Genomic DNA, 64,381 nt, shown 5'->3' on the forward strand with positions numbered 1-64,381 from the left:
TCCTTAGTATTCTTTCACTTAGCATTACACATCAGAGATACAGACTCACCCTTATGCTTTGAGCACTGAAAACAGTAATTAATGATGACCTTGAGAACAATGCTGACAGATGCCCTCAGAGGCCAGATCAATACTTTCTTGACAGGACTGAATAGCAACAGTTGAGGCTTGTGTGTTCCCCCAAAAAGATGTTTCCTACCTCAGCAAGAGGTTTTGTGCTCACTAATTCTAGTCATCATCTCCAGTAAAACCCCATTGCTTCTCGGAACACAGATCTGGAAAAACTAGTGATGCAGTAACCTAAAGCTCCATAGGATGGACACTGGTGCTTCTCTTAGCTCAAGAACAAGAAACCTCACCAAAATATCACAGCATCTGGCAATCAAGAAAACGAAAATGAGAAAACACCTCAGTCACATAATAAAACAAAATATTTGAAAGAAAACTTAACAGTTCACTGGTGCTAGTTCTAACATAGGAACTAACCCAGAAAAAGGAAGAGGTAACAGATTGTTATAGCCTAAAATCTATACGGTCATCAAGCTGGACCCCCACATTACAATCTGTGTCTTGACACATCAATAAATTAGATATCTCTCGCAAAAATAAATTACTCTCTCAAGAATTCTTTCTCACATGCTGTCAAGAACCCAAAATATGAGGTAGAAGATCTTCCAAGGTTTATCTACCTTTAACACCTGAGGACCCAGAGCAAAGTGTTTCCAAGGAATTGGTGAGAGACTTGCACTGGCAGTTTATCAATTCTGAGTCAAGAATTAAATTTTCACAACACTGTGATCCCAGGTACTCCAGTAAAATTCTATTAGAGCACACACCTTAAACACATTTGTAACAGAAAAATGGGTTCACTGAGCAGGCTCTGGAAACATGAGCTCCTATCCTGTTCACTGCCAGATGTGCATAGTGAAGCTGATCACATATCATCTATCTGGCTACACCCATAGGGCTAAATGAATACCCTAGTCTCAATTCTATCTCTACTATAGAAAGATATCTGAACTCTGTTTTTGTACCTTCAATACCAATACACACACTCTTCACCTTCAAAGAAATACAGCAAAGTACCACCTTAGTAGAATATATGAGCTGTGAGGAGGGTAGGTAGGAAGTATAGAAGAACTGTCATTACTCTGAATCCCAGTGACTCATTAATTTGGCCCCCAAAGTGAGGCTTTTTCTGAGCCCTAAGTAATAGACACAATCAACAGGAAAATGGTCATCCCCGGGAACATCATCACTAGGTCAAAGGACACACCTGCTCTGCTGATTCAGATCCTTACTCATGCTCTCACATGTACATCCCATGATTGAGATTCACATCCAACTTCTTTCTGCTGTACTATCTCCATACATATGTTCATACTGGTTTTCTTCCTCAGTGAAATCTGTCAAATCAAACAATGAAAAATTAGTCATGGTGGTCCTGCCCTAAATATAGGAAAATATTCAGGGACGTATAGTTCGAGTTTTCCTGCCTGACCCACAGTCACTCAGACCCAACCAAGTAAGCACACAGACTTATATTGTTTTCAAACTGTATGGCCATGGCAGGCTTCTTGTTATCTAGTTCTTCTATCTTAAATTAACCCATTTCTATTAATCTATACTTTGCCAAATGGCTTGTGGCTTACCATTACCTTATATCTTCCTTGTCATGGGGGTGCCTGGCAGTGTTTCTCTGCCTCAGCCTTCACTTCCCAGAATTCTCTTCTCTGCTTGTCCCACCAATATTTCCTGCCTGGCTCCTGGCCAATCAGCATTTTATTTATACAGAGCGATATTCACAGTAGGGATGAAACACAAGAAACATCCTTCATGTTCTAAAGTCCTGACCAGGCTTTGAGGGTACCTACCTCACTGCCTTCTGCTATTCTGCCATCACTGCTACTCTGCAGCCCTGAGTACAAACAGCCATTTCTCATGAAAAGGAATGCACTCTGTCCTTGGCAGCAAGGATAATCAAACACCAAACTGACCTCCCCACATAGAATGAACTGGCCTGTTCCCTGGGGAGGTTCATGTGGGTCTCTCCCTAAACAGATTTATTGCTATCCTCCCTCTCTACTTTTCTTTTGGGTCACACACAGACAAAAACCAGGTTACTTGACACAAAGGATAATATCTCTTCTGCCCCTTGGTCTTGTTGATATAGTGGTATTGCATGAATCTTAAAAGTTCTTATTAATAAAATCAAATCCAGAGCCAGGTATTGGGGTGAACATTGAAAGATCAGAGAAGCAGAACAAGCCACAGCCACCTCACCTCACCAGTTCCTCAGCTGATCCTGTTTCCTCAAACTGGAAGCCTCTGAGTCCTCATCCAGAATGAATCTCAGCTGAACTGCTGCTCAAAAGCCTAAAAGCTTATCCAGCCTAGTTCCTGGTTTTCATGCCTTATATACCTTTCTGCTTTCTGCTATCACTTCCTGGGATTAAAGGCTCACTTCCTCAGATTAAAAACCTGTCTCAAAAAAACAACAACAACAAAACAAAACAAAACAAAAAACCAAAACAAAACAAAAAAAAAAAGAAAGACAAGAAAAGAAAATCCAAACTGAGAGAAATCTGGAGATGAAAAATTTAGGAACTTGAACAGGAACCTCAGAGGCAAGCTTCACCAACCAAATACAAGAAATGGAACAGAGAAAGAGAGGGAGGAGAAGAAACAGGGATCCAAGGGACAGAAAATATTTTCAACAAAATCATAGAAGAAAATTTCCTTAACCTAAAGAAAAATTTGTCTATCAAAATATAAAAAGCATGAAAAATGCCAAAGAGAATGGACTCCCTTGGCATATAATAATCAAAATACTAATGTTATAAAAACAAGGAATATTAAAGCTGCAAGGGAAAAAAGATCAAGTAATATAAGAAGGCAGACCTGTTAGAATTGTGCCTGACTTCTCAATGGAAACTCTAAAAGCCAGAAGAGCCTGGACAAATTTTCTATAGACTCTAAGAGACCACAGATGTCAGCCCAGAGTAACATACACACAAAAAAGGTTCAATAACCATGGATGGAGAAATATGACATCCCTTGATAAAACAAATTTAAGCAATGTCTATCTACAAACCAAGCCCTACAGAAGGTACTAAAAGATAAAGTCCAAGCTAAAATGTTTAACGACATACAAGAAAACACAGGGAATTAATAATCTCAGACAAACAAAGTAAAAAAAAAAGCACAGAGAAATACACACACACACACACACACACACACACACACACACACACACAAACAGAAAAGAGAGAGAGAGAGAGAGAGAGAGAGAGAGAAACAAAATAATAAGAATCAACAATATCTGGTCATTGATGTCTCTCAACATCAGCAATCTTGTTTTTCTAATAAAAAGACAGACTAACAGATTAGATACAAAAAAAGATCCAACTTTCTGCTGTGTGCAAATTACATATCTTTAACATCAAGGACAGATATAAGCTCAGGGTAAGGAGTTGGAAAAAGATATTTCAAGTAGATGGACCTAACATACAAGCTAGTGTAGCCATTTTAATATCTAACAAAATAGACTTCAAGTGAAACTAATCAGAAGAGATGGCAAAGGGAACTACATACTATCAAAAGAAAATCTACAAATCCACATTAAGGTCATTCTCATGTAGATTTTGACCAGAATTTCAAAGAAAAGTTAATGCCAATACTCCTAAAATTAATTCACACAATAAAAAACAGAAGAAATATTGCCCAATTCATTTTACAAGGCTACAGTTATGTGGATGCCAAAAGCTCATAAAGACCCAGCAAAGAAAGTGAATTAAATTAGAGATCAACTTTCCTTACAAACATAGATGCAAAAATTCTCAATAAAATATTTGGAAACCAAATATAAGAACATATCAAAAAATTCATTGAAAATGACCAAGTATACTTTGTCTGAGATACACAGAGATCAGAAGATAGAAAAATTATGGATCAGTAGGATTACATAATATTAATGGCCATTCTACCAAAAACAATCTATAAATGCAATGCAATTCCTCTCAAACTTCCACCACAATTCTTTGCAGATCCTAAAAGGTCAATTTTCAGCTTCATATGAAAATAAAAAACTCAGGATAAAAAAAAAAAAAAACTCAGGATAGCTAAAGCAATCTTAAAGAATGAAAGAACTGCTGGAGATATAATCATTTCAGATTTCAGCCTGTACTTCAGAGCTATACTAATAAAAAAAAAAAAAAAGCATGGTACTGACACAAAAGTAGAAAGCAAAGTACATGATCATATGGACAAAGCAGCAGCCTACAAATAGAAAAACAAAATTTACCAAATGTAGCTGGAAGTTTTACTATGTTCCACTTGGTCCTGCAGGTACTCGGTTCCAAGTAAACACACAGAGACTTACATTAATTACAACTGTATGGCCTATGGCTCAGACTTCTTTCTAACTAGCTATTTCGTCTTACATTAATACATTTCTATTAATCTGTATGTTGCCATGTGGCCATGGCATTACCATTCTGGTTCTGCTGGCATCTTGTTGCTTCTTGGGTGGCAGGCTGGCATCTTTTCTGACTCTGCCGTTCTTCTCCTCCTCTATCTTCAGTTTGAATTTATTGCCTAACCTTATTCTGCCTTGCCATTGGTTAAACAGCTTTATTTATCAACCAATGAGAGCACTACATATTCATAGCGTACAGAAAGACATCCCAGAACACTTCCTCTTTTCTGTTTAATCAAAAAGGAATGTTTAGCTTTAACATAGTAAATTATATATAACAAAACAGTTATCAAGCAAGAATTACAGTTACAATATCTAGTATATTTGCATTTGGTAAAATTAAAGAAATTATTTTATCATTTATCCTATATTTGTGAGTCTAAAGTTTTACATCTAATTTAATTTTTATCATAATTAAAGAAAACTGTAATTATAACTATCTAGTTTTCAACTCCATCAAAGACCCCAGAAGGATACAACCTAAGTAAACAAGAAGTGCATTGTAAGCAATTTCCAAAATTCTAGAAATGACAGAGACATCTGGCTGCAATGTTGGGGCACCCATCTTCTACCCTACAGGTCTAGAGTCTCTGGTAGACTTTTTTTGTGAAGCAGGAAATTTGAAGGATTGTCTCGCCTATTGTCAAAGTTCATCAGTCACTTACCTCTGTGCCCTGTAGAATGTCTGGAAGGGTCTTTTGTGAAGCAAGAACCTGAAAGACCACCTTGCCTTGTTTTGGTAAAGTTCAGTGGTCACTTTCCCATGGGTCCTGCATGTCCAGTTTATATACCATATTGTCAGACAGTACAGGAAAAAGCAGTTTCTTTTCCAAATGGTCAATTTTGCCAAGAAGAAAATAAACTCCATATGAGATTTCTTAAATAGCCATCATCGTCTCTGAAGTAGATTGGTGCTTCCAGGAGCAGATATGTCTCAATGTCTAGATAAGTCTAAGTTCTTAAAATATTTTAAATGCCGTATTCTGTAAGTCTTTGAAGTGTTTGAAGATTACCTACCTAAGTGAAATTGATCTATGTATACCTAGAAAACTTAATGAACATGACTATAAACTTGATTATCATAGATGACTATTAATCTGTATTTTTAATTATATATTACAATTTTAAATGAGTTGCATAAACATAATACCTTAAAGGATAGAAATATATATACAGTACAAGAAAATCAACTTTAAATTTGATTCAATAAACTAAATTCCATAGCAATGAAAAACATTTCAAACACATTGTGGCTCTTTAAAAGTAGATTCAATAATATACTCTTTCATCCTATCATATCTATATCCCCTTTTCTTCTTAGGAAAAAGATTGCATTCATAATCAACCCCCTTTAAATAAAAATAAAAATTTATAAACAGTATTTTGGGATTGGGGTATAGCTTTTCACAGTATTTCCTGCTGATTAGAGGCACTGGCAATTTTATGGGGATCCTGAGAAAATTTGAGATAATGGTCAAGTCCTGGGAAGACCAGCTATAACCTTTGTTTATAGGTACCATCTGTTAAGGCTCAAGAAGTCTTACTTGATCAAACCTGATCCATCTTAACCTGGAACAAATCCACAGCCTCTTGCTTCCTGTAGAAACAAAAGCAGAGCCTCCTTTCCAAAGCAACATATCATTAGATTCAAATTTGAAGTCAAGATACTTTTAATATATATTACTAATATTATATATATATAATATATATATTATATATATATTGGTTTAACTTAGCACCTTTTACAATCAAATATCTTTCTGCAGTTAGCTCATTAACAGTCAAAAATTATAGAAAACACAATACACATAATCAAGTCTCTGTGCAATTTCCATCATTATGTGGCTATTTCTTTTATATTACTTATATTGTCTCTTTAAAGACTTTATTTTTTAAACTATTTATCTCTTTATGTAACTGCATATACTCATTTTTCTCTCTCTACCAAGCCTACATACATTTCACTGTAAACTGTTTAGAGGTTTGTTCCATCTGAATCTGTCTTATTGTGTATCTATAATCCTTTTTTGACCAGGAGAGATTTAAAACTGCTAAGTGGCATGGCAGCTTTGGTTGTTGACTCTGTCATGTTCAGTTTCCCAACATGGCAGAGGTACATTTACCGCCAGCTCTGGGAGCCATGCTCACCACTAACTCTGGGAAGTAATAGGTCTATACCTCCATCAAGCAGTGTGTAGCCCAGAAATCTTTTTTTCTTGTCTGTATGAGCAAAAGCTAAATCCACCATGCAGTATGCTGTGCAGCTTGGAGATGCTTCTGTGTGTGGTGGCAAGAATCCTCCATGCTGTGCTCAAGCTCAAATGCCACAAAGTCTCTGTGCCATGGCTCACATGAGAGAAACAAACTAGAAAACTGTTCTTGACTCCATTTTAGAACACTTTTTTAAAGCTTTCTCGGGTTTAACACAAAGAACTCAGTAGCCCTCCTATATACAAATGATAAATGGGCTGAGAAAGAAATCAGAGGAACATCACCCTTTACAATAGCCACAAATAATATAAAATACCTTGGGATAACTCTAACTAAGCAAATGAAGGACCTGTATGATAAGAACTTTAAGTCTCTGAAGAAAGAAATTGAAGAAAATATCAGAAAATGGAAAAATCTCCCATGCTCATGGATAGGTAGAATTAACATGGTAAAAATGGTAATCTTAGCAAAAGCAATCTACAGATTCAATGCAATCCCCATCAAAATGCCAACACAATTTTTCATAGACTTGGGAAATATTATTTGTAATAGCCAGAACCTGGAAACAACCTAGATGCCCCTCAACTGAAGAATGGTTTAAGAAAATGTGGTACATATACACAATGGAGTACTACTCAGCAGAGAAAAACAATGACATCAATTTCATATGGGGAAAAAAAAAAACAAGACAGCTAAAAGAATCCTGTGCAATAGCACAACCTCTGGAGTCATCATGATCCCTGACTTCAAGCTCTACTATAGAGCTATTATAATAAAAACAGCTTGGTACTGGCATAAAAACTGACATGTGAACCAATAAAATCGAATTGAAGACCCTAACATTAATCCAAACACATAGGAACACCTGATTTTTAACAAAGAAGCCAAAAATGTACATTGGAAAACAAAAAACATCTTCAACAAATGGTGCTGGCATAACTGAATGTCAATGTGTAGAAGATTGCAAATAGATCCATATCTGTCACCATGCACAAAACTCAAGTCCAAGTGGATCAAAGACCTCAACATAAATCCAGTTACGCTGAACTTGATAGAAGAGAAAGTAGGAAGTAGTCTTAAATGTATTGTCATAGGAGACCACTTCCTAAGTATAAAACCAGTAGCACACTCAGAGCAACAATTAATAAATGGGACCTCTTGAAAGCTTTTGTAGGGCAAAGGACATGGTCAATAAGATAAAATGACAGCCTGCAGAATGTGAAAATATCTTCACTAATCCCACATCTAACAGAGGGCTCATCTCCAAAATATATAAAGAACTCAAGAAACTAGACATCACAATAATAAATAATCCAATTTAAAAAATGGGCTATAGAGTGAAACAGAGAATTCTCAACAGAAGAAGCTCAAATGGCCAAATGACATTTAAGGAATTGCTTGACATCCTTAGTCATCAGGGAAATGAAAATAAAAATGACTCTGAGATTCCATCTTACACCTGTCAGAATGGCTAAGATCAAAAACACTGATGACAGCTTATGTTGGAAAGGATGTGGAGCAAGGGGAACATTCCTCCACTGTTGGTGGGAGTGTAAACTTGTACAGCCACTTTGGAAATCAGCATGGTGGTTTCTCAGAAAATTGGGAATCAATATACCTCAAGACCCAGCTATACTACTCTTGGACATATACCCAAGAAATGCTCAATCATTCCACAAGGGCACATGCTCAGCTATGTTCATAAAAGTATTATTTGTAATTGCCAGAACTTGAAAACAACTTAAAGGCCCTCAATTAAAGAATGGATAAAGAAAATGTGGTACATATACACAATGGAGTACTACTCAGCAGAGAAAAACAATGACATCATGAAATTTGCAGGCAAATGGATGGAACTAGAAAGTATCTTCCTGAGTGAGGTAATCCAGACTCAGAAGAACAAACATGGTATGTACTCACACATAAGTGGATACTAGATGTAAAGCAAAGGATATCCAGACTACAACCCACACCTCCAGGGCTAGCTAGTAAGGAGGACCCTAGGAAGGACACATGAATCAGCCAGCGATGGAGAAATGGATGAAATCTTCATGAGCAACCTGATGGTGAGGGGATCATGAAGAGCAAGGGATGAGGGATGAGAGCTTAGGGGAGCAGAAGGTTTGAGCTGGAATGGGAACAGAGTGGGAGAGCAAGGAAAGAGATAACCATGATAAATGAAGACACCATGGAAATAGGGAGAAGCAGAGTACTAGGGAGGTTCCCAGGAATCCACAAAGATGACTCCACCATAGACTACTGGCCATAGTCTACTGGGTGCCTGAGCTGACCTACTCTAATGATCAGATGGCTGAATACCCTAACTGTCATCATAGAGCCCTTATCCAGTGACTGATGAAAGAAGATATAGAAATCCATAGCTGGGTGCCAGGCTGAGCTTCAGGAGTCCAATTGATGAAATAGATGAGGGATTCTATGAGCAAGGGCAAAGAGATCATAATGGGAAAATGTACAGAGAAAGACAGCCAAACTAGTGGAAATGCATGAACTATGGACCATTAGCTGAGGAGCTCTATGATACTGGACTAGGCTTTCTGGATAGGCAAGACAGTTATTTAACTATAACTGTTTAGGGTGACCCCAGGCAGTGAGATTGGGACCCATCCCTGGTGCATGAGCAGGCTTTTTAGAGCCCAGTGCCTATGGTGGGACAGCTTGCACAGCCTTGGTTCAAGGAGGAGGGGCTTGGACCTGCCTCAACTGAATGTACCAGACTCTACTGATTCCCCACTGGAGACCTTGCCTTGGAGAATGTGGGAATGGGGGGTGGGTTAGGGAGGAAGACTGGGGGTGGGAGGAGGCAGGAGAGGAGAATCTGTGGTTTGTATGTAAAATGAATAGAAAATGTCTTAATAATAATAATAACAATAATAATAATAATGGAAATTCTTGCTCTATATTGGAACACCAGATGTAGTCAGAAGTTTTTCTGTGTCCTGTCCAGTCCTGCAGCCACTTGGTCCCACATAAACACACAGAAGATTATATTAATTACAATCTGTATGGCCTATGGCTCAGGCTTTTTGCTAACTCTTTCATCTTGTTTTGTTTTGTTTGTTTTTCAAGAAAGGGTTTCGTTGTGTAGTTTTGGTGCCTGTCCTGGATCTCGCTCTGTAGACCTTTGTAGGTCTTGAACTCACAGAGATCCACCTGTCTATGTCCCCCAAGTGCTGTGATTAAAAGCATGTGCCGCCACTGCCCAGCCACTCATTTATCTTAAATTAATCTATATGTTGCCACATTGCTATGGCATTATCAGTCTGCTGGCATCTTGGTTTGTTGTTGTTGTTTAATTACAAACTGTATGGCCTATGGCTCAGGCTCATCATTATTAACTAGCTCTTATAACTTAATTAAACCCATTTCTATTAATCTATGTTCTGCCACATGGCTTCATGGCATTACCTGTTCTCTCACATCTTGCTTCTCCTGGTGGTAGCTCACAGATTCTGCAATGACTCCACCCTTATTCATCTCCATTTTCAGTTTGAATGTACTGCCTAACCTGATTCTGCCTTGTTATTGGCCAGACAGCTTTATTTATCAACCAATGAGAGGAACACATATTCACAGCATACAGAAAGACATTCCACAGCAACACAGCAACCAAATGCATAACTGATTAAGGGCTGGTAACCAAATTATATAAAGAACTAAAAAAACAAAACAAAAAAAACTAGATATCAAGAAAAAAATAACCAAATTTAAAAATGAGGTACTGCTCAAAGAGAATTTTTAATAGAGGAAATTGAAATCGCTGAGAAAGACTTAAAGAAATGTTCAACATTATTAGCCATTAGGGAAATGCAAATCAAAACTACTTTGAGATTTCATCTTATACCTGTGAGAGTGGCCAAGATCAACAAAACAAATGACAGCCCATGCTGGCAAGGATGTAGAATAAAGGGAGCACTCACCATTACTAGTGAGAGTGCAAACTTGTCAGTCACTATGGAAATCAATATGACAGTTCCTCAGAAGGTGGAAATTGATCTACCTCAAGATCCAGCTACATCACACTTGGGGATATATCCAAAGGGTACTTCATCCTAGCACAGACACATTTTCTCAAACATGTTCATTGCTACTCTATTCATAATAGCCAGAAATTAGAAACAACTTAGATGTACCACAACAGAAGAATGGATAAAGAAATATGATGCATGTGCACAATGGAGTGCTGTGGATATTGCTCTGTATAAATAAAATGCTGATTGGCCAGTAGCCAGGCAGGAAGTATAGGCAGGACAAGCAGAGAAGAGAATTCTGGGAACAGGAAGGCTGAGTCAGGAGACTCCAGTCTGCTGCCCAGGGAGCAGCATGTAAAGGCAACAGGTAAAGCCACAGAACATGTGGCAACATATAGATTAATAGAAATGGGCTGAGTTTAAGTGTAAGAGCTAGTCAGTGGTAGGCCTGAGCTACTGGATGAGCAGTTTAATTAATATAAGCTTCTGAGTGAGTATTTTATAAGCAGTTGTGGAGTCTATGGGACTGGACAAAACTGGAGAAAACTTCAGCTACAAATGATGCCCAATGGGTTGGCAAGAGTTTCTGCTGTGGATATCACTCTGTGTAAATAAAATGCTGATTGGCCAGTAGCCAGGCAGGAAGTATAGGCAGGACAAGTAGAGAAGAGAATTCTGGGAACAGGAAGGCTGATGCAGAGAGAGCTGCCAGCTGCTGCCATGACAAGCCAGATGTAAGGTACTGGTAAGCCAGGAGCCACATGGCAAAGTATAGATTAATAGAAATGGGCTGAATATAAGAGTAAGAGCTAGACAGTGGGAGTAATGAAGGACAAGATTTGAGGGAAAGAAAGCTTAGGGGAGCAGGAGATCCCAGCTGGTCAAGAACAGAAAGGGAGAATGAGGAATAACAGACCATGATAAATGAATACCACATGAGAACAGGAATAGGCTGAGTGCTTGAGAGGTCCCCAGAAATCCACAATGATATATCCTCTGTAGTCTGCTGGCAATGGTCAAGAGAAAGCCTGATCTGATCTAGTCTGGTGATCAGATGACTAAACACCCTAACAGTCGTCTTGGAACTCTCATCCAATAACTGATAGAAGTGGATGCAGAGATCCTCAGCCAGGCCCCAGGTGGAGCTCCAGGTGTCCAACTGTCGAGAAAGAGGAGGGTCTGCAAGAGCGTGAATTGTTGAATCCAAGATTGCAAAAAGCACAGGGACAAATAGCCAAACGAATGGAAGCACATGAATTATGAACCAAAGGCTGTGGAGCCCCCAGCTGGATCAGGCCCTCTGGATAAGGGAGACAATTGAATAGCTTGATCTGTTTGGGAGGCACCCAGTCTGTGGGACCAGGATCTGTCCTTAGTGCATGAGCTGGCTGTTTGAAACCTTGGGCTTACACAGGGACACTTGGCTCAGTCTGGAAGAAGGTGACAGGACCTGCCTGTACTGAATCCACCAGGTTTAAATGAATCCCCAGGGGTGCCTTGATCCTGGAGGACATGGGAATGGAGGGGAGGGGCTGGGGGGAAGATGGGGGTGGGGGCGGAAAGGGGGAGGACAGGGGAACCCATGGCTGATGTATAAAATTTAAAACACATAATAATAAAGAAAAAAAAAAGAGTAAGAGCTAGACAATGGTAGGCCTGAGCTAATGGCCAAGCAGTTTAAATAATATAAGCATCTGTGTGTTCATTTTATAAGTGGGCTACCAGACTGCTGGGGCTTAGTGGGACCTGGAGAAAAGCTCTCCAGCTACAAGTTTCCACCTAAAACCTGAGAAAAAAGATTCTAAAATGGAGCTAAAAACAGCTTCCTAGTTGTCTCAAATTAGTGGCAGCCTGTGGGTTTAAGCTACTCTATGGTGGGTTCTAGCGACTCTATGGCGGGTTCATGGCATGCTAGCTTGACCTACACTGTGTTACACAGAGGTGTTTCCAAGCTGCATACTATGCTGTGTTGGATATAGTTTTTGCTAGTTGAAAAGAAAAAAAAAGAGATTTCTGGGCTACACACCTTTGATAAAAGCATAGACTCACTGTTTATAAGAGTTAATGTCTCCCAGAGCTGGCAGTAAACGTACCACTGCCATGTTGGGAAACTGAGGTGGGCGGGACCAGCAGCCACAGGGGCCATTTCAGTCTTAGAATGCTTCAGTTTAAAGCAATAGGCCCACAATAAGACAGATTCAGATGGAATAGTTTACAATGTATGTTAAATATATGTAGGCTTGAAAGAGACAAAAAGGTGATATATACAGTTATATAAAAATTACATAGTTTTTAAAAATAAAATTTTTAAAGAGATAGTAGAATTAATATAAAAAATGAGCCATGTAAAGATGAATATCACACAGAGAAGCTGGATTATGTTGCTTTGATATTCTTAACTGCAGAAAGACATTTGATTGTAAAAGCTGTTGAGTTAAGCCAATATGTATATTTTAAAGGTACCTTGACTTCAAAATTTGGATGTAAGGATATGTTGCTTTGGAAAGGAGGCTCTGCTTTTGTTTCCACAGAAAGCCAGAGGCTATGGATTTGTTCCAGATTAAGATCCATCAGGTTTGACCAGCCAAGACCACCTGAAAGGTCTCCAATGACACCATGGCCCAGATGATCAAACATCCAAAATGGTTTCAAGGCAACTGGCTCAGACAATACACCCTCACGGACTACTCCATAATCCTAAAATTTTCTTTGTGTCCCCATAAGTATACAGTGCCCCACCCTCCAGCAGGAAGTAGTAAGAGAAGCTATGCCCAAATTCCCAAATATACCAAGCTGGCTTTGGAGATGGAATTGGCTCACTCCTTCTCTAAACCCAAGTATATTACCAAAAAACAAACAAACAAAAAAAGGTTGAAAGATTCTTGTGTTCCATATCAGAAGAGCCTTCTGGTGTGGGACAGAAAAAAAAAACCTAATATTTTTATTTAAAACAGGTTGATTATAAATACAGTCTCTTTCTAAAGAAAAAAAGAGGACAGTGAAGATAATGATAAGATAAAGGGGTAGATTACTGAACCTACTTTTAAAGAACAACATGTTTAGAAATGTTTTACATTGCTATGGATTTTAGTTTATTGATACAAATTTAAAGTTAATTTTGTTACACTGTATGTGTATTTTTACTCTTGTTTAAGGTATTATGTTTATACAACTCCTTTAAATTGTAATGGAGCAATTAAGTCTTCTATGATAGTCAAACTTATAGTCATGTTAAGTTTTCTAGATATACATAGATATATTTCAGATAGATAGGTAATCTTCAAAGACCTGTACGTCAAAGACCTACAGAATATGGCATTTAAAATGTTTTTTAAAAATTTAGACCTTCTGGACAGTGAGACATGTCCGCTCCTGGCAGCACCAATTTACTTCAGAGAGGAGGATGGGCATTAAAGTCATTCTACATGGAGTTTATCTTCCTCTTGACAAAAAATAGCCATTTGGGCAAGAAACTGTTCTTGCCTGGACTGCTTTAAAAAAATGTATCAACTGGACATGCAGAACCCATAGGAAGGTGACCACTGAACTTTGCTTGACAAAATGGTCTTTCAGGTTCCTGCTTTGCATTGGAAACTGCCAGACATTCTACAGGACACAGAGAAAAGTGACTGAGAGACACTATGCCTGTGGGCTGAAAACAGATGCCCTAACTTTACAAAAGAACTTTGGATGACTGTCCAGGCTGCCAGCTGTCTCTGTCTACTCTCGCAAGACTCCCAAAAGTTGCTTGCATCCTTCTCCCATTTCTTAGGTAATATTATATCCTTCTGAAGTCTTTGATGTAGTTGAAGACTAGATAGTTTTAATTTTCCTTAGTTATGATAAAAGATAAGTTAGATATGAAACATTAAACTCACAAATATAGGATAGATAGGATATCTCTATCTATTTAATTTTGTCAAATACAAATAGACTAGATATTATAAATAGATTAGATAGTGTAACTGTAATTCTTGCTTGATAATCGTTTTGTTATCTGTAATTTTACTATGTAAAAGTTAAAGCCTTCCTTTTTGAAAAAAAAAAGAAAAGGGGAAGTGCTGTGGATATAGCTCTGTATAAATAAAATGCTGATTGGCCAGTAGCCAGGCAGGAAGTATAGGTGGGACAAACAGAGAAGAGAATTCTGGGAACAGGAAGGCTGAGTCAAGAGATGCCAGTCTGCTGCCCAGGGAGCAGCATGTAAAGGCAACAGGTAAAGCCACGGAATATGTGGCAACATATAGATTAATAGAAATGGGCTGAGTTTAAGTGTAAGAGCTAGTCAGTGGTAGGCCTGAGCTAATGGATGAACAGTTTAATTAATATAAACTTCTGAGTGATTATTTTATAAGCAGTTGTGGGGTCTGTGGGGCTGGGCTGGACTGGAAAAAAACTTCAGCTGCAATGGAGTTTTGCTTAGCCATTAAAAATGGCATCTTAAAATTTGCAGGCAAATGGATGTAACTAAAAAAAAGTCATCCTGAATGAGCTATCTCAGACAAAGAAATAAAAATATGGTATGTTTTCTCTTATATATAGATGCCATCTGTTAAATCAATGATAACAAAATTACAACCTGTAGAACCACAGAAGGTATATAAGGTAAAGAACTAGAAGGTACAGATATATCTAATTAGGAAAAGGGAATACAACAGATAATTATGGATGGATGGGGACAGCTGCAATGTGAGGATCAAATACGGAGGAGGAAGAGGGATGGGGATTGAGGAAGGGAATAGAGGGAGATACAGCTAAAATGAAGTGGCATTTGATGGCTAGTATGAAACCTGATACAGTGGAAACTTCCAAATATATATAAAGATGATTCTAAATGAACCTGCCAAGTGTTGAGGGGAACAACTAGCCATCTCTTGCCACCAAATGAAGCTTCTTGTATTGGGACTGGGTTACATCTAGTTGTTGAACAAAGGGGTCCCATGGGAATACCCAAACAACCCAGCCTGTTATAAAGACAGTAGATTGCTCTCCACAAAATGGCAGCAAGCCACACTGATGAGGAAAAGATTTACTTGGACAATGATGGCACAAAGCTTGTGGAAGTGACCAACCTATACCTTATTTGACTGAAGGTTCCACAAGATGGAACCCATAACTGACACTGCTTGAGTGACAAAAATTAAAACTATAGAGAGTAAAGCCAAATACTACGGGGCTAAAAACAAAACAAACAAAAAGAAACATAGTGATAAAATGACTTCTAATGACATTCTCCTATACTCATCCATCAGTGCCCTTTTTAGCCATCATCAGAGAAGCTCCCTCTTGCATCAGATTGGGTCAAATAAGTGAGAGACCTTGGAACACTCATCTAAAAACCTTCCCCATCAGAGCTCAGGGAAACCAGCAGAAGAGTTGACAGAAGGAATATAAGAGCCAGAGGGCAGCAAGAAAACAAGACTCTCTACATCAACATGAGCAAAGCTCATATGAACTCACAGAGACAAAGCAGCAAACAGAGAGCTCCTCAAGGGTCTGTACCATGGCCTTTGCATATATATTATGGTTTTGTGTTTAATATTTTATGGGATTCCAGGGTGTGCAAATGAGTAGGTCAATACCTCCTGAGTCAGATAAATCTACATTAATGAGCCATCCCTTCCTCATTGGGTCTCACACCGTTATTATTCTCTGGCTTTCTTGTCCCAACATAGCCTTTAATGTCACTTGTGTCAATGTTAGACATTGTTTTGATGAGGCCTTCACATCCTGTTAACAGTTAGCCTACATGAGACCCAGACTTTAAGCCAGATTCAATAACCCCCAAAACCATATCCAGTAAAAAGAAAGTTCAAATTCACTATGTCATTTCTAATAATATGAGAGGAACTTTCACATTCTCAATAATTGTATCAGGAATGAGGTAAGACCACCATGGACTTTCAAACAGTAAACTTCTACTAAATCACCAAGTACTCTGTTGAGGTTACTGACATAGCCATACCAGATGGGAATGGCAAAAGTCATAAAGTCAGCACAGCTGCTTGACAAAGATCCAGCAAAGCTGAGACACATGATGGCTGCCATGACACCTTTGGTTTTCATTTCCACCTGTTGCATACTTGAAGGACTTTTAATATTTGTACAATTTGTGGATATTGGATTGATGGGAAATTTCATATAAATCATTTATGCCTTCTTCCAGGATAATTGCTTCTAAGTTTCCCCAGGCAAGTCCTAAACATACTACCCCTCCTGCTTTTAAGGAGATATCCTTATCTACTTGAAGGTCTTCCTTATACCTTGGAAGTTGTGATACATAAAGAAGCCAGAAGTCTCTTTATGAGACTATGAGATATTCTTGAAACATCTATACCTGTACTTACACAGGAACAAGATTTTCAAAACAAAATAAACTTTAAAAGGTCAACAAGACTCAGTGGGTTAGAGGAGTTGGTCACAGATCAGATTGCAAGCCTCTTCCCACTATATACTCAGGTGACTACCTGGCATATACAGCAACAAAGTTAGATTTGCTAAAGTTACCTCTGCCCTATGCAGATACTTATGTTGATGAGAAAACTATGGAGTGGAAAGATAATAAAAGAATGATCCAGGAAAGGAGCAAAGCTACACAGAGAAACCCTGTCTTGAAAAACCAAAAAAAAAAAAAAAAAAAAAAAATAATGAAATTTCAGGACCTCCCGTTCTTAGAAAAGTTAGCACATGCAGAGCCATTGTGGTGTCACATGACCAAGGAACAACAGATTGCCAGGATTATACATATAGACAAATTCTATAAAGTTATAAAATATAAACATTTTATAATGCCAGAATTTGAATAATAATGCAGCAGCTTTGGCTTGAAACTTTTCTTGGGCACTCTGACCATTAAGAGTGAATAATATACTGCTTGAGACATGATAATATTCCCAGGCTGGCTTGAAGGTTTTGTTTTGGTCTAGTATCCTTGCAGCCACAAAAGGTGCCAGCATGAGAACAGGCTATATTATGCCTATAGATTCTTAAAAATTGAGTTATAGGGTTAATGAGTAAAAATGAAAATGTTTATCAATGATGTCAAAACTTAAGGGGAAATGACTAGAAATAATAACTCTATTCTGTCATAGTTTAGTAATGATGACTAAAAGATAAGCAAAAGGAGGTGAAACATATGTCCAAAAACAAAAATTATATGATCTATGTTTCAGAATAAGTGAATGTATCCCTGCTTACTAAAGTCTGTATATCTTGCAGTTAATCAGGCTGCAAGATTCTCCTGACCATCATGGCCTGGCTCACTGTCTTCTGCCAACTCCTTACACCCTCCTCTGGGCCCTGCTAGATGGCTCCCAGCAGGTTACTCCATTCAATTCCTGTCAGTGTCATAGCCAATAAGACAAAAGATTTCAAACACAATTAGCTGTCTAAATGCAAAAATCCATTGTAGATTGGCTCAATGTCCACCAGAATTCAGTTTCCTCTACCCCCTGACTAATCATAGAATATCCAAATGAACCATAGCAGCTTCTGGGAGTGGCCTGGTCACCACCATCTGTCAGACACAGCTCCCACATACAGGAGCTACTTTCTTTGAACTCTGGATCTCTGCCTTCCAAGTGCTAAGATTAAAGGTATGTGCCAGCACTGTCTGGCCTCTATGTTCAATCTAGTGGCTTGTTCTGTCCTCTAATCTTCAGCCAAAGTTTATTAGGGTATATCTGCAAGTGCACCCAGAAAGGACAATCCTCACCACTGTAATTCATCATGCATGTCTCCAAGTTTTAAGTTCATGATTCCTTTCCTAACTGAACCCATGACACACATAAGGGAGAATTTTTTCTGGTGGATATCCATGAATTTACCAACAGAACAACACAAAAACACTCAGAGCAATATATTCATTATCCTGAACATAAAAGTCCCAGTGGAAAGCCCTGGGATAAATAAGGAAGGATCTAATGTCCAAAGCATCCAGTTGTTTCTTGACTACATCCATAAGCATTTTAGCATTTCCTGCATGAAACACAAGGCAAGTCCTCAAAGGAATAAGACCTAACCTTGTGATTACTGGACAAACTGAATGGACAGCAAATATCAATCATGCCTCATCTAGTAGAAAATATATTTATTCTCTTTTTCATGGGAAAAGCACACAATGTTAGGCCATCTGGCCTCAGGAAAAAACCTGTATACTACTTTCACTGCCCATCACTATCTATCATTTATTATTTGCTTTTCCAACTCAATTCTAGGAACATGAAGTAGCAGAAGAAATAAACTATGATTCCTACAATCATAGGAACTGAGAATTAAGGCTCACCAAGAACATGGCTTCCATTTAATTAAGATGCCTGCTTTGCTAATGTGTGGTGTAAAGAAGACTCTTGCTAAGCAGACCTACTAATTAATCTAGATGTACAGAAGACCACTCCTGGACTTATCCATCCATGATGCCCATACAGGTAAGGTTACTAAGACCCAATTTCCAGTCTTTAAAGTCAAGCACTACTAAGCTGAAATGAGATCTGACTATGCAAATGATTTATTACAAATTGAAGATACAGTTCTAATACCTGCCCTAGATGTTTGAGACCACAGATAGTAATACGTATATAGTAATTGATATGTGTTATTTTCTGTTCATACATGCCTATGGCAAAGTTGAACACATTAGATATTTAAGCTTGAGGCTTATCAGCTATGAACAATGAGAGAATAGGACTGTGACTGCAAAAGTTTGCATTGAAATAGCTGTCAGCATTCAGCATACTGAAGCACAAACATTCTAGAAGATAATTCCTGTAATTACAGACATGGTCACCTTGATTTCTATGACACAGTCACAAGGAAGCTAGTACAGGATTGGATTGTTGGAAAGGGAGAGTCACAGCCCAGCACAATGCAGTGGGGACACAGTAACATCACATTCCACAGAGCAGCAAAGAATTGATACTGGGTTAATTCAAGTAAAGTAAAAGTATCAAATCCAGAAGTTCCCATATGGTCCTTCAGAGCAGGGTAGCTAATATATAAATAGAATTCTGTATGCAGACCACAGCCAATGATTGGAGATCATCCACCACAGAGGAACCATCCACTATTCCCCCAAAACACCAGCGCCCCAGTCAGTTCTGTCTTCAAGATGAATGCCATGTTTGACCATAAAACGTCACCACAAAAAGAAATGCTAGATGCCACATTTGAATTTAACTTTTATTTTAAAGAAATCATTTAGTACAGTGAAAAAAATTAAAATCAAGTCACTACAGGAATTCTTAACACAAATCAGTGCAGAGCATCTGTTACAGCAGCAGTCACGTGTTACTAGAGCAGCCATACCGCAGATTTGACACCCTCCCTTAGCTTTCCAACGACTCAAGTGTCTCCTGCACACAGCAGAGGCAGGCCATTTTGAAGAGGGTGGGGTGCTTCTGTATGTGTTGCCCTAAATCTTCCCTTCCTTTTTACCCCTAGGCAGCTCACAATATAGGGTACATGGCATAGGAAGCAATTCCACAGTAGTTGTTCTGATCTCTGGGAATCTTTATGTAGCCTTTTTCTCCCCAGTTTTCACCATGGCTGAAAGAAATCAGGTTTTCCATTTAGTAGAAAAGACACAGCAGAATGGATTATTACAATAACTCCAAATTTGAGTACAGAGACAGAGTTCAGTTTAATAGAAAGCATCAGAAAAGGCAGAGTCAATTCCAGAGTACCAAGATTTATCTCACAGAGAACAGTAAAAATAATAGCAGGGAATATTTGGACATATTCCAACCACAGGTTATTCAAAAATAACCAATGAGAAATAGAAAATCAATTATGCAAATATTATATTGATTCCCAAGGAAATCAATGACAGAATCTGAACTCTATGTTCATATATTATATGTTAGTTGCTCCAGACAAAGACAGGAACCAGACCGTAAAGCCAGATCACACAACTGTAAGGTCTGGAGTTGGAGTCTGAGTTCCACTTAAAGCCAGAATGAGGCTGAAGGTGTGTCTCAGTGACTAGGAGCACTTGGAGTTCTTCCCCAGGAGAAAAGTTCCCACCCAGCACAGTACCCATGTCAATGAGCTCACAATCCCTGTAATTGGAGCTGTAGGGAATGTGGCATCTTCATCTGGTCCGTGTGAGCGTCTGCCTACACACAGCATTCATTCATACAGACACACACAACGAATAAAAATAACATTAAAATAAAACGAGGATGTTTTCTGCAGCCAATCTGCAATTGAAGAAGCCAAGACATAACTGGAACAAACTGGATAAGCACACTACCAAAAATAGAAAACTCTAGAACCGGTGATACTCACCTCTCCAATACATAAGGTGGAGAACAACTTAGAAAGGCAACTAATGTTAATAGCAGGCCTATACACAAACACACACACAACACACACAAATAAACAAATGCACACACACATAAATACACACACAAATGCATGCACATACACACAAACATATACAAATATAAAACACACAGAACACCTACATTTGAGCAGAAAAAAAAAAAACAAAACATTCCTTTTTCATCTTAATTGTAACAATGCTCTATGTGACTTGTATCTAAACTGTATATACAAATAGAAAGTCCATTTGAAACCTAAAATACAAATAATTTTAGCTATTTGTACCTGTTCTTTACCAGCCAATATTTCCTACCCTCTGACTCTCTGCCTTCATAGCCAAAGCCGACCAAGAGCACAGAATGGTTAGGAGAATCAGGTCTGCAGTTTGGTTCATGGTATATACCTGAAAAAGAAAATCACTGAAGTAAAAGGCACCAGGAACCTGGTAATGATCATGGTCAACAATAAGTGAGGCATACTCTAATTGAACTGAAATCACAGAAATAAAAACAGAAAATATTGTTGACAGAAATCCTGACACAAAGTTCTCATCAAAATCCAAAAAACTAAAAATGAGCATAACTTTGCTGACAAGCACTTCACTATACCCACATAAGATGACTCTTTCACATCTTGTGCTTTTGCTAATGGATTCTCATTCCAAGAAATTATAACTCAACATAAACTTCTTAATTCAAGGCGCTCTTTAGAATTCAGTTCTAGAAAGGCAATTTCTCCATACCTTAATATATACCAAGTAGAGAAGAGTGAATAAAGCTAGAGAATGTGATAAATAATGAAGTGCTCAGATGCATAGGGATGTCATGTCATGTAGAAACAACACACGTGATTATTGTGTTAACAAGTGTAAAATGTACAAACACTAAAACTCACATCCAATTTTATACATTATTAGGATACCAATCTGGCATGTCCCAAGGGATCACAAGCATTTTTCATTAATATTTATAAAAACACATACTTACCTCCCGTATATTTTCTAAAAGATTCATGTTCAGCATCAATTCCAACAGCAATGGGCCCATGAGTTACTAAAGCATTCATTAGGGCTTCTTCATTCCTTGGGACAACCAAAAAGCGGGTGACCTTAACAACAGAATGTTCAGGACGGTACCTGCAGTGTCCTTCCTTAAAAAAATAAAATAACGAGTTAAAAGACTTAGTTACTTCCTTCTACTTTCTAGAAAGCAAGAGTCAGAAGCATAACACTCAGCCCTTTGTGGTGTACCATCCCCACATCTGGACTGTTATAAATCATTCCAAGAAGTGATATGTTACTGGGATATTTGGAACTGAAAAATCAGCTCTCATGTCTTCAGTGACACCTCATAGGTCTTCCTATCCATAAGAAATTTTTATGGTGCAGAAACCTGTATTATATGTGAAATGGTTTGCACATCCTCCATGTGCATAGAAGCAGGAACAGCTACATGGAACCATGGAATCAGGCAACCATGCAATGGTGGATACTGCAACGGCAGCAGTGGTGGTGTGCAGAGAGATTCTACATTCAATGTGAAGTCTGAAGGAAATGGATTATTTCTGCCATTTTCCCCTTGCCCTAGCCAAACTGAAATGACAACCATGGAAGCCCACTCACCTTTGCTTCATATGGATAGGTTGCCTCAGCCTCCAGACCTCCATTGTTCTTCACATATTGGAAGGCATTATACATCATGCCTCCTTTACAGCCATTAGTACCAAAAGATCTAGAACAGTCTATTAGGTTCTGTACACTCAGTTGGATCAGTTTGCCTGTTTTCTTGAACAGCTGTCCTTCTATGGAAGCAGCCACAGCAAAAGCCCAACAAGCACCACAACCTAACTGAACAGAGAAGAAAATATTGTTGTCCACAAACAAATATTAACTGCTATAATAACTCAAGCAGTTAATAACTCAAGCATTTTATGGATGCCTAGGTAAGAAGGGTCAATCTCCATGGGGAGGTGTTTTATGCCCCAGTGAATAGCCACACAAATACACACAGGTGCACATAAAGTCCTGATATACTTGTTACCAGGTGTGATAAATGTAATTACTCAAAGAAATTATGTCTGGAGAGACATATATTGGGACAAATAGATGAAGGTTTAAGAGTAAGTAATGCATAGAAGTAACAGGTATACATTCTATACCTGTATGGCCCTATAATTACTAAGGCACAGAATAGAGATTTCTCATTCCTTGGGACAACTAAGAAACATTTGTTATTAGCAATTGAATACTAAGGACAATACTTGTGGCATTTGACTTAAAAAAATGTGTTTAGTGAATAGCATATCATACCACAGCCAAATAATACAGACATGTCAATAACAGTTGCATCCCCAGTAGTTGATGAAGACAGTCATACAATATTGTAATACCTGTCTCCGCACAGGAGTCACATAGCCTTGTGTTCTCCAATCCAAAGTTTTGGGGACTTTGGGATCACCTCGTTTCTGGATGTGTTTCCCATTCTTTAGAGTCAGAACTGAACTCTCCATCATCATTTTCCTCATTTCTTCACCAGTCTTCAAGGAAAGTACATAAAAATCTCCATTTAAACAACAGAGGAGAAAATGAAAAAGTGTGAAACAGTTTGAGTCATACTGACCATGTCACCAAATTCGTTCATCTCTACAGTGAAGTTGTTCATCCCCAGGCCATTCCCCTCACTGTGCAGTTTGATCATTTTCACGTTTTCTTCCCACACTGCTCTCTTCTGTCTTTCTTCCTCCTGGAAATAAACATAATGAATTCCATTCATTTCCAATTAAATCCCTGCACTACCTGACCAAGTAGACGTCCTGCTGCATATGCACAGAGGTCATGGAGAGGGATCTTGGGACACTAAAGCAAGCCACTCAACACCCTGATGAGCAGAGACAGTGACCTCCTTGTGTTCATGCCATGTTACACTAATAATACCTCAAGTAGGGGTGACATCTATGACCTCTATTAAATCCATGAACCCCAAACAGCAATGAACATGCTCTACAAGGACCCTCTGAGTGTCCATGTGACCTACTTGGGTGTATGTTTTCTCATAGCTCCTCTTCCACTCCTCCCACTCAGCATCCAAACTGTAATCCAGTTTTGGAGCACCCGAGGCCACTCCCAAACACAGGATGACCAAGAAGACAGCAGGAGTCATGTCTTAAGTACCTACAGAGAGAAGAAAAATGAATAGGAGAATATACCAACACTCTTGAGAAATTAAGTCACCTATGCTAGCTAAAATTATTCCAACTACTCTCCCAAATATTTACTCAAAGATTTTGGAAATGACTAAATATGAGTTTGGACTAGAGATGCCATGGACAGCACTTAGTTTTTACATAAAATTGCAGAGCATGTGGGAAAAATTCTGGAAATTCATGGAAACTGACATGTACTACAAATTTACCTAATCAGAAAAATGACCATGGACATCAAAATTCACAAGCCACATAACTAGGGACTTGGACAGAGTGAACCTAGGATTTTTGATGATAAAAATCTTCTCTTATGTGGCATCTGATCCTAGGTACAAGTTTCCCCAGGAATTAAGAGCACATTGTATGAGATTCCTTAATGCAGAGCAGTATATGGGCTGTTTGAAACATTCTCTCTCCAGTGGAAACATTCTAGACTGTCCTACTTAGAAAATATGGGAAAAATCAAAATTTCCAGTACTCTATCAGACCATTGGGACTTTGCAACACACTCATTACATCAATGAGGAAACAAATCTCAAATGGCAAAGCCAGTGGAAGCTGGAGACACCATGATGATGGAGTGCTAGATAAAGACACCCTGAAATCCCAGGATCAGGCCTGCCTGGGTCTCTTAAGCCACATTCCCTATGAGAACTGACAAGTGGCATGACACCTGCTACTCCTTCGGCACATGTCAGTCAGGAAAAGAAATAGTTATTCAGGGCTGATATGTAGCATGATGATCTCTGTAGGCTCAGAATGAGATGAACTTTACTCTGGTGTATATGGCATCAGTTGTCACTCTCTCTGGCCAGGACCAGGCTTGTACTGAATTGGATCTTATACAAACCTGGACCCAAGAGGGCCCAGGTTTCCTCCTCTGGCTTCCCCACCTTCCTCTTCCTCCACATAGCAGGACTGCTGAGGTTGAGGGATAGTCTCATTCCTGGGTCTCTGCCTGATTCTCCCTGGAGTCCCTCAAGAGTCTCCTCCAGGGTCACTTGCCATTCTGCCTTGGCAGAAGAAAGGCCTCACCTGTGGTAATGTCTGCTGCACTCCAGAAGCTCTTGTAAGGTTGTTGAGGTGTCAGATCTGGCCCAGCAAAGTCTCACTCAGGCTTTAAATCTCAAGTCTCTGGCTAATCCACACCCTCTCAATTAATCTTAACCTTCTGCTGATTGACTATCATGTGACTGGATTGGGCCTTCAGGCTCCTACTGAGATCTCTGATCTTACCTGTCCTGGAAGGGTGGGTGTGGGCTGCTTGAGTGGATTGTGTGGAGTGGAACTTGCAGACATTCACACAAGAAGTTAGGAAACCACCTTTCATGCTTTGGATCACAAAATAGGCTGGCATTTTATCTCAATAGTAGCTTAAAATGAGGATGAGGAGTTTGCAAGAAACGCTACATAGAATTTCAGCATAGCACTTAGTTTAAAATCAGAGATTGGGGTTACTTACCATCATGGAGTAGGTTCATTCAGGATAGTCTAATCTCTTATTTCATGTTTAATTCAAAGCTACATTGGGATGTTTTAAAACACTAACTTTGGCATGCATTCTTTTCAATGTCACAGAGGAACACAGCTAGTACTCATAAAAATCCTAAAGTTGGAGGGGTGACTCCACATAAGAAGTGTTCAAGACAAAAGCAAAGAATGAAAATGCAGGTCCTAGCATGCATGGTTTCATGAAACTATCTGACATTTCTCTCCTTGAGGTTAAATTGAACACTTGTTATCAAACACCATCAAACCTGTCAATATTAGCATTCAGTAGCACATGCATCACCTGAAACATCAACATTTACAGTTTTAGATATAAATGTCAGTGGCCTTAGGGACACCATCATTGTTGTGCAAACATCACCAAGTAGAAGTGGGAAGATTTTATCTGCTTTCAGAAAAATGTGGACTCATCAAACAATAATCCTCTAATCCCTGTCCTCAACCTTAGCACCACTCACTTCAATTTCTCTGTTTAGGAATTTGCCTGCTACCATAGATGGAATGTTTTTCCTGACCATTGCCATGTTGGAGGTAATTTCCACTGTACCAGTATTGAAAGGGGACAATTAGGAAATAACTTAGTATCCAGTAGCTACTGTCAAAATCTCCTCTTTGTCTGGGTTATGTGATTTTTTTCTATTACATGGAGATACCATATTCTGTTTATTCACTTATTGCAGCATTTTTTTATTTTCCTGGATCACAGAAGAAATATGACACTATGTACCCTATATCCTACACTGACAAGTTTGCACAAAATCTAAACTCAACAAATAATTTCTAAAAGTAAGAGAAGCAGTGAGGAATATTTATGTCAGAGTAATACAGTATAATGACCATATGTCTTTGAAATACCGACTTATACATTACTTGCTAAATAAACCTTGACTGCCCCACTCAGAGCTCTGACTTTTTGCTAACAATGTCTATGCATATCCTTGTATTATCTCATTTCTGTCAAAAATTCTGATAAGTCAGGTTACCAGAAATCATTATTGCTGTCTGATCACCCTTCAAATCTGATCAGGGTTCCTCCTTCCTCGTCTGCAGCATGAATCCTGAACATTTGTCCAGCTACAGTCTTTCAACTCTGATTCTGTTTTGCTGCAATATTTTCCCATTTTCAGACCCCCACCCTTCTCCTTGGCTATAAACTCTGTTATATGGACTTATGTTGAGCAGACTCACTTTCCCCACTGTGTCATCCTTATACATATCTCCGGGGTCCTTAATAAACATTTCCTAGTAATGATGTAGTAAGTGTCATAGGAAAAGCTCCTTTTAGGCAGCAGTTTTCTTGGATTCCAATATAGCACCAGGTGAGTGAGCACTTTAGTCAAATATGACCATGTTCTTGCAGAGACCTAGGGATCTTCTCAAATCACCTCAAGAATCAAGTGTGGACCTGGAATCATGTGAAAGGATCTAAAGCTCACTTGCCCTTTCTAAGCTGCTCTAGCATGACCTGACTTGACATTATTGCTCCACATTAGAAAGGCAGATAGGATCACCCTTCATCTGTATGCTTCACTACAGTGGACACTTTCATGAATAAATTTGTTCATAGAAGACAATTTATCATCTATGCACAGGTTTTCATATGAGATCATGATCAGTGGCAACTTCATCCATGAGATTTTGCTAGGAAAACAAAGTTCTTAAACCTACCCAAGATGTACTGAAGCAAGCCCTCAGGTTAGTGCTGACCTGCACTGAAGTTTGGAGTGTCCTGTGAACAGTAGCTGTAAAAATGATAGGCGGTGCATGTGTAAACAGCGCAGAACAATACTGGGAACCTCACTGCTATTTCTCTGTAAGTCCCATATTGAAAATAAAAGACATAGCAGGGAGAATCATTTCTAGCAATGCTTCCTTCCCTTAACTGCCAGGTCCTCACAGATAGGGAGGTGTATTCCCAGAAGCAACCCAATGACAGGTGTGTATGCACATGGATCTCTCAGTTTAAACATTTTAACTGTCTCTTCCTCTGTTCACCATAAGACACCTGGATTGATTTTTATTTCTAATCATGTTTTTTTTTATTTATTTATTGAGACAGTGTCTCACTGCATAACCCATACTGACCTGGAATATTCTGTGTGGACCATATTTGCTGACTGATAGCAATCTGACTGTGTCTACCTCCATAATGACTGATTAGAGACATACACCACTACACCGGGATATGTCTGTGTACATGCATAGTGTGTATGTGTAGTATTTTGCTGTTTAAATAAAACAGTGTCTTCATATCAAAATGAATATTTCAGTATTTATATAATTTTGTTATTGTTGTTTTTTGAGACAAGGTTTCTTTGTGTAGCTTCGGTGCCTTCCCTGGAACTCACTCAGTAGCCCAGGCTGGCCTCTAACTCACAGAGATCTGCCTGCCTCTGCCTCACAAGTGCTGGATATAATATTTAAATGAAGTGTAATATTTAAATTAATGCTATCTGATCCTAGAACATTTCTACAGTTCAGGACAAATCTAATATCTATTCACTTATACATTGTCCCTTTCCATTCTCTATGTTCTGTCTAATGAACACATATTCTAAAACATCACATAAATAAAATCATAGCATATTTAACTTGAAGTCTGGCTTGTTAGTTTGACATAATGCTTTTTAAAATTCTTTTTAAATTGTATTCTCATATTCATAAACAATAAATAGCATGTAAGTATGAACTTCAAAAAATACTGTGGCAATATTACAAAAGCAATAACTTCTCTCTCTCTCTCTCTCTCTCTCTCTCTCTCTCTCTCTCTCTCTCTCTCTTCCTTCCTTTCTTCCTTTCTTTCTCTTTTTAACTTCTAAAGTTCAAACAGAATTTACCAGGTTCTCAAACTCTTTGACTTACATTACCCATAAAAATGTATAGAAATTGGGATGTAAGTCAGACAACTGTTCTCTGTGATTCTTGTATGCATGCATGCATGAACTGAAGCCCAAATAATTCCTATTCCTCCCCTGCATCTGTGCTGTCACTGTCCCTGGGAGGAAGTGTCACTTCCTGTCTCAGTGGATTGCCTCTAAAGTTGACTAAGAACAGATTTGTCATTTCTTCCATGCAGAGTAGAATACCTTGCAGTTTGCTGTTGCTGAGAACAAGAGTCCTCAAGTTTTTCATATTTCTGATTCTCTTTGACAGACATATTATTTCATTCCTCTATAGCCAAAATGTATGCAAACTTTGCCTTCGTTTCAGTCTTTGTAGGACCATGTGAGCCCTGATTGGTTGATTCATCAGGCTGTGTTCTCCTGGTGTCCTCTTCCACTTTTATTCCACCGGGTCCCTTGACCTCCTACTGCAGAAGTCAGTGAAGGCCTCCAGTTTAGACTCTCTCTCTCCACATGTGAGTCTCTGCATCTGCTCCCATCTGCTGCTTGGGGAGGCCTCTCTGATGACATCAGGACAAGGCATCAATCCTAGGTCTCTGGGCTATCAAGTTTCTAGTTCCTAGCCATCCAGGTAGTATAGGGCATGGACTCACTCTCATGGAGTGCACCACTTGGATAAAAATGTTCAACACCCATAGACATCAGGGAAATGCAAACCAAAACTACTTTGATATTCCATTTTACACCTGTCAGGATGGCTAATACCATTAACACAAGTAACAGCTCATGCTGGCAAAGATGTAGGGCAAGGGAAACACTCCTCCATTGCTGGTGGGAGTGTAAACTTGTATATCCACTGTAGAAATCAATATAGTGGTTCCTGAGAAAACTGGTAATCAATGTACCTCAAGATCCAGCTATACCACTCACTATTAGTCATATACGCAAAGGATAATCTATCCTATTACAAGGATACTTGTTCAACTATGTTCATTGTGCCTTTATTGAAAATAGCCAGATACTGGAAAAAACCTAGATGCCCTTCAGCTGAAGAATGGATAAAGAAATTGTGTTACAAACACAGCAGAGTATTACTCAGCTGTTAAAAAATGGTATTGTGAAATTTTCAGACAAATGGATGGAACTAGAAAAAAATCATCCTGAGTGAGTGAGGTAACCCAGACCCAGAAAGACAAATCTGGTATATACTCACTTATAAGTGTATATTAGCTGTGAAGTAAATGATAATCAAGCTACAATCCACAGACCCAGATAGGTTAGATAAAGAGGACTCTAGGAGGAAGCCTGGATTCTCCCAGAACTTGCTGGTGCAGGATGGTCAGAAAAATCCTCTTCAAATCTGACTTCTCACTACTGTTTTATCTTGGTTTTATTCTAGTTTGAGACATAAAAGGAAATAACTGTTAATTTGTTAAATTTCTTCACTTTAATGTCATTCTAATTGAAAGAGGTAAAGGGATTTATTAATAATTACTTTTTCTGGAAAGGAAAATGTTTGGAGACTCAATTTCAGAATCTTCTGAAAATTGCAATTCTACATTGCCCCTATATCTGCATTTTAAAATGAGGTGATAACAGAATGAGGAGCCAATGGAAGGAAATTTCTTCAATATTTTTCATATAATTTATTTCTTATACCTCTGAACTCACAGCTGAATTTTTAAAATTAAATAGCACATTTTGATATAAACAGTCATGAATTTCCCCTTCAAAATTTTACCTATCCTTTATAAATGATATTTGACCCAAAGGCAAACCATATTAGCAACTGGGAACTATGAAGAGGTGGATACAATAGTGGTTACAGTCTTGAACATTCTCATATATCTGGAATCCTACTGTAACACTACAAGGATGTTGACCTTCTTTTGACTGATGAACTCAGGAAAAAAGCCCCTCTGCAACAATGGGGTATAGCAGCTGAAACTCCCTACCAAAAGGGCTTTGCAAGGGTTCTTTTTTTACTTTATTGTTCAGGGAGCTAACACACCAGGAAGGCTGTGAAGAGTTAGGAATGTACTCATGTTGCTCCAATAAGTGTGATGAGTTGTGAAATACACTTCGAGTCAGTTTGGAGGGCAGATTTGATTCTTCAGATAGCAGTCTAAGGAGCAGCCTGAGTCCATAATTACACACAACCAGGCCATCAACTTCCTCATTCCCTTGATAAATCTCCAGGACTGAGGGCTGACACTCAATCTTCCTCCACAATAATTCTACATGATAGTTCTTATAGGAATGTGGATTAAATGTTGGAGTCGGACAGCAGGGAGAATAGAGCACAGAAAGCATGGTGGCTGCATGGAGGAAATGATAGCTCTGTGCTAATATATCTGGCATCCTTCTTGACCAAGTAATATTCAAATGTGTTGGTAATCTTTCTTTTGTCAAACTTCTTTTGTCTTTCTTTTGACAAAAGCTTGATTAATCTATGAAGAAGGTACCACAACTGAAAATATGCCTCTATCAGTCTGTCCTATAGAAATTTTATTGACTAGTGAGTTACAGAAATGGCCTAACTCACTGTGGGCAGTACCACCATTAGGAAGTTGGTCGTGGGTTGAATCAGAAGCAAGATAGGTAATTCATGGGAAAAAAACAGCAAGTGTCCTGTGGCCTCTGCTTCATTTTATGCTTCCAGGATCCTCCCTTGAATTCCTACTTTGGATTCTCCTGATGATGGGTTGTAAACAACAAATGAAATAACCCTTTCCTCCACAAGCTGATTTTAGTCATGACATTTATCACAGCAATAGAAGATAGTCAAGCTATGAACTAAAAATCCAATATGAAGCAACAGTTTCCCCTTCTTTGTACCAAGGAGTTTGAATCCAAATAGAAAAATGGGGATTATGGACTGGAGAGATGGCTCAGAGGTTAAGAGCACCGACTGCTCTTCCAGAGGTCCTGAGTTCAATTCCCAGCAACCACATGGTGGCTCACAGCCAACTGTAATGAGATCTGGCACCCTCTTCTGTATACATAATAAATAAATAAATTTTTTAAAAAAAGAAAGAAAATGGGGATTAAAGATCCCTGTTCTATGTAAAATGAGTTGTGAAACTTTTCAAGCCCATTGTCCAAAATATCTGTACAAGTTTTCACTTTGAGGATCCCTGAACAGTAACACATGTATGCAACAAATCCTTGTTCACATTGGAAAGACAGTGAGGTGGGGCCAGTCCTTTTCCAGTGTACATGAGGTGGGGGTGATGCTCAGTGACATTTTAAAAAGTCCACCATGCCACCACTTGTCTCAAACAAAAGTATGGCCAAAGCTCCTTGTTGCCCTCCATTTATGATGTGAAAGGTGAGTGTTGTCTGATACTCAGAAGTTTTTCTTCATCAGAATCTCTCACATGGGCTCAACTCTGCCACAGATCATTCTATAGCAATATTGCCTGAATTTTCAACCTGTCCTCTGATTGCTATTCTACCACAGAATCTCAAGGGTAATCCTGAAGTTCTCAGATGAGAGGAAAGGAGATAGTGAAGCTGTTGAAACTCTGAAGAACCATGTCTAACCAAGACACTACCAAGGTTTAGATGACTTTCTCAGTGAATAACATGTTCACATTAGTAAATTTGTTACAGAGCCTTCCCCAGTCCACCACCAAAGAGGAAGCCAGTGTCTAGAACATTAAGAAGCTATATAAATGATCCCTGGAACTATATTCTTTTCTCTAATTGGTTCTTTGGGGGTTATTTAGCTCACACTCAGTTACTTCTATCTATCCTACCCAGATGTGTACATCCTTAGCTATTAAACTCATGCTATGACTTTTTTTTAAACCATCAAGACTAATTTTGTTGCTCAAGTATTCTTGAGTGTGTGGTCTTTCACTCATGTGGTTGACTTACCAGAGGCTACAGTCTTAGAGAACAATGACTCTGTCTCTCCCAGCAGCAAAACTTGCAGTAGCTCCATGACTAAGGGTATAACTTCATGCCTAGTTGCCTTGTCCAAGCTGGGATTTGTTTTGCTTGGCTTACACAGGTCTACTATGTGCTTTCACAATAACTGTGAGTTTATCTGTGCAGCTGTCCTGTTGTGTCCAGAAGATACTGTTTCCTTTTAGTCATCAGATGCCTCTGGCTCTCACACTTTCCAGCCACTCGTCCACAGTGATCTCTGAACCATACAGGAAGAGTAGTTGTATATATGTTCCATTTCCAAGTGAGCACTCTTCAGTCTCTTAGTCTGTATGACCAGCTATAGGTCTTTATGTGAATTGCTACCCACCTCAAGTAGAAGCTTCCATAAAAGGTTTAAGAGATACATTAATTTTAGAGTATAATAAGTCAGTAGGAGTTCTTTTAACACCATGGCTGTTTAGAAGCAGTAAGTAGTAGATTCTTTCCTGGGTCCTATAATCTATGAAGCCATTGGTTTTCAGGCCAATTATAATGCCAGTTATTGATTTCATCTTGTGAAGCAGGACAAAAATCCAATCAGAATTGATTAGCTAGCCCCATGATGGTCATGCCACTATTGTACCAGTGGAAATGTTACACCAGCTCAATCATAAGTGTACCTCACAGGGTTCACTGCTGTGTAAGACTGATGGTTCTTTTCTATAATAGTAGTGTGAATAGCACCTTCCAGCCCTATGAAAGCTATCCAGTAGAAATGAAGCTTCTAGTTCAGTACCAGCTTCATTTCTTCTTGTTCTATAACTTAGGTATGTTTTGTTATCAACAACAGGGTCTTATCATCAAGTTCTGGTGGGTAACTAAGACATTGGCTAAGATTTTTAAAAGAATTAATCTACTCAGGGCACTGGGATTTTTATTTGTTAACATCTGAAATCTAGTAAGAGCATTGTCACCTCATTATGGGTAACTCTATTCTCAGTCTCTCTCTTTCTCAGCTTTATTTTCAATATATGAACATAATTCTATTGTTATATAAATCTAAACCCATTTAACAATCTACATTCTATATACTGATGCACATTTCCATCATTTTATCACTATCTTCCAAACAACACTGCAATGAATATTATTACCCTTGTTCCCTTATATTATTGGGCAAATAATATAACAGATTAATTTCTACAGATAAAACATCAATCAGAACAAAATTATCACAAACTGTACATTTACACAGTGATATAAATCATTCATTTTCTTGGTTTACAAAGTAATATATTTTTAATTTGTTAAGAGTTCATATGTAAGTACTATATTTACACTCTTTCTGTCATTTCTAAGCCCTACATGCCTATCTACTTCTTGTGAGTTTCATGACCCCTTCTTTAATTATTCTTGCTACATATGTATAAAAATGTACATTATTAATCCATTTAACCTTGATCTGATGGATTTGTAATTAAGGCTGACCACTTAGGGTTGGAATAGCTATCAGGGAGCTTGTCTTGAAGGAAAATGCTTCTCTCTCCCTCAGCAACAATTGATTACATGTATCTCCTCATCTAGGGGGACTTTGTGAAATTTGACCCAATGCATATTGCCAAAACAATTGCTGTTGTCATAGTACAGGTCTTGTTTAACCAACCACATTGTTGAGGTTTCAGGAGTTCAGCTTCCCTGTAATGTATAGAAGACGTCTATCAGCAGACATCCATCTCCTCTGGTTCTTACAGTGTTTCTGCCCTCTATTTTATGACTTTTCTTGATCCTTGGGTGAAGTTGGCACTGTAGATGTATCAACTCAATTTTTACCAGAAAGCTTCGTTGATGAGATTTATACTTATTTCTTTTGTCAAATTAAATACTTAGAATACAGTTAGGAAATTTCAGTCCAAGAAAATGGTAGTAGTGGTTTTTCTTCTAAGGTATATGGCCTGTGGTCATATAAAGCAGAAATAAAAACAGGTAGTTGACTAGATTTACAGTATCAGGAACAAATTCGTTCTAATGATGGACTTTACTTCCAGTTACATAGCAGTTGGTTATCACCAAGATAAAAGTACCAGTATTGTGCCCTTACAAATATCTTTCTGGTTTGGGGATTTAGCTCAGTGGTAGAGCACTTACCTAGCAAGCACAGGGCCCTGGGTTCGATCCTCAGCTCAAACAAGCAAACAAACAAACAAACAAACAAAAAACCAAGAATATCTTTCTACAATGCCCAATGTAGTGGTTCATAGGTATTGCCACTTAGTAAAATTACTGAAAAATACTTTCATAATTTGTGTGTACAGACATAGAGTGTTCTTAAATGGAGTTTATGGCACAAGGAGTGAGACTACTCCCCATAGAGAGTCATAGGCCATTGAACAAAAACTCCAGGACCAGGCATGGGAAATCTTCCTTCAAGTTGTGGGACAAGGGAGTTCATGAGACTCTGAACACAATATGGGCATCTACCACTGGCCTTTGAGCATGGCAAGAGGTAGAGCATGAGAGAGAGAGAGAGAGAGAGAGAGAGAGAGAGAGAGAGAGATAGTAGGGAAAGAGAATTTATTTTATATAAGAAAAACCTAATCTAATTTGTTGCTCTGTTTTTATATTAACTTTCAAGTTGTCTAAATATTAAAACTATATTCCTTAAAATTCTAAATTGCATTGGTTCTAACAACATGTTATCAGCACCTTGATCATTGTAACAAAAATTCTTACCCTGCATTGAGAATCCATGTTCCTGGCTCTTCCCAAACAGTGTAGATATGATTTAATCCACTATTTACAGTAACTATGTGTCAGCAACTCTTCTATTCCTGTGATAAATATCATGACCAAAAGCATGTCCTTCTCACAGTTACCACTGGAGGGAGGAGTCAGAGCAAGAATGCAGTACAGCGTCAGATGTTGCATGAATCCTAAATGGTCTTATAATAAAAACCCAGAGCCAGATATTGGAGTAAATGTTGAAAGATCAGAGGAAACAAGCCACAGCTACTTCTCACCTTGCCAACTCTTCAGTCGATCCTGTCTCCATGAATCCTCCTGAGGATTGAATGCCTCTGAGTCCTCAGCCAAAAGGCTCTAGTTCCTGTCTCCCCATGCCTTATATACCTTTCTCTCCCCAGACATTTCACTTCCTATCTCAACCTTAATGCTGGGATTAATGATGTGTGTGCTTCCCAAATATTAGGATGAAAGGTGTGTCCTACTACTGCTGGCTCTGTTTCTCTCCTAGACTGGATCAATCTCATAAAGCCCAATGTGGTCTTGAACTCACAGAGATCCAGATAGATCTCTGACTTCTGAGTGCTAGGATTAAAGGTGTGTGCCACCACTGCCTGACCTCTGTGTTTAATTCTACGGCTGGCTCTGTCTTCTGATCTTCAGGTAAGTTTTACTAGGGTACAACAAAATATCACCAAACCCAGGGGCAAAAACAGAAGCAGAGATCCTGGAGGAATCTTGCATCTAGCTTTCTCTCCATGGCTCCCTCCGCTTCAACAACCCAAACACACCAGTTCAATGGTAACCCCACACAGGGCTGGGACAATCCACATCAATTATTAATCAAGAAAATGCTCCAAATACTTTCATGCAGACCATTCTGATAGAGTCATTTCTCAATTGAAGTCTCCTCTTCCCAGATAACCCCAGCTTGTGTCAAGCTGACAGAATCTTACCTCATGAAATAAAACTTACAGATCCATTTTCAAACTGATAAATGCCATATGATATCCTTCAGTGTCTATCAAGCTACTTGGACACTCAGTTATTTCAAGCATTCTGCAAATGTGAACTTAACAGGTATTATTTTTTCTCTATCTAGTGGGTGAAGGACACATAAGTGGTATAAAGCGGTAAGGAGCAATCTGAACTCAGGCCAGTGACAATGAAGGAAAATGCCCAACTTAGGCACATTGCCAACCTGAAGTATGATCATATCACTAAGATCATTTCAAGTGTTGTTTCTTCATAGATTATTCCATCTTTTATCCACATGAATCCTTTCTGAAGTCTCCCAAATCCCCATATATTTAGAGTTCATATGTTCACTCACTGACAAGAGCAACATAAAATTACCCTGGTAAGGTTACTGCTTTGGTCAAAAAAAGAGCCTTTCGTATTTATATTAAGGATTATCAAAGAAACAGTGAGCCTTTCCCATCATTTTCACAGTGAAGATCTTGTGTTTTCTATGATGTTTCATAGCTAATGACTCATCAAGACTTAGGCTGAGTGTTGTTGTACAAATCCTAAATGATCCTAATAAAAACCCAGAGCAAGATATTGGGATAAATGCTGAAGATCAGAGAGACAAAGGAACAAGCCACTAGAGAAACTTCTCACTACTCCTGAATCCTCAGGCCAAATGGAAGGTGAGGTCCTATCTCAGCGAATCCTCTGACTGAAAGCCACTGAGTTCTCAGCTGAAAGGTCCAAGTCCTTAGCTGAAAAGCTATAGTTCCTGTCTCCTCAGGCCTTATATGCCTTTCTCCGCCCAGCCATTTCACTTTCTTCCTAATGCTGGGATTAATGATATATGTGTTCTTCCCAAATACTGGTAACAAAGGCATGAGATCTCAAGTGCTGGGATTAAAGGTGTGTGACTCCCAAGTACTAGGGTTAAAGGTGTGTACCACCACTGCCTAGCTTTGTTTCTCTCCTAGACTGAATCAATCTCATGTAGTCTAGGGAGGTTTTGAACTCACAGAGATCAAAACAGATCTCTGCCTCCCAAGTGCTAGGATTTAAGGTGTGTGCCATCACTGCCTTGTCTCTATTTTTAATCAAGTGTCTGGCTCTGTCCTCTGATCCACAGGCAATCTTTATTTGATTCATAATATATCACCACAGAGTGTATTTATGTTGATTCCACCAACTGTGATGAGGACTTGAACTCAAAGGAATTGCTTCAGTGTAATTCAGAATAATTGCTTCAGAAATTATTCATATTGGTCAAAAAGCTATGCTATCTGCAGCACTCATTGACTTCCTTATTTTCAGTCAAATACCAACTGACATCTCCATGTTTGATGCTCTGAAATATTAATTAGTGGCCATCATAAGAATAGTGCTCATCAATGGCCCCAGAGCACAGAGAAATGCTTTGGTGGAAAGGACCTATAACTATGGAAAGACTCCATAGTTAAGCAATGTGGCTTCACTGAAGAGTAATGGTCCCACAGGGACATTTTCTCACTGGTACTGGATATTATTTCCAGAGAGAACCCCAATAGTTTCTCTGAATACTGACTTCTGTGGAAGAGTGACCATGTAGGCTGAACCTCCAAATGATGATACTGGTGTTTCCTTTGGTTCAAGTACAAGAAAACCTCATCAAAATTCCACAGCAGCTGTCAATCAGACAAAAACAGAATGTAGAAAATTCAATCAGATAATAAAAGCAAGTGACATACTTGATAAAATTTTAATGATTTCCTGCTGCTGGCTCTCACATGGGATCTGACCAGGCAAAAGGAAGAGGTAAAAATGGAGAATATACAGCAAATAATCAAGAAGGAATGTGGAAGATTAACCCACAGCCTAAAGACCATAGATGTGAGACTAACAGTCATTCAGCTGAATTTGTGTTAAAGAAAAATGGCCTCTTACTTTTGAACTGAACCTCAACTTATCAGTGAAAACATGCTCCTTACAAAGTCAGTTACTCAAAATATAACCCATGGTCCATAAAAGCCACTTCACCGAGGTTTGAAACAAATTATTACCCCCCCAAAAAAAAACCTCTGTAATATATACTCTCACTGAGAACAATTCACTCACCTTTTAAATTGGGTAATTTCTTCTGTAGTAAAATTGCCTCCAAATTTTTCCATGGCCTCCTTCCAAAATTCCTTCTTTGATATTTGCAAGAAGCTATAAAAACTAGGGAGAAGGATATCCCTACAGTTCTTTCTTTGTCTGAGGCTTCCCTAGAGCTCACTTCTCCAACACAAATGAAGGAAAAGAACAGGTGGTTGATGACAAATTGGTGGGAGATTTGCAAATATAAAGTCATCCTTTTGGGGGCCATAATCAGTTTCACAAAGCACTGTGATCACAGGTACACCAGCTAAATCCTATCAGAACATTCATCCTTTAAATACAAAGAGGAAAACTGGAGTCATTAAAAAGGAAAAAGTATAATGAACTCCTGTCCTTTTGTTCAGCACCAAAAGATGTACACTGTAAAGCTGCTCACATACTATCTATCTGGCTACATAACACACATAGAACTGAAATAACAATGTAGTCTTGTTCTGTCTCTAATCTCTGAAGGCATCTGTACTATATGTTGCTTTCTTAAATACCAATACACACTTTCTTCAACCTCAAACAAATCAGCCAAGCACCACCTTGGTAGAACATATGAGCACTGGGGAGAGTGTAGATAGAAAGAACAGAAGAACTTCTATCACTCTTAGTCCAAGTAATGGATGAGTTTGGTCCCTGAGGTAAGGCATTTTCTGAGCTCTGTGTGATAGACACAATCAACAGGAAAATGGTCATCAACAGCAACATTATCACTGAGGCAAAGGACACACCTGTTCTGCTGATTCAGAGCCTTGAAAATGCTCTCACACACAGTTCAGATGGTCAGGAGGTTCACGTGTAACATCCCTCTGATGTACAACCTCCCTAATCACATTCATAACTATGCTCTTTTTCAGTAAAATGAACTCACCTGTCAAATACAAACAATGAAAAATTTGTCATGGTGGTCTTGCCCTAAATATAGGAACTGTTCAGGAATGAGTTACAGGGAACATCCTTCACATTCTAAAACCCTGACCAGGCTTCAAGGGTACCTTACTACACTGGATGCATCACTGCTACTCTGAAGACCTGGGTACAAAGCCATTTATCATGTAAAGGAAAGCACTATGTTCTTGACGCCAAGAATGCTCAGATATCAAAATGGCTTTCCCTTATGAGATGCAAGGCCTAGTCCCATAGATATGATCAAATTAGTTCTTTCCTAAATAGGTTGCTGCTTCCCTCCTTCTCTTCTTATTGTGTATAACAACACACACTATTCCTTTATTGAAATGAACTCTAGTTGCTCTTTAGCTTACATATAAGAGAGTCCCCATGCTGACATTGAGCTAACTATACCTATAGGTGTCTAGACATTCTCAAAATGTAAAGGGATTATATGCCCTACTTGACAATTGTTTAAATTGGAAATTGCTACCAGCCAGTGTCCTTGCTTGAATCAAACACATTTTCATGACTAACTTTTGCTTCAGCAGCAAGCTAAGTACCTGACAAGATGAATTATAAACCAGTACTGAGAATCATGTCACTTCCTAATTTTTATATTGTGAATTAATGTTGTACACGTGTTAGTTAAAATCCATTTTGTACCTTTGCATGATTGTGAGTGAGTGTGAGTGTGAGCAACTCTCAGACTTCAGTGTAGAAGCTTCTACTCCTCACAGTTTACCTGCCGTGTCTCTACTCCTCACAGTTTACCTGCCGTGTCTCTACTCCTCACAGTTGTTTACCTGCCGTGTCTCTACTCCTCACAGTTTACCTGCCGTGTCTCTACTCCTCCTCTTCTACCTCTATTATGTAAACCTCTGTTGAAGACTTCCAGGAAAGTTCAGCTGAATTCATACTCAAGAGTTAATTATATGTTTAACACCAAAGATACCTGACTAAACCATGCATTCAGGAGAATTCTAATTTACTGTATGGCCAAAATTTACCTAAGGCTACACAGCAAAAACTCAAACTCACGACTTCAACACCAAAACTAGCTAAAATGTTTAAAGTCTTTTATGTGTTCAGGATATAGACTTGAATCCTAGACAAAAGGCTAAGGATATAAGAGACAGCCAATACTTTCTCTCTTACTTTCCAAGTCATCCAGGATTCAGAGAATTATGGCACTCTTTAATATGTCATAAAACTCCTTAAATCACAGTCCAACTTGACCAAAACATGGTACAGAGGCAGCTGTGTTTAGACTCTGGTGGTAAAGTTGGAAAGGCATGAATTCCTATGGCTATTGGATCCTGAATGATCCCACTAGAAGACCCAGATTAAAAAAAAAAAACATAGTATTTCAGAATTTGGTGTTTGTCCCACTGGGTTGAAGTGTTGCTTATGTTGTCTTTATGGTTGTCCCTCTGTTTCTCCTTTCTCCTTCTGGAAATTGGAGAGCTTTGAATACTGCTGGAATTTTTTTAAGGCTGTAGACCTTGAGATGGACTGAGTAGATTTTACAATACCAGAGGAAATAAGTCTTTAGAGTACAATATTGGGTTCTATGTTCAACCTGATGTGTTGGGTTATTGCATCAGTCAGCGTTCACTAGAAGGGCAGAACTTAGAGAGTCTCTATATATAATTCATTATTTACACACATATATTTATTTGTGTGTATATATTATTTATTTTTATACATATTATAACTAATAGTATTATAACTAATAAATATTCTATAAATATATAAAGAGACTATATTTATTAGTGAGAGAGAATATTTATTAGAATGGCTTATAGCCTTTGGTCCAGCTAGTCCAACAATGGCTTTCTAACAACAGAAGGTATAAGAATCCAGTAGTTATTCAGTCCACCAGGCTGGATGCCTCAGCTGGTCTCTAATATACACCAAAATCCCAAAAGATTAGGCTCCAATGCCAGTAAAGTAATGGATTTGCCAAATGAGAGCAATCAGGCAAAGAAAGAGAATTTCCTTTTTTGTTGTTTTGGTTTTGATTTTGCAAGATGGGTTTGTTGGTGTAGCACTGGCTATCCTGGAACTTGCTATGCAGACCAGGCTCACCTCAGACTCAGAGATCTTCCTGCCTCTGCCTCCAAGTGCTGAGATTAAAGGCATGCATTACCACTGCACAGCCTTAGAACTTCCTTATTTCATGTCTTTCATATAGGCTACCAGCAGAAGGTATGGCCCATATTAAAATCTTCCCACTTCAAAAGATCTAGTTTAAAGATGTATCTTAAAACATCAAAGATCTGGATTAGAAGCATGTCTTCATGCTTCAAATGATTTAATTAAAAAAAAAAAAAAAAAACTCCCCACAGGTGTATCCAGCCAATCAGATTTTAGTTAATTCCAGATAATGTCAAGTTGACAACCAAGAATTATGAACACAATTATCATGTTAATAGAGGAGATTTATCAGAGCAAATCCTCTTTATCAACTTGATGGAGACTAAGAATCACCATGGCAACATGTCTCTGAGTATTCTTGTGGAATATTTCTAAAATAATTTATCCTGGCATAAAAGATTCTAAATGTAGATGTCAACATTCCAATAGGTTGGGATACCAGAGTAAACAAGAGCATGAGATGAACACCAACATTTTTTTGTTTTTCACTTCTCACAGTGAATGTAATGGGACCAGCTTCACCACACCCATGGTTTCCCTTCTAATACGGTCTTTACTGAGGTGTTCTCTCACACCAATGAGAAAAGAAGCTAACATAAGTGGTTTGTAGATGCAAGTTCAAGAAGCCTAATGTTACACATTAAGACTAAAACAATTCAGCTGAGGAATCACAGAAGTAATATAGCACCCTGATATGCCCACAGTCATGAAACAAGATCTTAAGTAGAGAAATGATTTTTTTTTCACTTTACTTAAAGCATTTAATCTTATGGTCTTCCACAACTTTACAATGTGCAGAGAGTGAAAGATTTTGGGAAATCCACCCTCATGGATTGTCTTCCTTGCACCCCTTATTCAAGGCTCAGTGATCTATGCAAAGGAGGAAATGGAAAGTTTCTAAGAGTAAGAGGTGGTTGACAACTCCAAGGAAATAGAATTTTCAGACACATCAGGGATGATGCACACATGAACTCACACTGACTGTGACAGTATGCACAAGGCCTGTGCAAACTCAAGGTAGAAAAATCCCAGCACAGAAATACTAAAGTGAGCACAATGTCCCACCCCTTGACAAGAAGCTATTTGTAATTGATAGCTTCTGGAAAAGGGAAAATCAGTTTTCTTAAACAGAATATCACTAGGTAGATCACACACATTCCAGAACTGATGGAAATCTCAGTAGTCAGGCAACTCAAACTGAACTACTACTTTTGGGTTTTGTATGCTGTATTGGTTGGTTCTAGTTTGGGAATTTTTTTTCAAGAGATAAAAAGAAGAAAAAGTTAGGTAGACTACAAGGGGTGTGGATGGAAGGAGTTGGGGAACCACCAGAGAAAATGTGATCAAACTATATTAAATGAAATACTCAAAATATAAATGAACAAACACATAAGGAAATAAGACCAATTCCAAAGAAATAGTCTTCTGGGATCTTCCCCATAGTACAGGCTTCTCATGTTTTCTCTTACTGGCAGAAACCATAACATGGGAATTTGAAATCTCCTGTTACTTGGATCATTTGTTACAACTCAATCACAATTGAATAATTCCTCCAAACTATCCAATCCATTTACCCAAACCAGACAATACAGAAAGGAAAGTGGAACCATCCCATACCCCAAACATAGAACCCTAATCATGTAGGCAGAACTATACTCTGGCTCCAGTTGCATTGCTACACAGGGAATATTTCTTTACATGTGTTGGGTGACATATATGATTTTGATCTCAGTAAAATCTGGCTAAGTGAAGTGACCTTGTCTTTCTTGCTCTTCTTTAAATTCATGAAGAAAACAAACCAATTTGTGCATGCCTAGATTGACTCATATTTTCTTTAATGGATTTTTGATATTTCTAATTAAGTGTATGTGTAAGAGGAGGTATGTAAGTGTGGGTGCAGACAGAGGTCAGAGGTATCAGATCCACCCAGAGCTTCGTTTATAGGTGGTTATGAAATGCCTTGTGTGGGTGATGGGAATTGAACTTTGGTCTTCCATAAGAGGAATATGTGCTCTTAAATGCTGAGCTATCTTTCCAACCCCCACAATGGATTCATCTTGAGGGCATTATTTTATAGGAATTTCCTAGACACATTCAAGTTCAGTACCTGCCAAGCCAAAGTGCAGAGGAACTGGAGAGAAGGATCATTAGCTTATTGTGGTCTCTATATAAGTCCTTGAAAAGGGAAACAGACAGACAAACAATGACTGTCTATGATGAAGCTGAACATTTGATTTTCTTCCTCTCTCTATCAAGGAAGGTCTTTCCTCAGACATTACACTCAATTCTAATATTTGTGTGTAGAAGGGCAACAGAATTATTTCACATAGTCTATATAGAAATATGCTATTGGCAGCCAAACTAGAGGGGTTGATATTGATCAATTTCTGGAATTCATCACTGTCTTGGGGTTTCTGTTGCTGTGAAGAGACACCATGACCACAGCAACTCTTTTAAAGGAAAATATATAATTGGGACTGGCTTAGTTTCAGAGGTGTAGTCCATGTTGTCATGGTGAGAAGCATGGCAGCTGACAAGTAGTCATGATGCTCGAGAAGGAGCTGAGAGTTCTAAATCTTGATCTGTGGGCAACAGAAAGTAAATTGTTGCACTGGATGTGGCTTGAGCATATATGAGACCTCAAAGCCTGCCTCCACAGTAGTACACTTCCTCCAACAAGGCCATACCTACTTCAACAAGGCCAAACTTCCTAATATTGCCACTCCCTAGGTGCCAACATTCAAATTTATGGGGTCCATACATATTCAAACCACCACAATCACTAACTCTTTGCTCCAGAGAGATTTCATGAATTTTACCCAAAGGGAGATTGCTTTTATTATTTATCCTTGAAATCATAAATTGGGTGCTCTGGTACTTTGTCTGCATCTTGATTTTTCACTTTGCCTTTTTGAATCAAAATAAAAGGGCTCATTATATTTTTTTTGTTAATATATGAAAAAGTATTTAAGCAGGCTAAGACATTTGGTGATACTAATAATATTCAGGAACCATACCCAAAACCAATGCACATAGACTGCAAGCCCCCTAGTGATAAGGCTCTGGCTAGTACCACAGTGTGATTTGATTTTACACTGTTCAGGGTGACCCCTGACTTGGGTGCTGGAAGAAGAGAGGCCTCCACTACATGTAGATCAAGGGCAAAGTTGGAATGTTGGGGAGAAAATACTGCCTACACTGTGAAGTGTGTCAACTACTGATAAATTGGTCAGAGAGGAAGATTGCTATTTCTTAGAGAAATGACAGCAAATTTTCCCTAACAAAAAGACTTATGTTCTTCAGAGGCTGACAGTTTGGTTCCTTGTATAACAATTATATCCTCAATTTCCTTTCTTTTACCAAGCCCAGAAAGTAAACCAGGAAGTCCCTAAGGAGAGGAATTTCTCACATATTTCATCTGTGGTATCATAGTCCTTCTCTTTCCCCTCAGGCAGAAGGGAAGTCTCACAGGTGTGTCCAGCTAAGAATCTGTGCTTTCTTAATTGCTTAATAACTTGATAAACACATTATTTGATATAAAATGGAGTCCACTTCCCTTCTGCATGAAATGAAAAGTCTCCATAGTTTCCATCAAACAAATAAAAAGGACTATAAGCCTCTCTATAAAGAAATTCTGTCTTATACAAAATGCTAGCCTTACTTTGACTCATCCTTCTACAGAAAAAATCAGGAAGAAACTTCTATTCTTTTAGAATAGAACATCATACATATCTAGGGTACCAGTAAAAATAGCAAGGGCCAGGACAGTGGTCTTGAGAAAGCACATACCACAAATCAAATCCATCTTGGGAACTTATCCTAGGGACATTAAATTGGATAACACTGATAGACCCCCAACCACATTGGTCAGAGTAGCCTTTCTGGACACATGACTGGGAAACCAAAGGAGGATCAAATGAGCTCTCCCACCTTCATCTTCACTTAGCAGATGAACACAAAGGATCCATGATACTTTCGGGTCCCTGGTGGCTTGCTTCTTGAGCACATGGAAAAAGCAGACACTGAGGTGCTTAGAAAACATGTCTTGGACTAATTTTCAACATATCATCTGATGGTAGGTTAAAATGGTCACCAGATGGCAGTCTTAAATATAGCTATCACACAATTAGACATATACTGAAGCACAAAGGGAAGACCTCAGAAATGCTCAAAATAAGTCCAAGTCTTCTCTGACCTTTGAGATCACCCAAAATTAGCTAAATATTGAAAGATGGACTTTCAGGTTTAGCTGCAGAGTACTCTGCCATGGATGAGGATCTTAGAAGGAAAGCCAAGGATCAGAAGGGGAATCCTCCTCTTACAAGGTGTCACCACTCAGTGAGAAATCCTCAGATATCAATCCTGACTTCCAGCAATTTCAAAATTCCTCTGCTCAAGAGAGTCCTGCACCTATGATTTAAAGGACAAACTACTGAGATATCCATCTACGTCCCCACCCAAGAAGGAATGTTCCCTGACAGGGAAGTGCCTAGAGGAAAGAACAGGATGACAGTGGTCTATATGCATCTCCTTTCTGCTGTCAGAAATAAGGAAATCTAAATGAGCTAGGAAGCTATACCAATAACCCGGATCATTCCCTGTCATTTGAGCACCTAAACCAGATATGTAAATTAGCCTGGGAGGATGGGATGTTATACTAGAAGAGACCCTGATAGCTTCAAAAGGAAGGTAATGTTAATGAAATAGAAAAAAAAAAATAGGACAAAGCAGAGAGGGCAGATGTTGTGCCCACCAATGAAGCCATCTACATTCAAATCAAGAACAAACGTCAGCCCAGACTAGACACAAATGACTGCATAGTAATTTTATTTGTTGCATCATGAAGAGTCTTGAGGTTGATGAAACCCTTCAGTTATTCTGAGATATTCCACAGAGTCCAGGTGAACAACATAATTAGATTATAGGAGGTTGTAAGAATGTATACCAACATGGACAGCCAGATATAACACCATTCTCCAGAGTTGGACCAGGATGTACATCCCACTTGCTAGCTCCCTATGTCCACCAGAATTTTTCCACTCAAGCTATTTCCAATTTCAAAGCTCAACCCAGCTATATCTTCTCTTCTGCCTCAGCCTGCTGTATCTATATCAGACACAAAAATACCAAAAAGAAGTCCAAATGCCCAGTTTGCAAAACAAAATGCAAACTATATAAAAGATCAATCTTGTCCTACAGAAATATTTCAAAATGAGAATTGCTAAGATGACTTTTAACATATAGAACTTCAAAGAACAATCATAAACTTTATCAATAAATTCAGAGTTTAAAGAAGACACAGAGAAGTAGCTAAATAAAATTAAGACTAAATGCCTGAGAGATGCCCAAGAAAACACAAATGTGATGGAAATCACAAAGACAATACAGGATTTGAAAATGGAATCCACTAAGTAGATATAAACATTGAAGAATACTCAATCTGAAATGAAGATGGAACTAAAAATAAAACATATAATTCAAAGGAATAATTTACAAGTATAATAAATCAAACAAAAGATAGAATATCAGAACTCAAAGATAAATTAGAGAGTCTAGACCAAATAAGCAAGGAATATGAAAAAAATAAAACATAGGAAAGAAACATAGAGAAAATGTCAGACATAGTGAAAAGCCCAAAACTTCTCATTTTAGACATGGAATAGGGAGAAGAATCCCAAATCAATGGCATATATGAGGCGTTGAACATCATTGAAGAAAATGTCCTCAAACTAAGGAAAGACATAACCATACTGCTTCAAGAAGCATGGAGAACACCAAATAGACAGTGCCAAAAAGGAAATACCCAGAGCATATCACAATGAAAGCACTGAGCATGCAGAAGAAAGGAGGTGTATTGAAAACTGTGCTACAGGAGAAAAGGAAATACCCAGAGCATATCACAATGAAAGCACTGAGCATGCAGAAGAAAGGAGGTGTATTGAAAACTGTGCTGCAGGAGAAAAGGAAATACCCAGAGCATATCACAATGAAAACACTGAGCATGCAGAAGAAAGGAGGTATATTGAAAACTGTGCTGCAGGAGAAAAAGTCCAGGTCACACAAATGAAAATCCATCAGAATGATAGCTGGTTCCCCAACGGAAACCTTGAAATCCAGAAGAGCCTAAGGCGATGTGTTCCAAATATTAAAGGGCCATGAGGGACAACCTAGAATAATATATTAAGCAAAACTGTCCACTATACCTAAAGGGAAAAGAAAAAATTTCTTTAATCTAAATAGCCTAAATTTGTATATTCATCAAACAAAACCAAAAGAAATGGTAGAAAGCAATATTTCATGCTGGAGAGGAATGAGCATAGCCAAGAGACTATGGGAAGAAACATGAGCAATGATTACTAAAACATAAAGTAAGTTCATCTGACAACACAAAAAACAACAAAACTCAAAAGTATAATGGCCACAATTACCACACATATTTTTAATAATAACTGAATATTAGTGACCTCAATTCTATAATCAAAAGACACAGACTGAATGAATGAATGAATGAATGAATGAATAGATAAATAAAATCTGTAATGAAAGGTTCCTCAAGTAACAGCTAATGCTGGAGAGGCTGTGGAGCAAGGGGTACACTCATCCATTGTTGGTGGGAGTACAAATTTGTATAACTACTATGGAAATCAATACAGCAGTTCCTCAGAAAATTGGGAAACAATTTACCTCAAGAACTAGCTACACCACTGTTGGGCATATACCCAGAGGATGCTCCATCCTACCATAAGGACTTACTCAGCTATGTTCATTAGTGCTTTATTCATCATAGCCAAAAACTGGTAACAACCTAGGTGTCCTTCAGCTGAAGAAAGGATTTAAAAAAAATGGTGATACATTTACACAATGGAGTATTGCTCAGCTGTTAAAAAAAAAATGACATCATGAAATTTGCAGGCAAAGAAATGCAACCAGGAAAAAAAAAATCCTTAGTGAATTGATGCAGATCCAGAAAGACAAACATGGCATGTGCTCCTTATAAGTGGATATTAGCTATAAAGTAAAGGATAATCAAGCTACAATCCACAGATACAGAAAAGTTAGGTAAAAGAAGGCCTATGTGGAGAAAGCATGGATCTCCTTGGGAAGGGGAAATAGAATAGATTCTGAAGGTGGACTGAGGTGTATGGGGATGGAAGCACGATTGGGTCATGGGAGAGGGGTGGAGGGAGAGAGTATAGGGAGAGAGCTGGAATTGGAGGGTGTTTGGGGGGCACTGTGGAAACCTAATACAGTGAAAACTTACTGAAATCTATGAGGATGTCCCTAGTGGGGACTCCTGGTAATGGAGGATACAGAATCTGAACTGGCCATTTATAGTCACAGAAGGCTTCCATTGTAGGACTTGGTTACATTGGGTTGGAATTGTTGTCTGAAGAGGTCCTACAGAGAGCTCTAAACAACCCAGGCTGATGTTAGCACAGAAGATCACCCTCTGAAGACTGACAGTGGAGCCTCAATGATGAGGAAAACTTCCACACAGCTCATTAGACATAGAGAGGCTGAGCTGGTGGTGGAGCCTTCACCCTATGCTCTAGTCTATTTGGTACAAGGAGGTACTCTGCACGCTACAGAAAGATAAACCTGGACACCAAATCAGCCACAAAATCCTTCACCTACAGTGTGTCCTGCCTGCAAGATGTGCAGGGGTAATAGTGGCATAGAATTTGTGGGAGTGACCAACCAATCTTTATTTTAACTTGAGATCCATATTCTGAGAAGGAACTTGTGCCTTACATGGCCTGGATGTCCAGTAACCAGAAACTGGAGAGCCTAGAGGCCTAGGGTAGAACCAAACACGAGAAAAAAAAGTCAATGAAATGATTCCTAATGATACTCTGCTATACTTATAGATCAGTGCCTTGTCCAGTCCTTATCAGAGAGGCTTTCTCTGGCAACAGATAGGAGCATATGTAGAAGCCCACAGCCAGGTGTTATGTAGTAAGAAAGAATCTAAATTGGAGGTCTCCGTTGGGTCCTTCTCCTTGAAGATCAGGAAGAAAAGGAGGAAAGACTGTAAGAGTCAGAGAGGATGGAGAACACCAGGAGAACATGCCCACTGAATCTACTGAGCAGGGCTCACAAGGGCTCACAGAGACTAAAGTGGCAAGCGCAGGGCCTGCCTAGGGCTGTACCAGGTCTTCTGCATGTGTTATGGGTCTCCTAACAATGGGAGTGAATATATCTCTGACTCTCCTGCCTGCTCTTGAAACTTTTCCTCCTATTGGGTTACCTTGTCCAGCCTCAACATGAAGTCTTTCACCTTGTCTTATTGTATTTTGTTTCTCAGTCAATAGAAATTATCCTTATAAGAGATATTACATGCAATTTACAAATGAAATAAAGGTAGTTAATCCTAGCACCTGTATGCTGACCTCCCCAGACTTTTACTTTTATCTTAGTCATTCTCCATAGTCCCTTATCTTTAGCATTGTTTATCCAACAATAAGACACATTCTTATAGAAGAAGCCTTATGTACTTTGAGAAGAGCTTAATATAGTCCCATCTTAATCTTTCTTGTACAAATGGAATTGAGTCAATGATCATGAGGAAACTTATTTCAAAATTGTGCTTAAATATGCCCGAAATGGACTGTCTGGGGTTAGACTTTAGAATTTTGCCTCACATGGATCAATACTCAGCTGGTTCTGGCATTTGCATACACCCTCACAACTGGCACCCAACATGAGGGGCTCAACCCTCAAGGAAGGTAAGAAAGTTTTTCTTTAAATATAAGTGAGGGATTAAGAAATATGGTCCTCCTCTCAAGGGATTGTAAATCAGGGAAATAAGCATGGGATCTTCTCCATCCTTTGAGACAAAACATTGTGTACAATTATTGAAATATTTGTTGGATACAGAGGAGCAAAATATTCAGAGCTATAGGTCTGTAACTTTTTTCTGAATAAGGGATCATTGATGTTAATAATTGTAAGCTCATAGTAACTAATCTTTAAAAAAAAAAGAATCCATGAGATGGAAAATAAAAGCCCTGTCAACTATTTTCTGCCAGATCTATCTTGGCAGGTTTTGGCAAAGCAAGTCTGAGTAGACTCCACAGCCTCTTAGTGGGTCACAGAGTAACACACCCTCCTATGCAATCTGACTGGAATTTAGAGCCTTCCAGCTGCAAGCATCCTTATAGCCCTCTCTATTGCTAGGTGCAGTGAATAGATTCTTATGCAACACTTGAGTTCCAAGGAATGGCAGGCAGGGCTCCACCACAGCAAAAGCTAGGGCTTGGCTACCTGAGAGCTTAGTTTTTTGCCTGTTTACTTGTTGGTTAGTTGGTTAGTTGGTTGGTTGGTTGGTTGGTTGGTTGGTTGGTTGATTGATTTTTGTTTGGTTGCTCTTTTGTTTGTTTTCACTCACAGGGGGAATGACTCAACATAGATTGATCAATAGTCCCTTCATAGGGAAAAATTAAATCCGGAACAACTTCTAGTACAGGAGCAATGCCAACTAGTACCTGAGCTTATGCTGATTAAATTTCCTAAGGTATTTAAAAGAAAAAGGATTCTAAACACAAAAGAATAGAGCCAAGCACAGCTTCTTGGGAACCATCTTTTCTAGGGTAAGCTGTTTGCTAGTGGCAAGCAGAGGCATGGCTCCTCTAAGACACAGTTTGCTGGTTCATGCTAGCAGCACAAACAGCTCATTAGGAGGTTCTGCTGCAAAAGGCTTAATACAGATATGTGTGCTACCTTTAAAAGTTTATATATTTTCAGAGGAAGGGGGCCAGAAGCTCCCCAGAGTTGGGTTAATGAACGCAGCTCTCCCTGGTGCCTCTGCCATGAAGCTGCACTCTTAGGGAACCAGGCAAGGCAGAGCCAGCCACCAGGGCACAGGTCCTTGCCACAATGCCCTGGTTGTTGCTGGTAGAAAACTACTGCAAAGCATTGGTGCAGTGAGTTCTCTGTTACTTGGACTCATGTAGAGTAGAAGATGTTTTCATGCTGATGCCTGATCACATTTAACATCTATCAGGTCATGCCCTCACAGTATTACCAAAATAATGAATTATATTTTGTCCTTTATGTCAAAAGTAGAGTTTTTCTCCTTTCAGGCACTGAGAGCCCAAACACCACCCACATTACTTTGACGTTTTCATCTAAAATTATTTTTGGTACAGCCTGAGAATCTGTTACATCAGTTTGTCTGTCAAATGCAATAAGAACTAAAGCATTCCAGAAAGTTCTTTCTCCATTAAAGGAAGAACTTTTAATGCTTTAATAAAGACACTAGTCCTCTGTTGGTTGTACACACAGCAAGCATTACTTCCCACTGTGTGGGCTGCCTCTTCACTCAAGTGATGCTGTCCTTTGTTGCACAGAAACTGTACTCTAATAAAATCCTGTTTCTAAGTAGTTGGTCTTAGTTCCTATGCTACATAGTCCTATCTAGAAAGGTCATCCCTGTACTGCTAGGTTGAAGTGTACATCCTATTTATTCTTCTAGAAGTTTCAGATTATCAGGCCTTAGGCTGAGATCTTTGATCTGTTTGGGGTTGAGTTTTACTCAGGGTAAAATAAAGCATCCAGTTTCAATCTTTAAAAGTTGACTTCTGTTCCTCTAAACCCAATCCTTCAGTGACATAACAGCTCTGCAACAGAACACCTGCTACAGCCTTCCCTGTCCCATGACCTCTTTTCCTGTGTATCCCACACACCTTCCCCTCCTAACCTCCTTCCTTCAACTCCTTGCTTTTTCCCAGCCCAAACTCTAGCAGGTACCTCCTATGAATGAAGGCCATTCCTGCCATGGAAACATATATGCTGACTATATTTTCACCTCTCCTTCTGCCCCTCTAGTCAGAATCCCTCCAGTCTCATCCTCAGATCTACAGCAGAATACCTGCTGCAGTTTTTCTTTCATGCCTAACCCCATCCTCAAAGGATCACAAAGCTCTTCTCCTCCAACTGTCCTTCCCCACCACTTATCCCATTATCACAGCCCCCAACAATAGCAGGCATTCCCCACAAACACACCAGCTGAACAGGCTAGAGAAACAGATAAGATAGCTGAGGCCACTCCCTCCTCTCTTCTAAACACAATCCCCCAGTCTCATCCCTATCTCTACAACAGATCACCTGCCACAGCCTTCCTTCTCCCTCTGCACACATCTCCTGCAGATCTCATAGACCTTCCCCTCCTAACTTCTCTGTCCCACATGTTGCTTTGTCCCAGGCCTAACTCCAAAAGCTACTCCCCCAACCCATAGGCCACTCCTTCCAAGGAAGCAAGGAAGCTGACTGTAGATCTTCCTCTCTCCTTCTTTTCCTCCAGGTCCAATCCCCCAGTCTCATCCCCAGTGCTATAGAAGGCCATCTGGGTGGCATCTCTTCATTGTCTACCCCCATTCCAAGGAGATGAAATAAGCAGATCTTGGCTAAACAGATACTCTGCTCTCCTCCTCCCTGTGAAGTCCTTCAGAATCCCAGCCTATCCCACTTCCTAAATGTCAGCTCTCTGTCCCATCTTCAGAAACACATTTTACCTAGAACCCCCAGTAACCACCTCTATATGGTCTGCAGAAAATTTACCAGGCAATACACTGCCATCACACTCTCTTAATATCTACAGAGGAAACAGAACACAGGGAGCAAAACAGCCAGTCAACAAAGACAAAACCCTAAACTAGAGCCTAGGCCTATAATAATTCCAATCTCAGATGTTTAGACACCAGCATAAAGACAAAATTAATAACAGCCAAAGCAATATGTCCAGCATATTGATAGAGCCAGGCAATCATACCACAACAGGCCCTGAATATTCCAACATAGTTGAATCACAAGAAAATGACCTTAAAACCACCTGTTGAAGATGATTTCCTTAATTCAGAAATGATTAATTCCTTTAACAACTCTATGAAAACACAACAAACATTGAAAGGAAATAAATAAAATCATCCAAGACATAAAGTAGAAATGGAATCAACAGAGAAAATCCAAACTGAGGAAGATCTTGAATTGAAAATTTTAACAATTCAATTAAGAACTACAGAGGCAAGTTTGACTAATATAATACAAGAAATGGAAGAGAGACTCTTAGGCATTAAGATATGATAGAAGAAATGGTTATATCACTCAAAAAAAAACAGAGAAGTGTGAAAGCTTTATTATTATATACAAAATGGACCTAACAAATACTTACAGAACATTTCATCCATACACAAAAGAATATACCTTCTTCTGACCACCTTATAGAACTTTCTTCAAAACTGACCATATATTCAGACACAAAGCAAGTCTCAATAGACATAGGAAAATTGAAATAACTTTCTGTATCCTAAAGCTGGACATCCACAACAACAGAAACAACAGGTAGTTTACAAAGGTAGAAACTGAACAGCTCTATAAGCCATTTTAAGTAAAACAGGAAATCAAGCAGTGGTAGCACACACCCTTACTCCTGTCACTTAGCAGGCAGGATCTCTGTGTGTTCAAGGCCACACTAGGGAACAGAGCCAAGAGTGGTGACACACAACTTTAATCCCAGTACCAACCATAGAGTTCTGGAGGCCTGTACAGACATGAAGTGACAGAGCTGGCCAGGAAGAGGAAGTGATGTAGCTAGACAGAGAGCAAATCAGATGGCAGAACAACAAGACATATAGACATGGGTAGACAAGAAGTAACTCAATTTGGAAGCAGCCAAGTTGGTGAGATAAGGTTAGCTGTAGCTTTCCCTATTTCCCTGATCTTTCCCTAAGGCTTTCACCACTATATTTGGCACCATGTTTTTTTATTTATTTAATAAGACCATTTAGAAATTCATCTACAATTGGCACCCATGTGGCAAGAATTCATTAAGAAACTGCTTATGGGCTTACAGGGTCCCTGGCTCAGGCAATTTGCATATCTTAGGCCAGAGCATGTGGCCAGAGTATTTTTGGCTTTCTTTCTCCTGGTGGGTGGTGGACTCTCCCTCTTACCCTCTCTCTCTCTGGATTCCTATCTAGGATTGCCACCACACTAGGTAGCTGATATGAAATTCTCTTGGACTTCTACGTAGAAGACAGACTTGGTTAAGCAAATTAGTTAAAAGATCATTTTTCTCACATTAAAAATAAATGGGAAACATTTTTACCATGGAAGAAATTTGGTCTCTGATAACACATTAGGCATTCTGAAAATGGAACAAATAAATGAGAGGGTAATTAATGTTGGTGAGATGTATGTAACATGAATATTATGTATGTAATTTGCTTGATTATTTTTATTTTAGCATTAAAAAGGTTGGTCAATTTAAGTGCCAATATAAAAGCTTGAGAAAAACCTGTTAAAAAGAATTATAGAGAAATTCAGATGTAGACAGAAGAATTTAAAGGTGAAATTATTTCAGGGATTGAATTATATAGTCACAGAGAAACAACCTGTTTTCAAACAACCAAACAATAAAACAACAATATAGGATAGAGGTGTGGGAATTTCCCAAGATCACCTTCTTGGAGAAGGCAATTGTGTTGATATACAAAGACAATGCTTATATGATAACCAAACCTTAATTCTATGCTACATAGCAGCCATGAATGCATGGGACAGAATTGAGGAAGCAAGGGAAGAAAATTGAATCATTCATGAAAGTTGTACAAGGCCAGAAAGAATACTTCACAGATTTCTTACAAAGGCTGTCTTCAGCAGCAAATAGAATGATACCAAGTTCAGAAGCTAGGTAGATAATAATTCAGTCTTTGGCTTTTGAAAATGCAAATGCAGCATGCAAAAGAATAATCAGCCTGTTAAAGGCCAGATCAGCACCCTTGGAGGATTGGATCAGGGACACAATTAATATTGAGTCTCATGACCATGATATATGGTTAGGAGAGGTAATATCAAAAGCTTTGAGGAAAAATAATGTCAGATGTTTTAGTTGTGATAAACAAGGTCATTTGAAAATGGAGTGTAAATAGGGCATTCCTATAATTTGGTTCAAAAATTTGAATTGTTTGGTGTTAATGGATTTTTCTGAACCTCTCAGCACAGTTACTGACTCTCAGTATGCTAGTCATATATATTGAGACTGCAGAATTTATCCCTGATGAGTCAGAATTAACTTTGTTATATATTCAGTTATAAGATATAATCAGGAATAGGAAATATCCTTTATATATAACTCACATCTGATCCCATACAGTTCTGCCAGGCCCTTGGAGCACAAGGTAATTATGAGACTGAAAAACTATTGATAGGAATTTGTTGAGGCATCAGAATTTCATAAAAATCATCATTTCAATAGTAAAGGTTTAAAAAAGGATTTTTCCAAAACCTGGCAACAAGCCTATGATATTGTAAGGAAATGTCCTACTTGTTCTTTTTACAGTCAGACTCCACTACCAGCAGAATGTAACCCAAAGGGTACTCAGAGGAATGAAATCTGGCAGATGGATGTGTTTCACTTTGAGGAATTTGGAAAATTGAAATATGTACACCATACCATTGATACTTATTCAGGATTTCAATTGGTGACTACTCTGAGTTATGAAAAAGCTGATTCAGTAATCACACACTTGCTAGAAGTTATGGCCATCACGGGTATACCTGCACAAATTAAAACTGACAATGCTCCAGCATATGTCTCTATTAAAATGAAATAGTTTCTTGCTTATTATAATATAAAGCACGTTACAGGTATACCACATAGTCCTACAGGCGAAGCAGTCATAGAAAGATCAAATTGAACTCTAAAGGATATGATAAATAAACAGAAAGGAGTAACAAAAACCCACATTAATACATTACCATAATGCTCTATTAACTTTGAATTTTCTCAGTGCTAATGAAAGGAACAACAGTTGCAGAGAGACATTAGATAATAGAAAAAAACCACTGTGGTGGGTTTTATGTTCCCTGAAATATTGTGTGTTCCCCAAAATAAACATATCTGCGGTCAGAGAGCAGACAGCCACTAGAACAAAGCCAAAAATGGTGGCTAGAAAATGGGAAGAGTAAGCCATAACAGAAGTTGGGCGGTGGTGGTACACACCTTTAATCCCAGCACTTGGGAGGCAGAGCTAGCCAGATCTCTGAGTTCAAGGCCACTTTAGAAACAGCTAAGCTTGGTGACCCACGCCTTTAATCCCAGGGAGTGGGGGCAGAAAGAGAAAGGTATATAAGGCGTGAGGACCAGGAACTAAGTGAGTAAAACATGTAGTTAGTTAAGCATTTGGTTGGTTAAGTGTTCAGGCTTTGGAGCAACACAGTTCAGCTGAGATTCATGTGGAGGAGGACTCAGAAGCTTCCAGCCTGAGGAAACAGGATCACCTGAGGAACTAGCAAGGTGAGATAGCTGTGGCTTGTTCTGCTTCTCTGATCTTCCCAGCATTCACCCCAATAATTGGCCTCAGGTTTGAGTTTTATTATCAAGTACCTTTAAGATTCAAGTTACATCTGGCACCCCAACGTTCATGGTACGAAGTCACAAGAAAGCCTCTTGCCTGTGGCCTTGTGAGCCCTAGCTCAGGCCTGAGCTACACTTGGCCGGCTGTGGTGGCACATGCTGGTAGGATTTACTGAAGAAGGCAGAGGCAGGAGGATCCTGAGTTTGAGGCCAGCCCAGGAGGTTTGCTAAGGAGAAGTTTCGGCCCAGGACCTGGCCACAAACAGTGGTGGTGGAACCATGGAGGCAGCGGCTGCTGCTCCGAGTTGGCAGCTGCTTCTCATCATGTTGGTGACTGCAGTGATGCTGCTACCTGGGACGAAGAGCTTACTACTGCTTGTTCAGAAAAGAATTGCCAGGACCATCGTGTTACAAGAAAGCATTGGCAAAGGTCAGTTTGGAAAAGTTTGGCAAGACATGGTGGGGAGAAATTGTTGTGAAGATATTCTCTTCTAGGGAAGAATACTCATGGTTCCAAAAGATAGACAGACATGAGATTGTGATTGCTCCAAACCACAAAAGAGGCACACACACACACACACACACAAAGAAGTCTTCAGAGAACCATTGAACATGCCTAACAGCAACTTTGAAATCTTCAAAAGAATGATGGGACCCAACAAAGATGAATTCATGTGGACTATGGTAAAGCCATTAGCACCACAGAAAGATTGACTTTGGACTACAAACTGGTCAAGACAATTTCAAGATGACTGGCTGAGATGATACAGCCTGACAGATTACTTGAACAAGGACTTGAAACAAGCCCTGCACTTTATCATTATGCAGTGGCTGGACAAATGATACAGGACTTGACAATTAACCCAAAAATAGAGTTGAGGTTTAAAAAAGAAAGAGAGAGAGAGAGAGAGAGAGAGAGAGAGAGAGAGAGAGAGAAAGAAAGAAAGAAAGAAAGAAAGAAAGAAAGAAAGAAAGAAAAAGGAGAATATAGATATGAGGTAGATCACTGAATCTACTCTGAGAAAAAAAGATAAAGAAATAATAGGATAAATGGGTAGATCATTGAATCTACTCTAAAAAGAGAAAGAGAAAGATGACATAAAGGTAGATTATTGAATCTATTATGCAAAGAGAGAATATGGATATGATAAGATAAAAAGGGAGATTATGGAATCTACTTTTTAAAAAAGGAACTATTTGTTTTAAATATCGTAAGTAATGAAAAATTTTTTTTGTCTGAGTTTATCAAATGTTACTGGACTGGACATTGTTAACATATATAATGGAGTTTTTATCTGAATTTGTCAAATGTTAATGGACTAGACATTGTTAATGTAATTATTGACTGTATATATTATATATACTTATTGGATAGTTTTTCTTGTATTAGTTATAACCTTTTTTAAATTTTAGACAAAAACAGGGGAAATACAGGAATATAGATATGAGGTAGATCTCTGTGCATTCAAGGACACAGACAGCATGGCAGACACACACCTTTAATCTTAATAGCAACCATAGAAGACCTGGAGGTCTGTACAAACAGGCAGTGACGAGGAGGTCATATGGCTGGGTTTATAACCAATGAGAAAACAGGACAGAAAGTCTATAAAAAAGATAGGACACTCAGCAGTAGGTCTCTTGCAGAGAGGAAGGACAGCAGAAGCAGTGAAGGGTAAGGTTTTCCGCTCTTGCTCTGATCTCGTGGTTTTTAACTCTGCAATACAGTTTGTAAACAATGTAAGTTTCTGTGTGTTTACTTGGTTGGTTCTGAGTGTCTATGGGCCTGGTGGGTGAGAGAGATTTGTCCTGACTGTGGGCTAGGCAGGAAAACTCTAACTACAAACCACAGAATTAAATCAGCCTAAATACTTTAAAGATGTGCTGACCTCAGAATGGAAACCAGGATACATTTTACATTGGGGTGAGGTTTTGCTTTTGTTTCTATAAGAGAAGAAAAGCTATGGATACCATAAAAATTGATAAAGATTCAGTTTGAACAAGAGAGACCTCTTAATTAGAAGAGGTGATATTTCATTGGCCAGCATGGCCATCCAATTTAAACTAACTTATACAACTAACAAATGCTTTTCATTTAATCAGATATAACTTGCCAAAAGGGAACCTCCCCGAAGTTAGGCTTGGGGAAGGGTTTGGGTTTTTTTGTTTTTTTGTTTTTTGTTTTTGGTTTTTGGCAGGGGGGTTGTTTTATTTTATTTTGTTTGTTTGTTTCTTTTCTTTCAGGAGAATGAAGGCTGAGAAATCTGAAGAACACTGGATGAATAAGACATCTGAAGAAAAAGGACAAATCATATAGAAAAAAGTCCCAATAAAAGGAATAAATTGGTCTATTGTTATATCACATATAAAATTTCATAAGTCTTCCTAAATGTTTGCTTCTGCTCTTCTCTACCTCACATAACACAAATGATCTTTATGTAGTCCCAGTTCAATTAAAAAAATTAAAGCTGACTTTGGAGTTAGAGAATGGCTCTCTCCATCTTTAAACCCAAGCATATTTGTTAAAAGGAAAATGCAAAATCTCTATCATGCCAGAAGAAAGAACCATCTGATATGGGACAGAAAAAAATAATTACGGGACTATTCTATTGCCACTAATCTCAATTCTTTGGTTCTATTTTGATTCTTTAAACTTTTCTTAAGGTACGAATTTATATCAAAATTTATAAGATATATATACATAAAAAATTTACTTTTGTTATGATAGTAATGGTCTTATAGAATACTAACTAATTCTAGGAAAAAAGGCTTTGTTTAGCTACCTATACATGTTTTTGTGTTGAAGTCTCTATCAGTTTTCTGCAGGGAATCATGACCAGGCCTAACAGTGAATTTGAAGTCTCCAGAAAAATGATGTGGCCCCACAATGATGATTCCACATGGACAAACATCACCAAAAAATCATCTTTAGAATACAAACTGCTCAGGACAATTTCTAGATGGCTAGCTGAGATGATCCAGCTTCACAGACTACTTGAACAAGGACTTGAGATAAGCCCTGCACTTCAGCATTATGCGGAGATTGGACAATAAATGATACAGCTACCTTTCCCAGGACTTGATTATTAACCCAAAATTTTTCTTTTCAGCATCCCCTAAAGATGTCTATACCCACAAACAGCAGAAAGCAATTTTAAGAACATTACACCCATATTCCCAAGAGGTAGGGTAGGTGGTTTTTGATCTTTCAATAGGTTTTGAGTTTGGGATAATTGTCATTGTTTAAGATGGTTGGTTACAAGTTGTTATTGTTAATGTTCAGGAAAAAGACTAAACAAAGGAGATTACATTTAAGGTTCTTGTTTGAAAAGAAAAAAAGAGGATATAGGTAAAAGGTAGATTATTGAATCAGAGGTAGATTATTGAATCTACTCAAAAAAGATATAGAAATTATAGAATAAATGATTGAATCTACTCTGAAAAGAAAAAAGAGAGGATGTAGACATGATATAGATAAAAAGGTAGCTTATTGCATTTATTTTTCAAAGACATGTATTAGTTTTAAAAATTTTATATTGGATTGGATTTTTATATATTGTATTCAAATTACATATATCGATGCAAATGTGAGATTGATATTGTTAGAAAATGCTGTATGTATATTTCTAATCTTATTCAGGATATTGTACCTATACAGTTCATTTAACATTGTAATGCAATTTGCTAATCCTTGAATGTTATTATTACCAACTATTAGGATATAAAGAAATGAAAGTTAGTAGTCAGACATTACAATTGAACTTGTAGCCATATTATGTATGTTTTCAAGGTCAAGCAGAGATATATTTTAGATAGACAGGTCATCTTTGAACCCTTCAGAAATCTATAGAATATGGCATTTAAAATGTCTTAATAACGTAATTTTTTCCCTTTTTTATGACTATGAGACATGTCTGCTCCTGGCAGCACCAATCTACTTCAGAGAAGATATGGGCATTGAAGAAAATGCATATGAAGTTAACTTTCATTGTGGCAAAAGTTAGCCACTGAGCAACAAAATGCCCTCAAAGTGATTGCTAACAGTAGCTATCCAAAATGAACAAACAGGAAACAAAACAAAGGACTACCGATCCTTGCCAAGACAAGTGTTGTTACAGCTTTAGCAACAGGCATCCTCTGAGGCCAGGACAATATGGCACCATTGCTGAAGTGGCTTTGCTCTCCAGAAAAGGTACAGTGTCCCTTCCTTTGAAGGCAGCTGAACAGGGAGTAGACAAATGGCTCCTGGTGTGCAGTGGAATAGAAGCTGGAACAGTTATTCTTGGAGAAATAATTAGGCTGATGGAGGCTAGCCTCTCAGTGGTAGACTGACATTTAATAAAGGAGATGAAGTCACCCACAAGCTAAGAAGAATGGGAAGCTGAATTCCAAAAACACTAGCAATTTTCAGAATTTAAAATCCTGAATCATGACAGGAAACTGGCAGAATTCGAGTTTATCTGGTACATGGAATACTTGCACCAAATGTGAGGTTGAACTGTAGGCCTTGCATATATCCTACTTCACAAATGAGTCTGTCAGATATGCTAAGCCTGTAAGCCAAAGATGATGCTCCAACATGCAGAGAAACCTTGAGGTAACTGGTTTCCAGTAAACCAGGAAGCTGGCTGTTTCTGTCATAACTCACATTTTTTTGGAAGTTGCTAGTTTGCACTTCCATTTTACTAGGTAATATTATGACCTTCTGGGGTCTCTGAGGAGGTTAAAGATTATATAGTTATAGGTACAGTTTTCCTTGTTAAGAAATTCAGAAAGGAAACTCACTAAAAAGTGTAAAGTGTATAAATTTGAAAGACATCACAAGATAGTTTTCTGTTAGCAATATGTTAGGATACAAAGTGAAGTAGGTACAATTTGGACTCACCAAAATAGGATAGATAATGGAATATTTTCACTTAATTTGTCAATTGCAAATGGACTAGACATTGCTGATGTATTTATTGCTTGTATATATTGTATATAGTAATTGTATATAATTTTTCTTATACTAGTTATAACTTTATTTTTTATTTTTATTAGACAAAAAGGGGGAATGTGGTGATATTTTTATGGTGAAATGTGGTGATGTTTTATTTGTGCTTTAATAAATAAAGCTTGCTTGGAAATCAGAGGAAATAGCAAGCCATTTTAAGTAAACAAAGAAGTCATACCCACTTAGTCCTATCACTTAGCAGGCAGGCTCTCTGTGTGTTCAAGGCCACACTGGAAACAGAGCCAGGTGTGGTGGCACATGCCTTAAAATTACAACTCTAGTTAACCATGGAGGTCTGGAGGTCTGCAATAGACAGACAGGAAATGTCAGAGCTGGGCAGAAAGAAGAAGTGATGGAGCTGGACGAAGAGAGCAAATCAGAGGGCAGAACAGCAAGACATATAGACAGTAGGTAAACAGGAAGTCATGGCATTTTGGAAGCTACAAATTGGTGAGGTAAGGTTGGCTATTGGCTTTCCCTATTTCCCTCATCTTTCTAAGGCTTTCACCCATATATTTGGCTCCGTGTTTTTTTATTTAATAAAACCATTTAGAAATTTGTCTACCAACTGTGACTTAAGTTGACAATTAAAAAAAATAACTGAGTTCCAGAAGCTAAGCCAGCTCAAGTTCTTTTAATCTTAATGTTGGAAGATGTGTTCATATATTTGGTGTTCATCGTAGCTAAAACAAAGCTTTAAATAATATTGATTTAGGATTAGGTTGAGATGCTTTTGATAATGGTTTAGGGGTAGAAAATCTTGGGGAAGAATTGAAAGTTTAGGAAGGCATGCTTTTAATCGTTGAGCTAGGGAGTCATTGAGGCCAGGGAATAAAAACAATGGAATTGTTGTACAGGATCCTTTTATATATCCTGGGTTTTCTGTTTTTCCATATAAAGTTGACTGTTGTTCTTTCCAGGTCTGTGAAGAATTGTGTTAGGGATTTTGATGGGGATTGCATTGAATCTGTAAATTGCTTTTGGTAAGATTGCCATTTTTACTATGTTAATCCTACCGATCCATGACCATGAGAGATCTTTCCATTTTTGATATCTTCTTCAGTTTCTTTCTTCAGGGACTTAAAGTTCTTGTCATACAGGTCTTTCACTTGCTTAGTTAGAGTTACCCCAAGGTATTTTATATTATTTCTGGCTATTGTAAAAGGTGGTGTGTAGATGTAACCATCTTGTTAAATAAGAAACACAGAGCCAGTTGCAGAGTTAAAAACCAAGAGGTCAGAGCAATAGCTGAGAGCCTTACCCTTCACTGCTTCTGATGTCTTTCCTCTCCACAAGAGACCTACTTCCGTATGTGTTTTCTTTTTATAGACTTTCTGTTCTGCTTTCTCATTGGTTGTAAACCCAACCACATGACGTCCTTGTCACTGCCTGTCTATACAGATCTCCAGGTCTTCTATGGTTGGTATTAAGATTAAAGGTGTGTGTCACCATGCTGGCTGTATACTACAACACACAGAGATCTGTCTAGCTCTGCCTCCCAAGTGCTGGGATTAAAGGCATGCACCACCACTGCCCAGCTTCTGCTCTGGCTTGCTCTGACCCCAAGGCAACTTTATTAACATACAAACAAAATTACATTTCAATACAAATAAAATATCACCATATTTTCCCTTTTCTATTTTAATAAAAAGAAAAAAAGGAAAAGAGTTATAACTAACATAAGAAAAACTATATACAAAAGTACAATAACTATATATACAAGCAATAAATACCTAAACAATGTCTAGTCCATTTGCATTTGACAAGTTCAGAGAAAATAATTCCATTATCTATCCTATTTTGGTAAGTCCAAAATGTACCTGATTCACTATCCTAACTTATATTACTAACAGAACTGTCTTATAACGTCTTTCAAATTTATACACTTACAGCTCTTAGTGAGTTTTTCTGAAATTCTTAACAAAGAAAATTATAACTATAACTAACTGATCTTCAACTCCCTCAGAGACCCAAGAAGGAAATAATACTACCTAATAAAAAAATAAAAACAGGAAGTGCATGCAAGCAGCTTCCAAAAAAATGTGAGTTGACAGAAACAGCTAGCTGCCTGGACAGTCACCTGAGGTTTCTCCACAGTGTTGGGGCATCATCTTCAGCCTATAGGCTTAGCATATCTGACAGACTCATTTGTGAACTAGGATGTATACAAGGTCAACAGTTTGACCTCACATTTGGTGAGGTGAGTCCATGTACCAGAAACACCTGAATTCCATTAGTGTCATGTCATGATTCAAGATTTTAAATTCTGGAAATTATTGATTTGTTTTTAAATTCAGCTGTCCATTCTTCTTGGCTGTGTATATGTGGCTTCATATCAGCATCCTGTTCTTCTCCATATCCCTCTATTAAATGCCAGTCTACTATTGAGAGGGGTGAGCTTAGGTATTCTTCAAGAATAACTTGTTTCCTCTGCTGTTCCATTGCACATCAGAAGCCATCAGCCCTTTGAAGAAAAGGGCACAGTATCTTTTCCAGATTGCAAATGCCACTCACTTCAGGGATGGTGCTATATTGTCCTGGCTTCAGAAGATGCCTTTTGTTAAAGCCACAACCACACTTGTTTTGGCAAGAATCAGTAGTCCTTTGTTTCATGTCCTGTCTGTCCTGTTTGTCAGCAGTTGATTCGAGGATACTTTGTTGTCCAGTAGCTAACTTTTACCACAATGAAAGTTAACTCCATATGCAGTTTCTTCAATGCCCATAATTTCT

General features: G+C 38.5%; 1 protein-coding gene across 1 annotated transcript; it reads right to left on the bottom strand.

Annotated features, from left to right (window-relative positions):
• Positions 1–19,905: 19,905 nt before the first annotated feature.
• On the bottom strand, positions 19,906–29,777 carry LOC118584385 (cathepsin 7-like). Its single transcript, XM_036188592.1, has 8 exons — positions 29,764–29,777; positions 24,030–24,166; positions 23,616–23,738; positions 23,386–23,532; positions 22,619–22,843; positions 21,984–22,146; positions 21,283–21,400; positions 19,906–20,220 (listed from the first exon to the last, which is right to left on the bottom strand). The coding sequence occupies exons 2-8, from the start codon at positions 24,153–24,155 to the stop codon at positions 20,121–20,123; spliced, it is 1,002 nt and encodes a 333-aa protein (XP_036044485.1). The 5' UTR covers positions 24,156–24,166; positions 29,764–29,777; the 3' UTR covers positions 19,906–20,120.
• Positions 29,778–64,381: the final 34,604 nt, after the last annotated feature.

The sequence above is a fragment of the Onychomys torridus genome, chromosome 5 (genome assembly GCF_903995425.1).
Source record: "Onychomys torridus chromosome 5, mOncTor1.1, whole genome shotgun sequence".
NCBI classification, from domain to species: domain Eukaryota; kingdom Metazoa; phylum Chordata; class Mammalia; order Rodentia; family Cricetidae; genus Onychomys; species Onychomys torridus.

Excerpts from the sequence above, each read along its gene's own strand:
- LOC118584385 (XM_036188592.1), bottom strand. The coding sequence starts at position 24,155 with ATGACTCCTGCTGTCTTCTTGGTCATCCTGTGTTTGGGAGTGGCCTCG. Across the intron at positions 23,533-23,615 it reads TGAACGAATTTGGTGACATG|ACTGGTGAAGAAATGAGGAA; the intron begins GTCAGTATGACT and ends CTTTCCTTGAAG. Across the intron at positions 22,844-23,385 it reads TGACTCCTGTGCGGAGACAG|TTAGGTTGTGGTGCTTGTTG; the intron begins GTATTACAATAT and ends TTCTCTGTTCAG.